Below are 72089 nucleotides of genomic sequence, written 5' to 3'. Positions count from 1 at the left end.
TATGCGAGTGGTCGACTATTTTGCATGAGAACGGCTCCAATTCCGACTCCAGATGCGTCGGCCTCAATGATGAAGGGTCTATTGAAATCTGGTAGCGCAAGCACCAGCGTCGTTGTCATGGCTGCTTTAAGTTTGTCGAAGGCAGTAGAGGCTTTGTCCAACCATTGGAAAGCATCTTTTTTCAGTAAAGAAGTGAGTGGTGCACTGATCTTCCCATAGTCCTTAACAAATTTTCGGGAGTAGCCCGTTAGTCCAAGGAACCCCCGCAGTAATTTCACGTTTGTAGGTTTCGGCCAGCCTTGCATTGCCTCAATTTTTGTTGGGTCTACCGCCACTCCTTCTTCTGATATTATATGCCCAAGGTACTCTACTGTTTGCTAGAGAAAGCTGCACTTTGGTTGCTTAACAAAAAGAGTATTCTCCCGAAGGATCGTCAAAACAATCCGTAAATGCTGAAAGTGAGTCTCAAGAGAAGGGCTGTAAACGAGAATATCATCGAAAAATACCAGCACAAATTTACGAAGAAAGCTCCGAAATATATCATTCATGAGACTTTGAAAGGTTGAAGGAGCATTAGTGAGTCCAAAAGGCATTACCAAGAATTCATAATGGCCATCATGTGTGCGAAATGCAGTTTTTGGAATGTCATCATTACATACCCGAATTTGGTGGTAACCGGATCGGAGGTCCAACTTCGTGAAGACTCGAGCTCCTTTCAATTCATCAAGAAGTTCATCCACCACTGGTATTGGGTATTTGTCCTTGACGGTGATGCCATTTAAAGCTCGGTAGTCGATGCACATCCGCCAAGTTCCGTCCTTCTTGCGTACAAGTAGCACCGGTGAGGAATAGGGGCTGCAACTTGGTCGAATCACCCCTGTTTCAAGCATCTCCTTTACGATCTTTTCAATTTCATCTTTTTGGAGGTGAGGATATCGGTATGGTCGAGTGTTCGCTGGTGGCTTGCCCGAAAGGATTGGAATTCGATGGTCATGTTGCCGAGAAGGAGGAAGACCGCGCGGTTCAGCAAATATGTCGGCAAATTCAGTAAGCAATTGGGCAAGATTTTGATCTTCAAATTCTATTTTCTTCCCCTCTGGTTTCTGCTGAAGGTGCATCAAAAAGGCACCATTTACCTTGTGTAAAACTTTCTCCATTCGTTGGGTCGAAACAGTGGTAACGTTGCTTCCGCGCTTCCCGCGTAGGATAATCTGTTGGCCCTTACAGTAGAATTTCATAATTAATTTAGAAAAGTTCCAAGAGACATCACCTAGTGTAGTCAGCCATTCTATACCAAGCACTGCCTCATAGTCATCGATTGGTAGGTGGAAGAAATCGGTGATAATTTCTTGGTCTTGCAGTAATAGTTTCACCTGCGGGCATCTTTGGTCGCACTTTAGGATTCTACCGTTGGCAACCTTTACATCGAACTTGCTGCAACCTTCAATATGCAGTGCCATCCGAGCAGCAACCTTACTATTCAAGAAGTTATTAGTGCTACCCGTATCGATGAGAACAGTGATCGGCTGTTGTTTGAGAAGGCCTCCAACTTTCATCGTTTGCGGATTTGAATAGCCGGCTAGTGCGTGTACCGTAATGTCGGTCGGCTGTGGCTCTTCTTCCATATCTTCTTCTTCATGTTCAAGGCTCTCTTCTAGATGTTCAATGACCTCTTCTTCTACTGGTTCAATCATAAGAAGTCTACCTTTTTTACAGCGATGCTCGCGGCTCCACGGCTCGTCGCAATGCCAACATAACCCCTTCGCAGATCGCTCCCGAAGTTCTTCTCTTGTTAACCTTTTTGGTGCAGGGACTCGGTTGATAGTAGGGGGGGTTGAGGGCTTTAGTATTGTAGGTCGTGGAGTGATCCTTGTCCTCCGGGCTTCATGGTTCAATCGCTCCTCTTGAAGTCGTGCGAAAGAGATGGCTGCCATAAGCGTGTATGGTTGTCGCGACTTAACTTCTCCCCGGATCTCCGGCTTTAAGCCCTCAATAAAAGTCCCCAATAACTGTTTTTCAGACCAATCACGAGTTTGATTAGATAACCTTTCAAACCTGGTTTGGTACTCCTGAATGGTGGAGGTTTGTCGGATCTTTGCTAGTTGTCCGTCAATGTTCTCGTAATAAGTTGGTCCGAAGCGGATCAGTAGTCCTTCTTTGAATTGTCACCATGAAAGGGCTCCATAAGTGTGTTCAAACCAGTCAAACCATTGTATGGCATCCCCTTCAAGATGTATAGCTGCAATTTCCACCATGGATGCATCCGCAGTTTTATGGTACCGAAAATATCGCTCAGCGCGCGAGATCCAACCAATTGGGTCTCCTTCTTCCCATCTAGGGAAGTCCACTCTCATGCGCGAATAGTTGGGGTCGGTCATAGAGCCTCCCCTCTCTTGGAAGTTATCTCTTTGGGCATGATGTGATTGGTTAGAGCTCTCTCCTTGATGTGATTTCTTCAGGCTTGGTGGTCGGCCCAAACTGAATTCGGTAAAGAGAGTCCGAATCTTATCCTCCATTCGTGCTTCAAAGGCTTCAAATTTAGCATTGATTGCCTCCTCAGATGCCATAGTATATGACTCCAAATCTGTGATGTTAAGATCTCTCTTTTGTTGACGAGTTAAAGGCATGTATAGGTTTGATAGAAATCAGTGAAAGTTTGCTGCAGAATTGTGTTGTCTTGTAATTGCAGAATTATCGTCGAAGAAACAGCGGTTTCTCGACGAAATCTCCACAAAAAATTTGAGAGATTTGAGGAGAGAGTTGACAGCAATATCTCAGTTTATATGATAGCAAGGATGTCCATCAAGAAAATTTTGACAGTAACAGCAAGAAAATTGGTGTAAGTTGCGATAGTAGAATTCTCGTCGAAAAATTTCAGCAACTTACGATGAAAATTTGCAGCAATATAGGAACGAAATTTTTTTTTTTTTTTGGATTTTCGGATAGGGATAAATAAATTGCAGCAGCAGTAAGGTAGGAAACCAGAACCTGTTGCAATTCACGGGGAGATCAAAGGTTGATCTGCGGTGGTGGAGATGATGGTGGAATTCGGCGACGATCTTTTAAGCAATTGTGGAAATTGCTTTGGATGGTTGTGGAGGGTTGATGGATGGCTGTGGAAGGGCAGCGAGACGCCAAGAACGCTGCTCTGATACCAGGTGTTAGAACCCTTGCAGATTCTAAACTTGGGGTTGATCTCTTTAGAGGATCGGCCTCCTTGGAACTCTATAGGGGTTCCTCCCTCCAAGTGCTGCTCAAAGGCTGCAGAAAAGTTTTATCTATTGCTTAAGAAAAGAGAAGGAATACATGGCTATTTATAGGGCTTCTAAACCCTAACTCCTAATAGGACTCCTACTTAAGACTCTTACTTCTAACCAACTCCTAATATGACTCATACTCAAGACTCCTATTCCCTTACAACTCCTAATTCTTCTCTAAGAAAAAACCTCCTAACAGAATATCCCTTTCAATTAGGACTCTCCTAGTTAGAGTCCTAATAGTGTGTCCCTCTCAATTAGGACTCTCCTAGCTAGAGTCCTAACAGAATGTCTCTCTCAATTAGGACTCTCCTAGCTAGAGTCCTAACATAGACATTGACGAAAGTGGAGAAAGCTTTGATCAAAAAGCTTATAGGGGTATGATAGGTAGTTTACTATACCTCACCGTAACTAGACCGGACATCATGTTTAGTGTAGGACTTTGTGCTAGGTTTCAATCTAATCCTAAGATATCTCATCTTAAAGTAGTTAAAAGAATTCTTAGATATCTTAAAGGAACCACTAATCTAGGATTATGGTATCCAAAATCTAAGAACTTTGAACTAATTACTTATGCTGATGCGGATTTTGCTAGATGTTGAATAGATAGAAAAAGTACATCCGGAACATGTCAATTCTTAGGTCATGCACTTGTCTCTTGGTCTTCTAAGAAGCAAAACTCGATTGCATTATCTACAACCTAAGTCGAATACATAGCTGTGAATGCATATTGTGCACAAGTTGTATGAATGAAAAATACATTAGAAGAATATAAGATTCACCTTAAGAACATTCTCATAAAATGTGATAACACAAGTGCAATATATTTAACGAAAAATCATATTCAACACTCTAGAACTAAACATATTGACATTAGGCATCACTTTATACGAGATCATATTAATAATTATGATGTAATTCTAGAGTTTATTGATATGAAACATCCAACATCTTTACAAAACCTTTAAGTGAAGAACAATTTGATTTTATTAGAAGGGAGTTAGGAATGTTAAGTTGTCCAAATGCATGAATTTGATATATATCTTTTCCGGACTTTCTCGATTCTTTAAAGCTTTTATGAAATTATTTCATAAATAAGGCTTTCATGAAATCTGAAATATAAATATACTAAGTATCAAATTTATTTCATAAAAAACTTAATGATGTTTGATACATAGAATTCATTGACAAATGCATCTCTCACGAATTTTACTCTTATAAATTTTTAATGAGAAATGGATTTGATGTGATGCTTCTCTCATTATAAAGTTTTCATAAATTTCTCTTTCATGTGATACTCCTCTCTCATGAATTCTTCCTTATTCTTCTCATGAAAGATGAATTTTATGAATTCCAATGGATATCTTGATCCTTCAAAGATGAATTTTCGTGTGTGATGATTACTTGCAAGAACGGTGATTTGATTTCACATGATATTTTGATTCAAATCATTTCACAAATTTGGTTCTCAATGGATTCCCTCCTTACCTTCCTTCCTCTTCTTTATGCAAAGTTTTTTATGACAAAGGGGGAGATGTTGATGGAATCTATCTGTTTAATGTTGATAACTTTTGATATTGAGAACTTTTGAATGTTACCATACAATGATGTAATATCGATTGGATAAATTAGTGTGAAACTTGCATAAATTTTTACCACACTTGCATTGTTGAATTGTTCTCCTTTTTGTTGATGACAAAGGGGGAGAAATAATACCAAAATATGGTAAAATTGATGACAAAATTGGCATTGTAAATGTATGCAATGTATCCTATCATAAATACTTATATGTATGCTTGAAATAAGATTGGTATCGTCAAATACAAATGCTTGAAACATATCAAAATGTGACATGATTACTTACAAAAGATTGGTATCGTCAAATACAAATACTTGAAACATATCGAAATGTGGCATGATTACTTACAAATGATTGGTATCGTCAAATATAAATATCAAATGTTTGCTTAAAACATATCGAAATGTGGCATGATTACTAACAAATGTTTTGATTCCTAGTTTCATACTTGATTTTGTATCATAATGATAAATGTCTATCATTATGATTACCATGCCTTATTTCGTATTGGAATCATGCCTCAATTTGATGAATCGTCATATTTTTTAAAACTTGAATCTTGAAAATTTATATTTGAAATTTCTATCACATGAAAAAATGATGATTATTTATCATCTTTCCATTTTGGACTTACAAATGAATGTCATACCTCTTGACATCATTTTTATTGATACATATGTGGCATCATATTTTGAGATTGGTAAATCATGATAAGAATCATGATATGCAAGTTGATAAGTTTAAATGAACTAAACTTATCGGTTTAATGCTTGAATTCAAAAGTCTTAAATTCAAGAATAACTTTTCTGACATATAGATAGGAGGAGTTAAGGTTAATTCCATCATCAATTGATTATCATCATCAAAAAGGGGGAGATTGTTGAATCTCGAATTTTGATGATGAAATCAATTATAAATTGTTTGATCTAATCTATATGTTGAGAAAAGTGTGCAGGATTAACTTTGATAGCAGTAAGACATAAAACAGGTGTTATGCTAGAGTCAAGATCGAGATCTCATTGGGAGTTCAAGAGTTCGTCGGAAATCCGGATGCTCGTCGGAAGTTCTGTAGGAACCAACCAAGAAGTCTAGGACCTTGCCAAAGAAGCTCGTCGGAACTTGCTAATAAGATCATCGTAAAGTCCAGGAGCTTGCTGGGAGTCCATCGGAACATTGTTAGGAGTTCGTCGGAAGTTCGCCGAAAGATCGTCGGAAGCTCGCTAGAAGAGCAATTGATGTACCGAAACAAGAGTGCTTTAATTATGTTTTAGTTATTGTAGTTAAATCAAAAATTGAGTTAGGATTGGGAGGTAATCCCACTAACTTAGTTAGGGGCCAATTGAGCCATTAACAGGGCTGAATTGGGCCAGATTGAACAGCCCATTCAGCACCTAAAATCATGGCCGACGGAGGCACCACCTGGGAGACCCAGTCTCCCAGGTGGTCTAGGCGGTGGTACCACCCAGACTAGGTGATAGTACCATTGGCAGTTAATGTTATTAGTGGTACCGCCCTTGTCAGGCAGTTACCGCCCAGTGTCAGATTGTAGGCGGTAGTACCGCCCAGTAATGGCGGTGGTACCACCAGTACCCCAAAATCTGGGGATGTGATACTTTTTAGTTCTAATTTTGAAGTCATTGGAGTCTATAAATATCTCACCCTTTTCTACATGAATGGGTACGAAAGTATTGGCATAATCTTGAGTCTTTGAAGTGTTAAAGTATTATAAAAGTGCTAGAGTCTTCCTCCTCCCTTTATAAGTGTTGAGATCATTCAAGAGAGGTGTGAGACTTGTAAGGGTTATCTCCTAAACCCGTGAAAAGGATAAAGCACTGTAAATAGATAGTTAGTCTTCTTCTATTGAAGGAAGATCATTAGTGGATGCCGGTGACCTCGACGGAAGAGGAATCAGAAGTGGATGTAGGTCACAATGACCATACCACTCTAAATTCTGGTTTGCTTTTCAATTTGTGTAATTTACATTACTATAAACTTCCTTAACCTTCTCTTTGCACTTTTACGAAAACTTTCAAGTTCTATTTCTTTTCAAAACTTACTGATTTACTTATTAATTATTTTTATACATGTTGCAAGTTAAACATCTTTTCGATATAGGGTTGATTATACAAGATTTTTTTGAATCAACGTAATTTTACGAAAGCACTAATTCACCCCCTCCCCCCCCCCCCCCCCCCCCTCTCTTAGTTCTGAAACGGTCCTAATAAAATGTTTCATCCGAAGATAATATCGCAGATCCACGAATAAAGTTGTTATCTCAAATTGTCTTTGAGCATCACCGGGTTCTGATGGGGATCAGACACATAAGTGATTAGTTTAGGTCAAGTGGGAGATTGCTAGTCATAGGTGTCCTACAAGCCAATCACGTGAGTGATGGCACGTGTGACATGATACGCATTCTTTTTGCTTATTATATTATTTGATATTTTATTACTTTATATTGCTTGTTGGATATATATTGTGATGTCCTTAGATCTATACAATGAGAATCAGATCATGATGAGATCATGATAATGAGATCAATTCACCTTTAAACACAGACCATAAATAATCTCGATCATAGGTTACTCAAGAGAGACATCGAGATAACCGTGTCAGGACCGAATCGGCACTAAAAGGGGGGGGGGGGGGTGAATTAGTGCTTTCGATAAAAACATCGATTTGAAGATTTTCGTTTGATAAAGGCCGTATCGGAAAGATGTTTAACTTGAAAAAGTTCGTAAGAGTACAAGCAAAAGTAATAGATAGTTAAATAAGAAAGCAATGAAGGTAAACACTAAGAGAAAAAGGCACATCGGATTTATAGTGGTTCGGTCTTCGTGACATATGCCCACTACCGATTCCTCCTCCGTAGAGGCCATTGGATTCTATATTGATCTTCTTTCATTGAGCAAAGATCAACTACCCTCTTACAACCATTTTCTTTTTTTTTAGGTTTAGGAGATAACCTTTACAAGCCACTCACCCCTCTCTTAAACAAAAATCAAAACTTAGAACTAGAGGGGAATTCTCAAGGAATTACAGTAGAGTTTTCACACTATTTTTGTTCAAGTTCTTGTGTTAACCGAGTAGGGATGAGTGGAGTATTTAAAGATCCTAAATGGATTCAAATTTAGAGCCAAAATAGTCTCATCCTAGGTTTTCAGGGTACTGACGACACCACCATTAGTACTGGGAGGTACGACCACTTGTAGACTGACATTGGGTAGTACCATCACTCAGTCTGATAGTACCACCGCTTGACACTAGGATATTGGGCTCTTGGAGACTAAGCCTCTAGTAGTTCCACCGCCTGACCCAACTTTTGGGTCGCTGAATGGGCCTCCCAATGGGCCCAAATCAGCCCTAGATTAGGCTCAATGGCCCCCTAATAGAGTTAGCCTAATTACATTCAAAACCAACTCAATTACAACCTAGACTACTTCAATCAAGACATAATTAATTACAAGCATGAATCACATGTTATCTGATATGTCATTGGTTCATCTGATCCTTCATCCGACCCTTCGGTGCTTCATCTGACATTTCGACGCATCATCCTCTCCTTCAGCATATTGTCCAATCAGCATATTAACCTTTGCAACATCCAATCTCCTTAGCATAATTTTCGATCCTTTTGACCCGATGGCCGAACTTATGGCACGAAGCCTTCTGCCGACACGTTGACCAATCCTCCAGCCCGACGTTCAATTTTCTGATATGTTTCATTCCTGCCCAACCTCTAATTCTACTACGTTAATCGATTCATCTTTCCCTGATTGATGCTAGTTCTACATTACTCATATGCATATTGGATTATAATTTTATCACTTGGTTTCATCATCAAAATTCGAGATTCATCAATCTCCCCCTTTTTTATGATGACAACCAATTGATGATGAAATTTATCTAAATTACCCTTATCAATATGTCATATTGACAGAACCTTTGAATTCATGAGTATCATGAGTGTTTCATCATTGCATGCATTATAAATATTAAAAGAACTAATTGATCACATTATTGCATGCATAATAAAATCATGCATAATAATTTTAAAATATAAAATTTTATTATACAATGCATGATCATCATCATAACTAGTCCTCCTTTGTCATCAACAAAAAAGAGAAAAGTACAATTAGTAATATTTTGAAACATGCAAGCTAACAATTTTTGCTAGTCTTGAGATATGCAAGCTAACAAATTCTTTCTTCTCTTTTAAAAAGTACAAGCTAGTAAGTTTTACCTTTCTTTGTAAGCTAGTAATTTTATCTTTCTTGAAATGTGCAAGTTTAGTAATTTTTGCTATTCTTTATAAATGCAAGCTAACAAATACTTTCTTCTCTTTTTAGAAGTGCAAGCTAGCAAGTTTTTCCTTTCTTTGCAAGCTAGCAATTTTGCCTTTCTTGAGATATGTAAGTTTAACAATTTTTTGCTTCCTCTTAAAATGTGAAAGCTAGCAATTGTGTTTTTCTTTGTAATGCGCAAGCTAGCAAAAGTTTCTCCTCCGTTATCATTATCAAAAAGAAGGGAAGAATATAATAATATAAAATCTTTTTTTTTTACATCAATGATTCAATCAGATAAATCATAAATACAAAGCAATTGTATTTAATAAAATTCTAGTCATAAACATTAAGAAGTCTAGTGATATATCATGATTTATCTCTTCTTTAGCAAATACTAAGAAGAACCGTAGGAGAACAATTAATGAAAAATCTTGATTCATATAAAATTTCAAGTTATAATTCCAAAAAATCAAAAGAAACATAGTAGAAATTGATTCATGCATAGGAATTCTAAAGTCATAAAGATCATGATTCATAAAAATAAATCTCAATTCATAAATATCAAGGTAATAATTTGTTTGCATAAGTCTCTTCTTTAGTAAATGGAAAAAAGAAATCATCAAAGATAGAAAAGATATTGATTCTCATAAAAGATACCATAAGTAAAGAAATCAAAAGAAAGTTCATGATTCGGTTAGAAAAATCTCATTCAAATTCAATTTGTCAACTCCAAACTCATTATCAAAATCACTTTTCTTACATTCGAAAAATTCATTGAAAAAAATGTACGTTGATTCCTATGAGATTAAATATAGCTAAAATTGTTTAGATTCAATTTGTGTGATTGATTTTATACTAGTATGCCCTAGTCTTCCATACAACTGCATTGCATTATCATTTAAAACTAAAAAAAAATACAAAAATCATCAAGATCAATAGATTATTTTTTGTGTAACCACAAACCATCTTTAATCAAAAGATTTATTATAACAAAAATAATCAAGTTTCAATCATGATCTTTTCTTTATTATTGTTTGTTGCAGTAATATATTTTTCTTTTTTAAGTGATTCTAACTCTTCATACTTAGTGCAAGGAGTTAACAAACAATTATCATGCTCAATTTTTTTTTTTTTTCAAACCCCACTAGAAAGAGAAGCATAATTCTTTTTTTTATTTTATATTTCTTACTAATTTAAAAATAACTCATGAAATGTATCAAGTAATTTTATTGTTAAGTAAAGGGGTTTTGGTTGAGTTACTTACCTCGTTGTTGAAAGCCATCAAAGTGTAGTTCGCCATCTTGTCTTTGCTGGTTTGTTCCTTGTCTTTAGATGTACTTGTTTTGTCCCATGTCATCTTGAGTGCTTTCTTCTTCTTTGACAGTTTATTCGACGATTCATAGCAAGTTCTTGTGTCATTTTTAAGTTCATTTTTTGAATTAGTTTTTTTTATGTACTTTTTTAGATTTTTTTGTCATAAATTCTATGTCATCATCACTTGAGCTTTCGTTTGAGTGGTCTTATTTTATTCATAGTGTCAAATCCTTCCTGTTCTTTGGAAGGTTGTTCTCATGTTCATCATATGCAATACATGTCATTTCATAGGTCGTTAAAGACCCGATGAGTTCTTCCATTTGAAAATTGTTCAAGTCCTTTGTCCCTTGTATTGCCGTCACTTTCAGATCTCAACTTTTTGGAAAGGATCTTAGTATTTTGTTAATAAGTTCAAAATTAGAAAAACTTTACCAAGTGCTTTCAAACAATTGACGATATCCGTAAAACAGATGTACATGTCTTCAATTGTTTCGTTTGGTTCCATTCGAAACAATTCAAAACTATGCATCAAAAGATTAATTTTTGATTCTTTTAACTCTAGTTGTACCTTTATGTGTAATTTGAATAGTGTGCCAAATGTCATGTGCGGTTTCATAAGTCGAAATACGATTAAACTCATTTTTATCCAAAGCACAAAACAAAGCATTCATAGTTTTTACATTTAATGAAAATATTTTTTTTAAAAATTATTTTATTTATTCATCAGTTTATAGGGTAGTTGAAAACCATATTCGATAATATTCCATAAATCAAAGTTCAAAGAAAGAAAGAAAACTCTCATTCATATTTCATTCATATTTTCCAATACATATAGTCCGTCTCATTAAGCATAGGAGGATGAATGATAGAGTAACCCTCTTGAAAGCCAAAAAAAACTATCTCTCTTGGGTGTTAAACAAAATAGAGAGAAACTTGGCTCTGATACCAATTGTTAAGACCGAATCGACACTAAGAGGTGGGGAGGGGGTGAATTAGTACTTTCGATAAAAATATTGGTTTGAAGATTTTCGTTCGATAAAGACCGTGGCGGAAAGATGTTTAACTTGAAAACGTTTGTAAGAGTGCAAGCAAAAGTAATAGATAGTTAAATAAGAAAGCAATGAAGGTAAATACTAAGAGAAATGGGCACACCGGATTTATAGTGGTTCAATTTTCGTGACCTACATCCACTCCCGATTCCTCCTCCATCGAGGCCACCGGCTTCCACTATCGATCGTCTTTCAACGGGCAAAGATAAATTACTCTCTTATAACCCTTTTCTCCTTTTTACAGGTTTAGGAGATAATCTTTACAAGCCACTCATCCCTCTCTTATCCTAAAACCAAAACTCAGAACTAGAGGGGAATTCTCAAGGAATTACAATAGAGTTTTCACACTATTTTGTTCAAGTTCTTATATTAACCGAGTAGGGATGAGTGGGGTATATATATGCGCCAAATGGATTCAAATTTGGAGCCAAACGGTCTCATCCCGGGTTTCTAAGGTATTGGTAGTACCACCACCTGACACAAGGAGATTGGGCTCTTGGAGATTGAGCCTCTAGCAGTTCCACCGCCTAGTTTGGTAATGTCACCGCGTGACCCAACTTTTGTGTCACTGAATTGGCCTCCCAATGGGTCCAAATCAGCCCCAGATCAATCCCAATAGGCCCCTAATTGAGTTGGCCTAATTACCTTCAAAACCAACTCAATTATAACCTAGACTACTTTAATCAAGACAATTAATTACAAACATGAATTATATATTGTCTAGCATGTCATTGGTTCATCTAGTACTTCATCTGACCCTTCGGCACTTCATCCAATCTTTTGGCACATCATCCTCTCCTTCGGCATATTGTCTAATCGGCATATTAACCTCTGCAACATCCAATCTCCTTGGTGTAATTTTTTATCCTTTTGGCCTGATGCTCAAACTCATGGCACGAAGCCTTTTGCCGACACATCAACCAGTCCTCTAGTTCGACGTTTAATCTTCTGACATGTTCCATTCTTGCCCAACCTCTAATTCCACTACTTTAATCGATTTATCTTTCGCTGATTGAAGCTAGTCTTACGTCACTCAAATGCATACTAGATCATAACTCTATCAAGTGATTTTGTCATCAAAATTCGAGATTTTACAATCTCCCTCTTTTTGATGATGACAACTAATTGATGATGGAGTTTGATTAAACTCCCCCTATCAATATGTCATATTGATATAACCTTTGAATTCATGAGTATCATGAGTGTTTCATCATGCATGCATCATGAATATTAAAAGAACCAATTGATCACATTATTACATGTATCATAAAATCATATATAATAATTTCAAAATATAAAATTTCAAAAAGGAGAAAAGTGCAACTAGCAATATTTTGAAACATGCAAGCTAGTAACAATTTTGAGTTGTGCAAGTTAACAATTTTTGCTATTCTTGAGGTATGCAAGCTAGCAAATTCTTTCTTTTCTTTTGAGAAGTGCAAGCTAGCAAGTTTGGTCTTTCTTTGCAAGCTAGTAATTTTGTCTTTCTTGATATGTGCAAGTTTAGCAATTTTTTCTATTCTTGATATGTGCCAGCTAGCAAATTCTTTCTTCTCTTTTGAGAAGTGCAAGCTAGTAAGTTTTTCCTTTCTTTGCAAGCTAGCAATTTTGCCTTTCTTGAAATGTGCAAGTTTAGCAATTTTTGCTTCTTCTTGAAGTGTGCAAGTTAGTAATTCTTTCTCATTGAAATGTGTAAGCTAGCAATTTTGTTTTTCTTTGCGATGCGCAAGGAAATCTTTTTTTTACAATAGCTTACGATGTGCAAGTTAGCAATTCTTTTTTTTTACTTTCTTCTCTTTTGTCATTGTCAAAAAGAAGGGAAGAACACAATAGTACAAAATCTTTTTTTTTTAATCAATGATTCAATCATACAAATCATAAATACAAGGCAATTGTATTTAATAAAATTGAAGTCATAAACATCAAGAAGTCTAGTGATATATCATGGTATATCTCTTCTTTAGCAAATACCAAAAAGAATCGTAGGAGAACAATTAAAAATAAATCTTGATTTATATAAAATTTTAAGTTATAATTCCAAAAAATCAAAAGAAACATAGGAGAACTTAATTCATGCACAAGAAATCTCGAGTCATCAAGATTATAATTCATAAAAAATAAATCTCAATTCATAAATATCAAGGTCATAGTTTGTTTGCATAAGTCTCTTCTTTAGTAAATGATAAGAAGAAACCATCAAAGATAGAAAAGATTTTAATTCTCATAAAAGATACCTTAAGTAAAGAAATCAAAAGAAAGTTCATGATTCGGTTGAAAAAATCTCATTCAAATTCAATTTGTCAACTTCAAACTCATCATCAAAATCACTTTTCTTACATTTAGAAAATTCATTGAAAACAATATACATTGATTCCTATGATATTAAAAATAGCTAAAATTCTTTAGTTTCAATTTGTGTGATTGATTTTATACTAGCATGCCCTAGTCTTCCATACAATAGCATTGCATCATCGTTTAAAACTAAAAAGCAATATGAAAATCATCAAGATCAATAGATTATTGTTTGTGTAACCATAAACCGTCTTCAATCAAAAGATTTATTATAACAAAAATCAAGTTTCAATCATGATCTTTCCTTTATTATTGTTTATTATAGTAATATATTTTTTTTCTTTAAGTGAATTTAACTCTTCATACTTAGTGCAAGGAGTTAACATTCAATTGTTATGGTCAATTTTTTAATTTTTTAAAATCACTAGAAAGATAAGCATAATCATCTTTTTTTTTGTATTTTATATTTCTTACTAATTTAAAAACAACTCATGAAATGCATCAAGTAATTTCATAGTAAAGTAAAAGGGTTTCGGTTGAGTCACTTACCTCGTTGTCGAAAGTCATCAAAGCGTAGTTCGCCACCTTGTCTTTGCTGGTTTGCTCCTTGTCTTCGGATGTACTCGTTTCATCCCATATCGCCTTGAGTGCTTTCTTTTTCTTTAACAGCTTCTTTGACGATTCATAGCAAGTTCTTGTGCCATTTTAAGTTCATTTTTAAAATTAGTCTTTTTCATGATTTTTTTTTTTTAATTATCAAAAGTTTTATGTCATCATCACTTGAGCTTTCATTCGAGTTGTCTTCTTTTGTTCTTAGTGTCAAATCCTTCTTGTTCTTTGGAAGGTTGTTCTCATATTCATCATGTGTAATATATGTCATTTCATAGGTCATTAAAGACTTAATGAGTTCTTCCACTAGAAAATTGTTCAAGTCCTTTATCTCTTGTATTGCCACCACTTTCGAATCTCAACTTTTTGGAAGGGATCATAGTATTTTATTAATAATTTTAAAATTATAAAAAATTTTACCAAATGCTTTCAAACCATTGATGACATCCGTAAAACAAGTGTATATGTCTATAATAGTTTCTCTTAGTTCCATTCGAAACAATTCAAAACTATGCATCAAAAGATTAATTTTTTATTCTTTAACTCTACATGTGCCTTTATGTGTAATTTTAAGAGTGTACCAAATGTCATATGTAGTTTCACAAGTCGAAATACAATTAAACTCATTTTTATCCAAAGTACAAAACCAAGCATTTATAACTTTTGCATTTGACAAAAATTATTTTTTTCAAAATCATTCCATTCATTTATAGGTTTAGAGGGTTGTTGAAAATCATATTTGACAATATTCCACAAATCAACATTCAAATAAAGCAAGAAACTCTCATTCGTGTTTTCCAATATGTGTAGTCCGTCCCATTGAACATAGGAGGACGAATAAAAGAGTAACCCTCTTAAAAGTCGACAAAAGCCATCTCTCTTGGGTGTTAAACCAAATAGAGAGAAACTTGGCTCTGATACTAATTGTTATAACAGAATTGACACTAAGACGGGGGGTGAATTAATGCTTTCAATAAAAACGTCGGTTTGAATATTTTCGTTCGATAAAGCCTGTATTGGAAAGATGTTTAACTTGAAAACATTTGTAAGAGTACAAGTAAAAGCAGTAGATAATTAAATAAGAAAGCAATGAAGGTAAAACTCCAAGAGAAAAGGGCACACCGGATTTATAGTAGTTCAATCGTCGTGAGATACGTCCACTCACGATTCCTCCTCCATCGAGGCCACCGGCTTTCACTATCGATCTTCTTTCAACGGACAAAGATTAACTACCCGCTTACAACCCTTTTCTCATTTTCACAAGTTCAGGAGATAACCTTTATAAGCCACTCACTCCTCTCTTAAACTAAAACCAAAACTTAGAGCTAAAGGGGAATTCTCAAGGAATGACTATAGAGTTTTCACACTAATTTTGTTCAAGTTCTTGTGTTAACCGAGTAGGGATGAGTGGGGTATTTATAGGCCCCAAATGGATTCAAATTTAGAGCCAAAATAGTCTCATCCTGGGTTTTCAGGGTACTAGCGGTACCATCGCCAGTACTAGGCAATACCACCGCCTGCAGACTGATATTAGGTGGTACCACTGCCTAGTCTAGCGGTACCACCACCTGATATTGGGAGATTGGGCTCTTGGAGACTAAGCCTCTAGCGGTTCCACCGTCTAGTCTGGCGGTGCCACTGCTTGACCCAACTTTTGGGTCACTAAATGAGCATCCTAATGGGCCCAAGTCAGCCCTATATCAGGCCCAACGGGCCCCTAATTAAGTTGGACTAATTACATTCAAAACCTACTCGATTATAACCTAGAATACTTCAATCAAAACATAATTGATTACAAGCATGAATCACATGTCCGGCATATCATTGGTTTATCCAACACTTCATCCAACCCTTCAGCGCATCGTCCTCTCCTTCGGTGTATTGCTCAATCGACATGTTGACCTTTGCAACATCTGATCTCCTTGGCGTAATTTTTTATCCTTCTGGCCCGATGCCCGAACTCATGGAACGAAGCCTTCTGCTGACACGTCGACTAGTCCTCTAGCCCGACGTCCAATCTTCTGACATGTTCCATTCCGGCCCAACCTCTGATTCCACTGCTTTAATCGATTTGTCTTTTTTTTTATTAAAACTAGTCCTACATCGCTCAAACGCACATTAGATCATAACTTTATCTATTGGTTTCATCATCAAAATCTAAGATTCAACCAACCGGACAAACTGGTGTACTATATACTCGTCCATATAATGGAGGTGATTGATCTCATAACTGCTCGTATGGGGACACTAGGGATACAATGCAGGTGCTTATTGGTGAATGAGTTCACTGATTAATTCACTTATGGAATGCTGGATAGTTGATGATACCTCATTATTAGATAACGATTCCGTCATCCCAATGGTGTATTTGGTCCTTAGACTTGGGACACCAAGGATATCATATATGAGTACTCCACTCTTTGATATCAGACTTATAGGTTTGGAAGTTCCAGATCTAGTACAGTTGGTTATTGGGAGTGGCAGTTTAACTTATGAGGGTTATTAAGTGTCGATAGAGGATCATTCATTCTTGAAATCATGAGAGGAATATATCATGTGTTCTTGATCAAACAAATCCCTGACCAAGGTCATTTGGATTGAGAAAGAAATAGTTCTCCAGGAGAATCCGATTAGAGCGAGACTTGAGTAGAAATCATATGGACCTCACAGCACCATGCCCGGTATATGGTCTTTAAGATATTAGATAGATGAGGGATTATAGATATATGGTAATTGAGGACAGACAGGTTCAATGGATTGGATTCTCCTATATCGTCTAGGAACTACAACGTAGTGGCCTAGTACGTTTGTAGTTGATGAGTCGAGTGAATTATTATGGGAATAATAATTCATTGAGCCAGAATGAGTTCTAATAGGTATGACTCATGGCCAACTCGATATTGGGCCTAGAGGGTCACACATATATGATAAGTGTTGTGACAAGTAGAGGTTCATATATTAGATATCCATTAGAGCTCCCATCTTATTGGATATCTAATAAGCCCTTGAATTATTGGATCTTATCGATGAGAAAGGAAGGAGACTAAACAAGAACAAGAGGGATCCATCGAAAAAGACCTTTCCCTTTATTCGGAAGAAAAGGAGGATCCGGACAAAATAGATGAAACGAAAGAGATTCGATAAGAGCTAATGAGAGATTATTAGATAGAGACCCTCTAATCTAAAAGGCTTGGATAGTTGGATGGAGATCTAGAACCCAATAGGGTAGGATTCATTAGGGTTAAGTTGACAATGGGCCTTTATAAATAGGAGGGAACCAAAGAGCCACAGGCTAGGCCTTCTTGGCTGCCACCTCCTAATCTCCTCTCCCATTCTCCTCCTTAGCCAACAGGGGCATATGGAGATTTGGGCAACGATTCGAGGAGTGTCTTCACAGCCCCTACCGTATGGATCACTACTAGAGAGGAGGATAGTTGATCTTCTTCATCCTTTCCCACAAATATATAGGATTTCAAGAATATATGATCTCCCTAGATAACAAACTATCTCACACGTGGTTTTTAGTTTCACGAGTATTTGTGCACAAATCTTCGTACAATGATGAACACCTTTTGAGAAATCTGAAATTTTTGTTTTCTATTCTTCCACTATGCATGTGATGTCGCCCTAGATTTTCCTATAATATTGATGTCCCTCTTGATTAATCTATACCATGATTCTTTAGGGTCTGTATTTAAAGGCGAATCGATCTCATTTTTGTGATCTCCTCATGATATGATTCTTATTGCACAAATTCATAGACATCACAATATATATATGCAATAAGAAATATAAAGTGAGAAAATACCATAATAATAATAAGCAAAATGAATGTGTGTCATGTCACATGTGTCATTGCTGATTGGCTTATAGGACACCTATGACTAGCATGAGCAACCTATCCCTCGTTGCATACTCATTCTTTGCCAAGCGCCTTACTTGTCTTGAACACAATCAAGTTTGATTCTTAATATCGAGTCATAGCTTAAACTCAGTCATCCAAATCTTTATGTGCTACGAGTTCTTCATAGCTCGCTTGTCCTCATGGTGTCTCTCATGTGAAGGGTTGGTCATTCCTCTAAATATCAATTTCATATGCCCGCTTTTTTTAGCAACTCCTTTTCTTATATTTATACGCCCATTTCCCTCAACATAGCTCCGCTAGGCCCCCCATGCTTGTATTCCGAGTATTTTTAAATATATTTATCTCGCTCAGATACCATCTATCATAAACTTAGCTAGTTTTGCCTAAGTTATGCGGTACCCTTGTATCTTCGTCCACAAAAGGTCAACCTCCTCGAAACCTCTTATGGTCTCTTAAGGACTTACAAAAGATAAAACAAGTTAAAGGAAGCGTTTAACTCGAGATCCCATAAGTAGTAATTTCAGCAAACATTTGATAAGCGATGTAAATTATAAACAAAGATTTCATTGGCTTTAAACGGTCATGCGACAAAGGATCAAAGGTGGTTTGTTACAGCCAAAAGTCTCAATAAGTGCTCACGTGACACTACGATGGAATAAGATAACGAATCAACTCTTGACACTACCCCAAAGGCCCATCCAACCATGTGCCACCCATGAAGCTCTTGGGTGTTATGCAACTAACCACTGCACCACTTTGCGGAGCTAGAAAACCCCCAAAATACTTGCTTGAATAGTTTGTTTCTATGTAGTTTTGCTTCTGCGCGATAACTGTACACAACCTACATTTACAAAGCTAAAATATTTACAAAAGCCAACCAAAATGAGGTTATCAAGCTTACAAACCCTCTACATGTTGTGCAAAACATGAACAAAATTGAAAGACAACCTATTCACGTATTTCTCCGTGACACCTTAATAAAAATTAAATATAAGAGAATCATCTCGTAAAAGCCAATTACCATGTACTTTTTTCAATAATTACCTTTTTTTTTAAAGATTACATACATTCATTTATTTACATATTTATTAAAGTAAAAAAATATACTTTTATTTTTTAATAAATATTAAAAAAATAAAAAAGATTAATTTATTACAAAAAATATATGTAATATTTTTGAAATATAATTTTATCAAATAACACTTACATTGACGTATATTTAAAATATAATTTTTATTTATTATTTATCAAAATCTCAAGACATCCTATAATTACATATTCACTTAAATCTTTTTCTTCAAATACATATTAAAAATATAGACACATTTTAATATGTACATATTAAAAATTTTATCAAATATTTTTCTTCAAATACATATAAAAAATATAAATACAAACTCTCAAGACAGCCTCACCGTAGTAATTAAAATTATTTCTTTAGAACCAATTCGATCATATACGTGGAGAGTCAGGGAACGAGTATAACCTTCAACATTTTCTCTATTATATTTTGATAAGAAAATTAATTGTGTTTTTGTTGCATGTACGAGATTCTACTAGCTAAATAACCATGAAATGTTTTATCGGAAGACCATGCAGTTTGTAGGACAAGAGAATGTCAAGGAAGAAACCATTCATTTTTCAAATATCCTAGCAATCGAGAAATATTGAGCAGAAGTTGGATTTAGCAGCAGAAAAGCCACGTGCTTGACAATAAATTCAGATTTGGATCGCCAATAATAGGAGTTTGGAGTCTGAAATTTTATGCATAACATTGAATTGCAAGAAAACAATTCTTGGAAGAACTATGGAGATCTATAGAACAAATTAAAAAGTCAAGAGGAAGGCGAAAATAAATTAGATGGATTTTAACAAGGAATCAAAGAACACAGACTGGCACAAAAGACTAAGCAATGTACTACTGCTAGGGTTTCAAATAATTTTCTTCAGACAAACACACCAGAGCCAGATGGAAATGGATTGACAGAGCAAGACAAAAGGAAATGCTTGAAAAAGAAAAAATTCCTTAGAAGGATAACAAGTTTTCTTGCTCAGAGTTACGGAAGTTGCAGCATTGATGAAGTTGTTAAAAGAACAAAAAGAAGAGCCTCACCATTTTAGCACAAGCCAAATACATAGGTAATTCATGTGGAAGTACATGCGAGAACAGCATCAATGGACATAAATTTGATTGCTTTAGGCATCCATAATTACAGCATGTGTTTGGTGCCCCTTCTAAGTTTCTTGCTCGCTCCGCCACAACTCTGCTCCATCAAGATAAAATGTATATGCAAGCCCAAAACAAGTATCAACAGGCGAAAAGAAAGAATATATATATCAATGTTAATAAATTGAAGACCATATATCTACTTAATGGCACAGTTCTGATACAAGTTAATGATAACAAACCGGGAAACAATGCACAGGACAAGAACTTGTCCACAAGCCAATAGACCACAAGTTAGTTTTTCAGGTCTGTAGAAAAACTTCGTGAAGAGGGGAGATTTACACCTCTGACTTCATCACACGTAAATGATTTCCAAGAAAATGAACTTTTATTTCAAATTTCTTTTAAGGTCCAAGTGTATGTAGATCAAATTTCTTAGTGCAAAACTGGAACAATGAAAAAGAAGACAAATTAACTGAACTCCAGAATTTTCATAGAGAACCCCAGGACTACTGAACATGTAAAGCTACCCATAACTATTCTACCACGACTCATCAAACATCGACTGCTTGCCCACAATAGTTCATATCCGTTGCAACCTTGGATCACAAGCTTGTATGTAAATATTCCCTAACCAAAATTTATCCTGAAACATCACAATAGACAAAAAAAACCTATAACCAATTAAAACTCAAACAATGTGATAAAAGAAACACAAGTTGGTATTCCAGATATAATAAAGGAAAACGTTGCTTCCTTAAATACTAGAAAGCCCAAGGACCCATAATTTCACATAAAAGAAATTTCCATATCTTGTTAAATTGCTTAAAATTTTTGAACATTTTTTGTGTGGTATTATCACCTTCATCACCAATGACAGGTATATGTCAGGTAAGATGCATTACGCTCTTTCTTGTGCTGTATTGACTGATGACTCCCATGAACTGCTATTAGATGCTCCGTTTCAAGTTGTTTTGTAGATATCTAGTTGCAGAATAAATAAATATGCAAATAAGATATTTTCATTGCTGGAACACATCAGTGAATAGGATGATGTAATTTAAATTTTAGATTGGGAGATTTTATAGATGAAGTGTTTGAGAATGAAAATAGTCCAGGATGGACATCTTTTCCGGAAGATGCTACTTAGACACTTGTTGGAAAAATCTTCTTATGTCATCTCATGAAATTAAAACAAGTTTTAAAGTTCCAAGGGTTAAAATTACTCAAAATTACAAATGCTAATGACAAGCTTGCAACAGAGTCATAAGATATAACTCTCTTTCATTCTGTTTTCTTACAACAGTTTTTCTTAGTCATTCAAGTATGAGAATTCCACATGCAATGTTTTTATCTTCGTACTGAACTGAACAACTGAAGACATGTCACATCTACTCTGCAAGTTTATTATGTGCAACAATGTTAGCATTGTTGCAAGCAAAGATATAAGTTCTACATTGTAGAAGTTTAGAATATTTATCTTGGTTGAATAGGAATCCCACTTTGAGTAAAACAGAATCAGTTAAAGCATTGAATATAGCACAAGTAAACAGTGGTTGCTTCCACCATATAAATGTAAAGTTAGAGAACTATTTTTTGTTTCAAAAAGATGGATAGTCAAAAAGCTTATGAATTAACCAAATACTGGATGAATTTTGAATAGAAATGTTTTCTTCTGAGGTAATTACTTCATGCAACCTCACTGGTTGTTGGTGAGATTTAAAGTTTCTGTATCATATTCCCAACAGGTACTTCCTTATTTATATTGCTTTTGTCATTATTAGAAGCTTTCAACTTATTCTGCATTGATGTTTAAAAAAGAACAGGTACTTTCTATGTTTAATTTGAAATTCATTAGTATTTGGAGTTGGTTATATCGAGCTTTTCCTGCCATTGACCTCCTTATATGGCACCATCCTAAGTCAAACTAAGATCCATCAAAACCTATTGTTTCCTAATTGACTTACTATATATCTCCTATGGACATGCTTACGCCACAAATATTTTTACCTTATTGTAATCTCAGCAAGAACTAGTCCTAATTATTCACATATGTATTTATATCATATTCTATCATTTCTAGTATTCCTGCTCCACATCCACCTCAGTATCCCCATCCACCAAATATAAATAAACACCTTTACCTCAATAATAATCTAACATGTCCATTAGTAACTATCATAATTTGTATCCAACCCATGTATGTACATAATTTACAAGTAACAAAAGTCAAAACATGTGGCACATTCCATAAATAGAAAAGCATCCATCTTAATTACCATCTCTTTGTTGATACACAAATATCTTTATCAATTGATCATGAATGTTAATTCATTGAAGTTCTGGTCAACTTTTAAGACTAAAAGGAGACTAGTCAATCAACTAATATCTGCCAAATATAAGATTTGTAGGTGAGTGTCTATCTTTTGCAATGAAAACTGTAGTTTGAAAGTTTTAACGACAAAAGCAAAAGTTTGGCACTTTGAATGATGATTTATAAAAAGAAGTGACATTAGTTGACACTTAAGATAGAAGCAGTGATTTAATGTAAAATTGTAAGGCCAAGACAACAATGCAGCAAACCTGGATGACATCCTATTGTCGGCAGTCAACAAGTACATACACCGGTTTTCCATTTAGCCAGCAACCACCCTAAAAGTAAAAAAGTCAATAAAACTATCCAAACACATAATAAGAAACTAGAACAATTCTTAAAATGATTTCCTCCAGTATAAGTACTATGAAGAGGCAATGCCTCATTTGATTTATAAAAAAAAAGAGTGGGAATGTTTGAAGCGGATAAACGAACCAACATTCTCCAGCAGGCAGTGTTCATTGCCTAATCTCCCCTGACTAAGATGATTCAATGTTAGAAGCACAATGCCAAAGGTTATGGAACCATATGAGAAGATCGCTGAACTTTATAGCAGAACGTGCCAATTCTCCTTGTTTTAGAAATTTGTCGAAGTCTTGAAAATTAATAGAAGGTTCTCCATGTTTGCATGCATTAATCTGGAACCAGTCGAGTAAATCTTTACCAATCGATCTGTTAATTTGAACCAACTTTAACTGGTTAATGCCTAGTGGAGGTTTGGAAGCAAAACTATGTTAAAATCATCCATGAAATCTACTCAATCTGTTTCTGCTTCATAGCAACCGATATGATCAGAATGGCATGGATGATGGAAAAAAAAAAAACTGCACAAAATTTTCCTAGGAGTTCAAAAGTTCCAAACATTGTGCAGTATCTTTTCCTGCTATCTCTTAAGGGAATCTAATCTTCGCCACCTCTTTAATTCTGTTGTTCAAAATTTCATTAGAAGAAATGATCTTAAAAAATTCTACTTTTCCTCTAGAAACATAGAATAAACTGTCACAGAAAGCAAGCAATTTCTGCGACTACTCATCAATCAATTGTCATGGCAATCAAAGGACCATTTCCATTCCTCCACTAGCTGGTGTACTTACCTTCCTAATGTTCTTAATTTTGGTCATGTAAGGATGTAACTAACCAAATTAGTTGTCCTATGTGGCACGGTTAATACTTCAAAAATCATCTAGGCTAGCTCGTGAGTGGCAAGAAGTCAGAAAGTTGATCAGGGTTAGTTATATAAATGGTTGATCAGGTGGCATGGATTTAGCATTAGACTATAACAGAGATGTGGACCCGCTCGTGAGTGGCAAGAAGTCAGAAAGTTGACCAGGGCTAGTTATATAAACGGTTGATCAGGTGGCATGGATTTAGCATTAGACTATAACAGAGATGTGGACCCACTCGTGAGTGGCAAGAAGTCAGAAAGTTGACCAGGGTTAGTTATATAAACGGTTGATCAGGTGGCATGGATTTATCATTAGACTATAAACAGAGATGTGGACCAAAGGCAAGTATTCAATCCAACTATGATAGGTACCAGAGCATATAGCTTCATATTGGTAGCTCACTAGTGGAAAGAAGGCAACAAGTTGGTCAGGGTTAGTTATATAAACTGTTGATCGGGTGGCATGGATTTACTATTAGACTATAAATAGGGATGTGGGCTTAAGGCAAGTCTATAAATACTAATTGGACTGAATCAGTGATACCAAGGATAAGTACCCAAACATACTGATCGATATTGATCATACTGATACATACTGATCAATATTGATCATTCCAACCAAGGATAAGTGCCCAAACATATAGGTTACACAGGTATTTAGTTTTATTTTTCAATGATACCAAGCAATACAGTCAGTATACTACCCAGGATATTGGATTGTGATTCAAATCCTTCATCTAAGTTATTGTCTAAATAGATAACTTATATTGCATGGATGCGGATCATATTCTTATTAGTGTCAGTTATAATTTGAGTTTTTATATTATTCTTTTATCTACTATAGTATAAGTTCCCATCATGGATATGCGAGAAATATGGATGTAACGTGCTTAAGCAGTCAGCACTTTCAAGTGCTCAGTGAGGTGCTTTAATGTCTCATTCCATCTCAAACCATGCATGACAACACACTTTAAACTGTCAATTATATAAAGTCAAAATCAATTTATATTTTAGAAGGCTTTAAATAAAAACTATCAAGTCAAGAATGAATAAAATCAAAGATGAAGTAACAATAAAGTCATTTGGAGAGTACCTTAAATTTAGGTAAACCAATCAGACATGCACATTCAACCACATCAGCTCCAACACGCTCTGACAGTACAAATTGTTACAAGCAAATGGAATTAGTATATACCGGTAAGTAGTGTAAAGAAAGACAATGACAGCAACATTTATAAAAATAAAACAATAAAACTAAGAAAAGTTCCAAAAGAAAAGAACCCTTTGGAGCCAACATCCAACATCTACAATAACATTTTTTATTTTATAAAAACAATGAAAGCCTTTTTCCTTTACATTAATAATTAACTCCATCAGCTTCTTTTCCTAGCGGTCCTGTGAACCTAAATTTGCCACTAGCAAGCAACTTCATGGCATCCACAACTCTGACAGGAGTGTCAAACTCATCACAACCAACCAAAAAGCAATCATTTAAAGAACAAACTGATGGAGAACGATCCAGCTTTACAAAGGATTTCAGAAAAGTTTGTTCTAAACAAAGAAATCAATAAAAAGTCATCAATTAATTAGCCTAAAAATTCTAAGAGTTGTGTTGAAAACTAAAAAAAAAATCTTTTGATCTTTCTAGGGACTCCTTTTATATTAAGTGCACTCATTTATTATTTAGGTATCCTATAAGCCACATTTTGGATTTCTAAAAAGCATACTAATTCCCTAGGAGATTAATCTTGGGAATCATTGTCTTCATTAATTGTACCAAGGCTCCTAAACCCCTAGGAATAGTGGAGCTGGTCAATAGATTAAGCAATTTTCAGATTTGAATGAAAAGAATTGTATCTTCTCTAGTCTCTTACTCTCCTCTCTTATCTCACACTTCTCTTTCTTTCTCTTTCCCTCTCTTTCTCTCTACTTCCCTACTCTGTTCTACATTAGTTTGGTATCATAGCACATCAAGAAACTTGCCCTGTACCCCATTGGGGTCCAACCAGCAACAAAAGCTTCGATCAATACTCAAGGATCCTTGCACCTCCAACATCAACCCCCTTACGTGTTGAGTTAGACTTTGGGGAGATTATCCCTACGGAATTGGTGGACCACGTAGCTCTTAATACCGAGTAAATTTTTGAATACTTTACTAATACTTTTTGTCAAAAGAAAAATTGTATATTTCATTAGATCATGATTTTTATTGTTTCTCCCATCGTTTTCTCCTTGTTTTTTTTTTATTTATCACCATATCTCTCCTCTTTAGCTACAACTGCAATACCACTAAAATTTGAATACTTGAAAATTGTCCCAAAAATAAAAAATAAAAAACAAAACAAAAAGTAAAAAAAAAGTAAGCCATTTGAAACATTACATTTCTACCTTGTGCATTGTGCATTGCAACAATTAACAACCTCATTACCAAAGGGTAATTTGTCGATAGTATTAGAATCATGACTCGGCGAGGTGAAAACCAAATCAGTTCTGATGAATCCCCAAACCAACAGAGTGAGGTAGACACCCTTAGGACCAAGCTAGCAAATCAAAACACAATGTTGAACCAGTTATGTAACCAAATGACCTAAGTCCTAAGAGCTCTCTAACATCGTGAAAAATGACCCATAAATGAGGTTGATGAGTCGATTAGGCAACATGTCTATTCTCCACAATCCATAGCTTCAATAAATCCTAGGTCCACCTATAGGGCACCTGTTGACAATCATGCACCAACAATTATTGATGACCAAGCCTTTGACCTTACCAAAGAATTCCTAGAACCTACTAGAAATTCGCAAACTCGAGTAATGGGTGAACGAGTTCAATTTGCTAACAATTTGGGGGGAATGGCTAAAAGAGTCAAAGTGGATGTGCTAGATTTTGATGGTAGGTTTGACCCAAATATGTTTGTTGACTGGTTCGATAGCACAAAAGACTACTTTGAGTGGTATGGAATGATTGATATTGAACATGTACAATTTGCAAAATTGAAACTATTAGGGTTACGCTAGGAAATTAGCAACATGTCCAACGTAGTCTCGAACACCGTCGAGAGACTTCCATCACTTAATGGAAAGTCATGACTCATGAAACAAAAACTTCAGAAAAAATATTCACCAACCTAATTTCAAAGCCAATGGTTGAACAATTGTTAAACCTTAAACGGTTGAATTCTAGTGTGGTAGAGTATTTGGCCCAATTTAAGTACCTTTTACCTAAGTGTGAAATAGAAGAGGACCAAATCATCACTGTTCGAAGATTTGTTAATGGGTTGAGGTTTGACATCCAATGGGAAGTCTCCCTTAGTTTCTCCAACACTAAGAAAAAAGCTTCCCGACGAACCATTGATATTAAGAAGAATATCAAACTTTATCCAATTTGTCGAGTATCTTCTTAGTCTCTTGACAATAAACTTTTACTCAATCTACCCCAAGTAGTGACTCTATCAAGTCAAAAATTCTCACTATTAGCAACAATCATGGCCCAACTATGAATCATCCAACTATTGGTTCTCAAACTAGTTCATCTTCAATCTAGTATCATTATTACCATAATAGAGGTCACATTGTCTCTCGTTATCCTCAATGTACCCTTACCTTAAAACAAGAACTAGAGAATCAAATCGAGAAAGTAAACCAAGTAGTTGAACCCGAAGACTAATCAACTAACAAAAATGAACTAAAAATTAAAGATGCCTATTATAATGTTGTCCGTACTATTCTCTCTACTACTAGTGATTCCAATGAATGGAAGAGGACAAGTATCTTTCATACTTTTATCGAAAGCAGGGAAAGAACTTACAAATTAGTTATTGATGGGAATAGCACTATGAATGTAGTCTCAAAATCTGCTATCAAAAGACTAAACCTTAAAGTAGTCATATCCGACCTCATTCAAAGTAGACTGGGTTGACAAAATCACTCTACCTATGATAGAGAGACGTCTAGTACCAATCAAAATGGGCAATTACCAAGATGAGTCCTGTTGTTATGTCATACCAATGGACGTTGCCTATATTCTTTTTGGTTGACCTTGGTTGTATGACCTTAATGTTACTAATCATGAAAGAGAAAACACTTGTCTTTTCATACAAAGGCAAAAATATCATCCTGCGATTCGCAAAACCGACAAAAAAGGATAAATCAGGAACTCCCAAGTCTCCTTCATAAGGCCCAACTACCGAGAGACTTCACTTACTGGATCCTAAATCTTTTATAATTAAGCATTGTTCTAGCACTCAAAACAAAGTTATTGATTCCCTTAGTAGAATTTCTCCAATCCTATCTACCATGAGTGTTAAGGTTATAGGATTTGAGTAATTAAAAGAAGAGTATACCCAGAGTCCAAACTTTAGTCACATATATTGAAAAGTCCAAGATGAAAACCGTCATGAACATACAGACTTCATTCTTTGAGATGATTACCTTTTTTAATCTACTAGATTATGTGTTCCCAGATCCTCCCTTCGAGACTTCCTTGTTTAGGAAATGCATGTGGGTGGATTAGCAGGTCACCTAAGCTGAAACAAAACTATTGCATTAGTCAAGGATGGATTTTATTGGCCTTCCTTAAAGCAAGGCGTTGCTCAAGCGAGAAGTGATTAAATTACATGACTTGTCCTTAACCATGGTGTCCGATAGAGATTTGAAATTTGTTAGCTACTTTTAAAAACCTTTATGGAAACTATTTAGCACAACATTGAAGTTCTCTTTAGCCTTTCACCTTCAAACTAATGGTCAAACTGAGGTTGTTAACCATTCCTCGGGAAATCTTCTTAGATGTTTAGTTGAGGAAAAACCCAGAAAATAATACTTAACCCAGAAAATAAGTCCTCGCACTACCATTGACCTTGCACCCCTTCCACATGACTATCATGCCTCAGAACCAACCCACTCCTTCGCTCAACATATTGATGATTGGTATGTTGAGATTCGACATAAAATTATCCAAAGTAATGAAAGTTACAAACTTAATGTAATTGCATATCGTAGAAGTCAAGAGTTTCAAATTGGTGATTATATCTTGGTTTGCGTTCGCCCTCATTTAATAAGTTGCATGCTCGATCCATTGGTCATTTCCCCATTATCGAAAAATTCTATATCATGTTACTTTTCAATATGAAGAATTGAACTCTATATCATGGTACTTTTGAGCCTCCTCTGTCTACCGATGTTCTTGTAAGTGACAATCCTCTCAAAGCATCGATTCTCCCACAACACAAGGATGACATCGAGGCAATTCTTGATGACTGCCTTATTACATCTGCTACTAGCATTACTCAACACTTTCTTGTCAAGTGGTATGATCGTCCATCTTCTGATGTCACTTGGATTACTTTGGATAAACTTTGTGACTTTACACCAAACTTATTGGACCAGTACCTTGCAAATCACTCTTCGAGGTCAAGTTCTTTTTTATCGAGGGAGAATGATGGAGAACCATCTAGCTTTACAAAGGATTTCAGAAAAGTTTATTCTAGGCAAAGAAATCACTAAAAAGTCATCAATTAGTTGGCTTAGAGATTCTAACAATTATGTTGAAAATTTAAGAAAAAATGTCTTTTGATCTTTCTAGAGACTCCTTTTGTATCAAGTGCACTCATTTACTATTTAGATATCCTATAAGTCATAGTTTGGATTTCTAAAAAGCATACTAATTTCCTAAGAGATTACTCTTAGGAATCATTGTCTTTATTAATTGTACCAAAGCTCCTAAACTCCTATGAATAGTGGAGCTTGTCAATAAATCAAGAAATTTTCAGATTTGAATGAAAAAAATTGCATCTTCCCTAGTCTCTTACTCCCTCCTCCCTTATCTCACATTTCTCTTTCTTTCCCTTCCCCTCACTTTCTCTCTACTTCCCTATTTTATTCTGCTAGTCATTAGTGCCCTGTAAGCCAATCACGTGAGTAATGACACGTGTGATATTATACGCACTCATTTTGCTTATTATTTATTTGACATTTTATCACTTTATCTTGCATGATTGCATATATTGTGATGTTCATTGATCTGTGCAATGGAAATCAGATCGTAATGAGATCACAATAATGAGACCAATGAGTCTTTAAACACAGACTCTAAATAATTACGGTCATAGGTTACTCGAGAGGGATATCGAGATAACCGAATAGACTTGTGTGTTGTATACCCGTTTATGTGATGGAGGCGGCTGGTCTCACAATTGCTCGTGTGGAAACACTAGGGATACAGTGCAGGTGCTTATTGGAGAATGAGTTCACTGATTGATTCACTCAGTACATGTTGGATTGTTGATGATATCTCATTGTCAGACAGTGATTCCATCATCCCAATGATGTATATGATCCTTAGACTTAAGACACCAAGGATGTCATGTATGAGTACTTCACTCTTTGATACTGGACTTATAGGCCTAGAAGTTCTAGATCTAACACAACTGATCATCAGGAGTGACAGCCAACCTTACGAGGGCTATTGATAGTCGATAGAGGATCATCCTCTCTCGGTGTCAAGAGAGAAACATCTCATGTGTTCTTGTTCAAACAAATCCCTTGCCAGAGTCATTCGGATTTAGAGAAAAAAAATTCTCCGGGAGAATACGATTAGAGCGAGACTCGAGTAAAAACCGTACGGGCCTGACAGCATCATGCCCGATATACGATCTATGAGTTATTAGATGGATGAGGGACTATGGATACACGGTAACTAAGAACGAACATGTCCAATGGATTGGATTCCCCTGTATTATCATAGGACTATGGCATAGCAGCCTAGTACATCACCAGTCGATGAGTCGAGTGAATTATTATGAAAATAATAATTTACTGAGTCAAAAGGAGTTCTAACAGGTATGACTCACGGCCAGCTCGATATTTGGTCCTAAAGGGTCACACACATATGGTAAGTGTTGCGACGAGTAAAGATTCGGATATGAGATATCCGTTGAAACCCTTATCTTATTGGATATCCAATAAGCCCCTGAATTATTGGATCCTATAGATGAGATCCAACAATAGCCAATGAGAGATTATTGGATAAAGATCCACTAATCTAAGAAGTTTGGATAGTTGGATGGAGATCCAGTACCCAATAGGGCAGGATCTATTATGGTTAAGTTGACAAGGGGCCTCTATAAATAAGAGGGAATTAAAGGACCATAGGCCAAACCCCTTTTGGCTGCCACCTCCTATTATCCTCTCCCCCTCTCCTCCTAAGACAACAGCCCCTATTTGGGACGTGTGGACAACAAGAGTCGGCCCTTTCTTGATTGCGTGGTGTATGCAGCGAGAAGATTTATGCAGTGATTTAAGGAGAGTCTTTGTAGCCCCTACCATGTTGATCACCGCTAGAGAGAAGGATAGATGACCTCCTTGATCCTCTGATACGGATCTGTGGGTTTTCAGGGATATATGATCTCCTTAGGTAATACATATCCCTTCACGCGTGTGGTTTTTTGGTTTTGCGGGTTTTTGCGCACTAATCTTCGCACGATGACAAGAGACTATTTTTTTTATAGAAATCTAGGATTTTTGTTTCTGTTCTTCTGCTTCGCATGTGATGTTGCCCCAGATTTCCCTATAGTGGTATTAGAGCCAGGTTGTTCATACGATAGATTGACTTTTAAACTGCGTATGTTGTGTTCAATGGCATAGAATTATTTTTACGCGATTGCTGTAATTTTTGTCGTAGTTTTAAGATCTGGACTACATATCTGCTCCCTGCTAAAAGGTGCTTTAGATCAATATTTTGTCACCAAAATTACTGTCGCAAAACAGAGGAAAAGGGGCAGCAACTATTGTTGCCCTGCAATTTGGCCGAAGGCTACTTGTAGCCTTGGCCGTGAGCACAGCTTGCTCCTCTCGGCCTGGCCAAAAGCAGCAAGGTTAAGAGCAGCAAGGGTGCTCTCGACCTGCAGTTTGGCAGCCCCTGCAGCCAAGTTTCCTGGCTGCAAGGGGCATCCCTGGCGGTAAGCGTTTCCTGGTCGCAGGGGTTACCTTGGTGGCCAGGACTCCTGGCCGCCCAAGGCTGCCCTACAGCAAGGGTTTCCTGGCTATAGAGGACTCATTGGTGGCTAGGGTTTCCTAGCTACACAAGGCAGCCCTGTGGCCTAGGATTCTTGGCCACAAGGTAGTCCCTAGTGGCTAAGATTTCCTAACCACATAAGGGACTACCTGCCATATGGGGGCACCCTATGGTAAGGTTCCCAAAATACTGCAAAATAATTAATTAATAGTTTAATTAATTTTTATTTTTTAGTATTCTTACGTAGTGATGTGTACATGTGATGTGTGATATGGACGAATAATCATGGACCGTGTGATGTGATTATTATTATTTTTAGGGCCTACGAGCCTTCATTTTTTTCTCGTTTATTGTCAGGCCTGCGTGTTTATAATTATGTTGTAATTACACGAGGAGGCGCGACGGGAGCATGGAGGCAAGGTTCGCCGTACCGTACCGTACCGGCGTTTTGACCCGGGCTCGGTATCGGTACGGTACGGTATACCGCTCGGTACACCCAGGTGTACCGAGCGGTACACCCAGGTGTACCGAGCACTGTAGCAGTGCTACAGTGCTACAGTGCACTGCTACAGTGCTCGGTACAGGGCGGTCCGCGTACCGCTAGCCTGTCGGACCGGTACGTACCGCCCGTACCGGGCGGTACAGTCCGGTACGGCAAACCTTGCATGGAGGTAACAACAGGACTCACGAGGCCGATACGAATGATCGCAACGCATGGAGATGCACCGAGATGCCGACGGAACCGATGAAGACGAGATGGACGATCACAGGGTATGGAGATGCACTGTTGCACACATTGATCGTGATGTGAGTGATTGGGCCCATTGGCTCAGGCTTGATCACATTGCTGTAGTCCATGATCATCTGGTGTGATTGCTCATGTGATGTGTGATTGCTTATACACCTACTAGATATGTATATATATTTACATACAATATAGATATATATTAAATATGTATATGTGTGACACGTAATAGGAGACCGAATCAAATCTCCTCTCTCGAGAATATTAAGTCGGTAAACGTAAGGAAATTAGATTGACTCACGTGGTCTTCCATCGTTACAGGGAGAAATCGATTCCGGACGATGGTTGAGTTGATCGAGTCCCTCGAGGCACACCTATATTATGATTTGATATCTTGCCTACAACATAGAAATGTCACCGGTGACTTGAGGATAAGGTATGCTTGGTCGAGTCCCTCGATGGTATATTATCGAATCAGACTCTTCTTATAACGATGGTGATGACTTAACCGAACATCAAGATTGGTCAAGTCTCTTGAGGCCATAGTGGTTCGGAGGCCGACAAGGATGAGAATCATAAAGAGTTGTGATCGACAAGAGTTGCATACCTTTTCTTGCTTAGTGTGATTGGTCTAGTCCCTTGAGATTACGTTAAAACGCCGATTGAATCCTGATCCCCACTAAAGATCTGTCGAGGGTCTTTGATTCACATACCGAAGGGAGTTGTGTGTTTCGCGAGAAAATAATGGGAGTAAATTAAGATAGAAGTCCTTATCTTGATTGTTTACGTTTTGTAAAATTTACATGTTATTTATTTCTGCTACATATATATTTTCACAAAGAACAAAGGTCAGTGCTTCCACTGCGATAAAGACGGGCATTGGAAGAGGAACTGCACAGAGTACCTTACAGAGAAGGCGAAACAGAATCTTGGAGAAGTTTCAAGTACATTCATGATCAGTCTTCATTTGTTAGAATCTTATGATAACACATGAATATTGGATATTAGCAGTGCTTATCACATTTGCAATTCGTTGCAGGTTTTGACAAGACCTAAGAAATTGGCAAGAGGTGAGATGGACCTCAAGATGGGCAATGGAGCAAAAGTTGCTATAGTGACTATTGATAAGGTCACCCTGTATCTGCTTGGTGGAGCTATTATTGCATTGGATGCATATTATTTTGTTCATTCTATTATCAAAAACATTACTTTCATTTCATGTTTGACAATTAATGGAAATAAATTAGTTTTTTAGAATAATGGTTGTTCAATATTATTAGATGATAGACACTGCTCTACATATCATGAATGTAAGTATGTCAAAGAAGAAATAAGAAGAAATAAACAATGAATTCATGTGGCATTGTTGGTTAAGTCATATCCATAAGGGAAGGATTTAAAAGTTGATGAATGATGGATACTTAAATCCATTCGACTATGAGTCATATGCAACTTGTGAACCTTGACTTTGTGAAAAACTGACCAACTCTTCATTTAGTAAAATTGGAGAGAGAGTTACTAAGTTACTGAAACTTATACATAACGATGTATATAGTCATATGTCAACCCAAGTTATAGGTGGTTACTCTTACTTCCTTGCTTTCTCTAGGTATAGACATATATATTTGATGAAATACAAGTCCGAGGCATTCGAGAAATTCAGGGAATATAAGAATGAGGTAGAGAACTAGACTGGAAAGAGTATCAAGACTCTTCAATCAGATCGAGGATGTGAGTACTTGAGTACAGAGTTCACTCAGTTCCTCAAGGACCATGAGATTCTATCCCAATTGAGACCTCCTTATACACCTCAGCTCAATGGTGTATCCGAAAAGAGAAATCGCATACTGTTAGACATTACGCGGTCCATAATGAATTTCGCCAACCTATCCGTCTCATTCTGGGGATACGCCCTAGAGTCTGTAGCTTACCTTCTAAATAGAGTTCTAACTAAGTCGGTAGTGTCTACACTATATAAGATATGGAAAGGGAAGAAGTCTGATCTTAATGTTGTTAAGATTTGGGGCTACCCTGCCCACGTTAAAAGACACAACCCCGATAAGTTGGAATCCAGGACGAAACGATGCAAGTTCGTGTGATACTCTAAGAGATATGTGGGATATGTCAGATAACAGAATATTGAGGATGAGATCTAGCAGCACACTATGATTATGAGATCTGATAGATGGATGTAAAAAACTGCATTCCTTAACGGCAACTTCGAGAAGGTATATATAATACAGCCTAAGAGATTCGAGCTATTTGGGGCATGTGGATAGCAAGCAGCCCCTATTTGGGGTGTGTTGTCACGGACAAAATTGTAAACGGGGTGTTCGATGTAATGTTTATGTATGTCCATGTCTTTCGGTTTTGTTTATACTTTGCACAGCGTATAAAGGGCTGGTAGTAGGCTTAGCAACCCTATTTTCTTTCGTTTTGGTGGTCATCCTAGGCTTTCAAACAAAGGTTATGACATGTGGGCACTTGTGGGGATTTCGATCTATAATGGATCATTTTGGACCTTTTGTTGTGCGACCGTTCAGAGTTTGTAAAGTCTGTTTGTAATTTGCATTGGCTATGAAGTGTTTACTGAAATGATTGCTTATGGATCCCGAGTGAGACGCTTTCTCTAACCTGTTTTCTCTTTTGTACGTCCTAACAGACCATAGAAGGTTTTGGGTAGGTTGACCTTTGCGAACAGACACGCAAAGGTATCGCACGACTTAGGCAAAACCAGCTAAGTCTATGGCAGTGTGGACAGCAAGAAGGGCCAGCCTCTTCTTAATTGTGTGGTGCATACAGCAAGGAGATTTGTATAACAGTTGACCTCCTTCATCCTCTCCCATAAATATACAGGTTTTCAAGGATATACAATCTCCTTATGTAACACACATCCCTTAACACGCGTGGTTTTTTAATTTCGCGGGTTTTTGTGCTCCAATCTTCGCACGATAACAAGAGACTATTTTTTCTATAAAAATCTGGATTTTTTGTTTACGTTCTTCAACTGTGCATGTGACGCCACCCTAGATTTCTCTATATGTTCTACATCACAAATGACCTTCGTGAATTAAACAATAAAGTTTTCAACAACCAAACACATAAATTTTGAAGTTATCATTGTAAAGAAGCAACAAAAATTAAATAAAACCAGGATTTTAATTTCATACGGTATCGCCCAATACATGCGGTACGTACCGATCCGCCAGCAAACCGACACGCGAATTGCCTGCTACCAGGCGGTATCAGGTTTTTGGCCTCATATCAGGCGACACGGGGTTGTACTGGCAGTAGCAGTAGAAATTTTAATCGTTACCGACCTGTACCAGGCAGTACCGATCGATTTTGACCGTTACCAATTGATAACGATTTTTCAAACGGGTAATTTGATCGTTGGAGGCATCCTAAAGGGTTTTTAAACCCTTTCCTCCCTCATTTTTCAATCTATTTCACTCTCACTCTCACTCTCTTAAACTCTTTCAAACTCATTTTTAGTCACAATCTCTCTCTTATTCTCATATTTTTACTCTCCTAAACTCAACAAAACAATAATTTGTAGATTGAATCAAATTTAATAGGCTAATCTGAGAGGATTAAGTGGAAGAACTTTTTAATCAAGAGGTATATATTCTCTTTCTAGATTTTTATTTATTTATATGTTGAATCTCGTATTTTGATGATGAAACTACTTGATATATGTTTATGATTTAATCTGTGTTTTGAGTGACGCAGGATGCTTCGATCAGGATGAGACAATTAAAACAGGAAAAATCATGTTGTGCCGGAGGAACATGTCAGAAGATTGGACGTCGGGCCGGTGGATCGGTCGACGTATCGACAGAAGGCTTCGGGTCATAGACTCGGGCATCGGGCCAAGAAGAGCGGGTATTGCGCCAAGGATATCGAAGTTGCGGAGTCAACTAGCCGATTGGGCAATAGGCTGTAGGAGAGGATGATGCGCCGAAGAATAGGACGAAGCGTCGAGGGACCAATAACATGCCGGACAACTTGGTTAATTGCTTATGATTAATTGTCTCGATCGAAGTTTTGTTTTACATGTGTAGGATTAACTACGATGGAAGTAAGACATGCAGTAGGAGTTGCACCAGAGTCAAGACTATGATCACGTTGGGAGTTCGAGAGTTCGACGAAAGTCCGGACGGTCGTCGAAGGTTATGCGGGAACAAATCGGAGAAGTCCAGGAGCTTGCCAAAAGAAGCTCATCGGAACTCGCCAAGTGGATCGTCGCAAGTCCAGGAGTTTGCCGAAAGTTCGTAGGAGCATCACCGAGGGTTCATCGGATGATCGACGGAAGTTCACCGGAAGCTCGCCGGAAGAAGCGATTAACGCACCAGAGCAAGTTGTAGTAAATGTCTTAAGAAATATCGTAGTTAGCATATAGATTAAAGTTAGGAATGGGAGGTGATCCCATTAACTTAATCTGGGGGCAATTGGGCCCTTGATAGACCCAAATTAGGCCGAATGGATCAAGCCATTCGGACCAGAATTCCTGCCAAGCGGTGGCACCGCCCAGGAGATGGTCTCCCAGGAAAGCTGGGCGGTGCAACCGCCCCAGTCAGGCGGTGGCACCGCCTGGGCTTAATCTCCGAGCGAGACTAGGCGATACAACCGCCCCTGACAAGCGATGGAATCGCCTAAGCTCTCTGCCAAGCGATGCAACCGCCCCAGTCAAGCAGTGGCACCGCCTGGGCTCAGTCTCCGAGCGAGACTGGGCGGTGCAACCGCCCCTGACAAGCGGTGGAACCGCCTGAGCTCGGTCTCCGAACTCTGCCAAGCGGTGCAATCGCCCCGGTCAGGCGGTGGCACCGCTTGGGCTCAGTCTCCGAGAGAGACTGAGCGGTGCAACCGCCCCTGTCAAGCGGTGGCACCGCCTAGAGGCTCAGTCTCCAAGCTCTGCTAGGCGGTGCAACCGCCAGACCCCGGAATTCCGGGAGATTACAGTTTTGAGCTCCAAATTCAAACTGGTTTGGGGCCTATAAATACCCCTCTCATCCCTGGTTAATTCACACAAGCACAGAGAGATTAAAAGAGAGAAAACATTGCTGTAATCTCTAGAATTTTCCTCCTCTAAATTCTAAGTGTTAGAATTTTGTTTAGAGAGGAGAGTGAGTGCTTGTAAGGGTTGTCTCCTAAACCTGGTAAAAGGAGAAGAGGGGTGTAAGAAGGAGGTTAATCTTCGCCTAGTAAAGGAAGATCGTTAGTGGATGCCGGTGGCCTCGACGGAAGAGGAATCGGAGGAGTAGATGTAGGTCACGATTGACCGAACCACTATAAACCCCCGTCTTCTCTGGTTTGCATTTTGTTTCCTGCTATTACCTTACTGCAAACCCCTTCAATAGCTTACTGCCTTAAATACATTTACGTATGCTTTCAAGCTAAGTTTCCGAAATCGGTTTTACGTCAGAAATGATTTTTATCGTACGAGAGATTTGACAAAGTTGACGTTTTTATCCGCTGCACTAATTCACCCCCCCTCCCCGCCCTCTTAGTGCTCTTGATCCTAACATTATAAGATGATTAAGTCTATTCTATGTGGTGTATGACTTAATGTCTAATATGTTGTTTGATATGCTTTCGATGGTAGAATAGTATTAATTAGGAAGTAATTAAGGTCTTTAATGTTGTGACTAGTATGTTTAATATTAACTTATTCGAAATTAGACACTATTCTTCATAGCCTGAAAAAGATATACGATATTATTCTTACCTAATTTACACTAGTTTTGTTAAAATTATATTAAATATATATGTATTTCTAACTTTAAAACGCTATCCTAATTTTTTTCTATTTTTTAGTTTTTTTGGAGGGTTTTATGCCTATTTTAGGTGTATCGCTCGATATGCCCTGACATACCGTTCAATAGTCGGTATTGTACAAGATTAAAAACCTTGGATAAAACTATATTAACATATTACCTGTGTCATATGCGACTGTTGCTAAAATTGTAAATATCTAATAATAAAATATGGCATTGAATGTCCTTTTATAGAGGCAAAAAAACACATCTCAATTTAGTGAGTACTAAAACTTACCCAATAGTCTTATAAAAAATGGTTCAAATACAATAAATATTCCTATTTGGCATGTTTTTCTTCCTTGGAAGCTCTAATATTCTTTTAACGACTATTAAAATTGCCTTTAACATTAAACCAAAGTCTATCACATTTATACAAAAAGAATACTACAGTTTTAAGTACTATATTATGTTGAAAACAAACAAAGAATTTAAATTTTGTAGGTCATTCTTTTCACACTATGGTTTTTGCCACAAGTTTGGTAGTTATGGTTTCACTTGTTAAATAAGCTAATTTACCAACATAATAAATAGAATTTACGAAGATTTCCACTATTAGAAGCTAACTTATGTTGTTTAAAATAAAATATCAAACATAAAGATATAACCGATGAGGGCATCTCAAACTTACAAAGAAGAAATGAAGAGCTTCCTCATAACTATAAATAAAGATTATTAGCTTAACCAAACATATGACTCCTTACATATCTTAATGGTGGCAAAAGATCCATCTAATATGTCAAGACTTTACAGCTTTGTTGTTATTATTATTACTAGTGCATAATTGTTTACAATTAATTTCTTCTGAATATCCAAAATTACATGTAAAAAGTCTAGCCATGTGGGGTGGTCTACTACAAATCAAGTTTTTGAGTATTGGTTTGGCAACCGAATCTAAGTCCACTGACTAGAAAATAGAGATAACAAAATGTTTCTTATTTTGAATGATATTAACATACTTCAATATAAAATATGATTGAAAAACATACAAATGGATGTTCAACCAAGACATACAAATGGACGTTAAAATTTCATGTTAGAAAGGGGATCATCATGACAATGTTCAACCAAGAAAAGTTTGTAGCAATCACAATGCTAAACAACTATATAAGAACTGATATATAAATCACCTAAGTAACCCACATTGAAGTTAATACCTAAGGAATATCACTAGAAAAAATGGCCGTATATTGACTATTATATGATTATGTGGTTACACGAAGGAAATCATCATTCAAAAAATTAATCTATAAAATATAAAATATGTTATTGCAAATTTTACCAGTGATAAACAACAAATATTTAGCACATACAAGGTTCCAATGAACAATACCTAGAAGGTTTATTGCAGCACATAGTGTCCCACCAGTAGCAACCAAATCATCAATGATAATTACACGCTCCCCTGGCTGAACAGCTCCAACATGCATTTCCAAGGAGTCAGTGCCATACTCCAGAACGTAAGATTCTGAAATAACCTCACCTGCCCAGTCTCAAGAAAAATAAATTAGAGATGGTCTGTGATTTGTGGCAGTAAACAAGCACATGATACGCATATAGGCAAATAAACAACAAGAAATCTTTTAATGCCTAGCTCTTTAATATAAGAAGGTCTTGCTACTTTTATAGATTACAGATAAGATAATAATCTACAAAGAGTATATAAAAATGAATATGATACAATAGTTAAGAAATTATCAAAACAATATCATTAATCTCAAAGGAATAATGAAGCAGCTATTTACTATGAAAACAATTATAATTGCGTAGAGGCTCCCTGACGACCTGAGGTTTCTAAGACTAAAAATATTATATATATATATATATATATATATATATATATATATATACATATATATATATATATACATATATATATATATATATACATATATATATATATATACATATATATATATATATACATATATATATATATATACATACATATATATATATATATACATATGTATATGTATATATGTATATGTATATGTATATTTATATGTATATGTATATATATATATATGTATATATATATATATGTATATATATATGTATATATGTATGTATATATGTACATAATGTACATATATACATATATATATACATATATACATATATATATACATATATACATATATATATACATATATACATATATATATATATATATATATATATAGGGATTCAATTTATTAATTTAATAATCCTAGACTACACTTGTGTTACATTTGCATTAAATGCTTGATATGATCTCTCAAATCTTTAACAGATGTTCATGCTATTCAAAGTTTCAAACTATCACAAATTTCTTTCATAATACTTTATAAGTTGGTAAAATGTAAATTTATCTGCACCCATGTCAACATTACAACTTTGAGGTAAAATATATGTCAAAGCAATATTCAAGCAAGCACGAAGTTAATAAAATGCATACTGTTGTGCAGGTTCTGAACTTATGAATTAATGGCTGATACCATACATGTACCGTGAGTGAAATTTTTTCCTACTCCAACTTTCTTTTGCAATGAATCAAATATGCAGGATTACACTTATTAATAATGTGTATCTAAAACCATCATCACTAGTAGGTACATTTTTCATTCTTTTTCCTTACCATTTCTTGTTTTCTAGGTGCCATGCAGAATTATATCTAATTTTGATAGTTGCTCTGGAAAGCACATCTCTTTAGGATTATGTAATTTTATGATTGAATGGCAGTTTAGCAATATGTCCAAAAATCTTCTTATATATTTCTTTTTGGTATTTATGATATGTGAGAATGAACACATAGAAAATTGTTGAAATGTCAAAAAAGGATTGGGAATTCCTATTATCATATGTATACACTATGGAGGTAGTGTAAGAGACCATTTTGTCTGAATTATTTTCTTAAACCTTTGATAGACACTTTGATGTTGTTAAAGACTCACTTGAGGACTATATATAGGTACATGTGAAACATCTACTTCTGAAAGCAGTCTAGCAAATAACCACTTGTACCAGTTTGATTTTCTAACTGGTGATCCACAGTTATTAGCATACTTGACAAGTTAAACTGTTCTGATTACAGAGTTATACTAAAGACTCATTGATTTTCATGTCTGATCAAAACTGTGATATGATGTTGTCTTGTCAATCAAAAGAGTTCAAATGTAACAACATTCCATCAGTTCAATTGCCATGCCAAACCACAATGTTCTATTTAACTCAAAATTTCAAGTCGTAAGGGGTGTTGTTTATCTACCAGTTTAATACCTGTTTGGACAACTTGTCAAATTAAGATATGGTACCATTCTGCTGAGTGATATACCAACTTGTACTGCTCAATATTACCAAAAAATAAAAAAAGAACAAACCAACTAACACATAACTATATGATCTGGTACATGTCCTTTATTGGAATGCATCAGCGCATATGAGTCAATCAATGCTTGAAACCAATTTACAAGCATAAAATGTGTTCTTACTCGCAAAAACATTAAAGAACTCAAATGATATGATCATCCATATTATTAATTATGAGAATTTGGTACATCTGAGATACTTCATCTGCATGTGACCATTTTTTGCAAGATCAGGCAATTCTGATGTTGATACACTCTTTGATTACGAATTATCCAAGGATGATCCAATTTTGGCTGATTTCTAAGCCTTCTAGGTAGAAAGTAGTTGAAATCGGTTAGAATCAGGCAAACTAAATAGAAGTTGGTCAATTTAGCCAATTTTATAGCATCAAAAGAAGAAAATATAAGTGACAATAAGAGGAGTGAGAGATGTTAAAGAAAAGAGAAAAATCAAGATGGACAGAAGGCAATAAAGAGAGTTGCAACTAAAAATATGAACAAAAAAAAAAAAGGGAGACATCACTATTACTGTGTTTGCCCCCACCTACTAAAGAAAGAAATGTAAAGTGGAAGAGACAAGGGCAGGATTGAGAGCACTCCTTAACCATTTAAGGAAATAGAGATGTCATCATAGAGAACAAAATTCTGAGTTTGGGGTTCATCCTCAACTCCTTAGGCACTTTATTCAAATACACTTTGTATAAATATTTCTGCTGAAAGCAGTTAAGTAGAGATAGCTAAGTCAGATCATGGAGGGAACAAGAGAAGAAAGAAACAAAAGTATTTGGGAAAGAAAGTAAAGAGAAACGAAACTTACCTGGCAACTTCTTAGGCTTACGCAATGGTATGAACTTTGCACCAAGTGCTAAAGCAATTGGCGGGCCAAATATGAATCCTCTAGCTTCAACTCCTATTAAAAACATTTACCTTATTAAATTTGTTCAAAACAATTATTATGCATTATGCAACAAAGGAATATTTTTGAGACTCCCAAATCTCAGTCAGATGCACATGAATGTAACATTCAGCTTAAAAAATCAAAAAAGAATGTACTGAATTACCATTTAACAATTATATCTTGGATTAGGAATATTATCTGAAATCCCATAACCTAGTAGTCATCCATTACATTTGCTAGAAATCATTTTATAAAAAAATTATAGTTTTATTTTAAATTTTAAGTTAAATTACACATAGTTCCAACTTACCCACCTATGGTTTAAAAGGTCTGACAGAACAACCTATTCTTTACCACATAGATCTTGTAGTTCCCTACCTCAATGTGATGACATGGCATTTACATGTTGCAAAAGTGGCATAAAAATGGGGCACATTGGAGACTGAGGAAAGCAATTGCAGCACATTAACAGTACCAAGTGGTAGATATCAATCAACTATTAGCAAGCACCAGACAGCCCAGTCCTAGGTGATACTTTGTTGTGACATATTTACTGCTTTGCTTATGTTCATTTTTTATCAAAACAATTCAAAACATTCCACTTCAACCAGATATCTCCAGATCAATTTTCGCATTTATGGGGACCAAAACCCTAAAGCTGTGACTCTTTGAGCTATCACAGTGAAGCAGTGAACCCAAGTTGCATGCAAGGAAATGCAGAAAAAGAATATATCCATTCCTTTTCCTTTTTACCATTTCTCATTCTTTTTGTTTCTTTCTCCACAGAGGTACCAACTGAGACCTGTCTTATACCCTGGTTATGTCGGTTCCAAGAATGCAATCCTTGCAGTGGATTCCAATATCATTGTGCTAACAGCACACTAGCGTGGTGCATGTGGCATCCATGTTGGACACATCGGACCCTTACATCTATTATATTGACATGGCACCACACATAGAACATGTGGGTCATCAAATGAGCACATGTTGTAATAATGGCATCAATAATGCATATTGTGACACCTATTTGAACAATGTGGGACCCCTATGCATCACATTTCAAACATTCCAAATACAATGTCAGCAGCATATCTGTGTCATATAGCACTGTGGCATCAAGTAAATTTGGTTCATTTATTTGTGTGGTTATTATTAGTGATACCAACAGCACAACATAACGCTGCAACAATTTGTGGTTGCAAAGCCAGTATTTGTAATATTATAATGAAAAACCTAAGATATCTCTCTTCTAATATAACCACAAACTTAAACACTGAGGGCATTTCTATCACAAATTTGTTTCTCAATGCAAGATGGACAGAAGGGTTAAATAGCAAATATAGATAGTTAAGCCATAAAGTCCCCTTGCTTCGTAACTTATTATGATACAATGGACAAAGAATAAATACATCAAGCATTTACAATAACGCTTGCCATACTTATTGCCTCATAGGCAATTAGATAACTGGCAACAGATCTCAGAGTAATTCCTTACGATCCAGTTAATCTGATTATTTATATTAGTGTTAAGAAATTGCATAAGTTGCTCTTACATTCATGAAAGTCATGATTTGATGACATTAACTGGAATCATTAAGAATAAAATATAGTAACCTAGCTTCACAACTGTTGGGGATCATATCCCCCTACATGAAATTCATGATTTATATTGGTGTTAAGAAATCCATTTACTCTCATTATTTATATCAGTGTTAAGCAATTATATAAGTTGCTCTTACATTCATGAAAGTCATGTTTGATGACATTAACTGGAATCATAAGAATAAAATATAGTAACCTAGCTTCACAACTGTTGGGAATCAATATCCCCTCGCATGCACGGATTATAATTTCTGCACGTTAAATCCCGTTTGACATGGACCTATTCCAAATGTAATAAAAAGATATGCTCATTTGGTACCTTCATCCAGACGTTCGTCCCAATTGGTAATCAAGCTCTGTCTCTCTCAAGACCTTAAAGCTTAATGAATCTAAAAAGAAGTCAATCCAAGCACTGGACAGAGTGCATGGATCGACTTCAGTCTGCAAATATGCACAGCAAACTAGGCTTTACTACTAACCCAGGAATGCAGAACACGACCTCCATTAATTTATCCGTAAATGAAGCAAGAATTTTAAAGCACACACAAAACGCATGTATTTGGAAGGTCATCATTTTGTCAACTGTCTATCCAGTCCCAAGCCCAGAAAGCAGAACTTAAGCAGAACGATCTACGAAAGCAAACAGAGCACACGACTATATATACCAGCAACTGCGGAGATGCTCAGGTCCCTGTAGCGATCGACGAAGATCTCCACGGCATCCTTGAACACCTTGGGCCGCAGCAGCATGGTCGTAATATCATTGAACATGATCCCTGCTTCGATCGACCAAGATCAACACACCAGGATGGGAGAAAAAAAAAAAGGCAAACGACACCGTGAAAAATAAAGAAGAAGGAGAACCTGGCTTGGGGAAGTGGGGAACCACACGGATGGCAGCCTTGATGGCCTGCAGCCGAGGGTCTACCACTCCTCCGTTCTCCTCCTCCAACTTGACGACCTCCTTCATCGCCTCCTCTGTGTATTCCGCGCACCCTCCGAGTGAAGCTGTTGGGGTTGTTGGGGAAGGAGGTTGTCTTCTGGGAGGGGTGACGGAATAAATAGGAACGGAGGGCGTGGAGGTGTTACTGCTGTCGTCGTCACAGCTTCGAGGTTGTTTTCGGTAATAATGAAGAGTGGGGGAGGGGAGTTACTACGGTCCACTGACCGCTGTCGCACCTAACTTTTTCGTCGCGCTCGTTATCTTGCTTTACCTTTGTGCAGTTCCCAACCCCTCTCTCTCTCTCTCTCTCTCTCTCTCTCTCTCCTTCTTTCGTCTTCGGGACTTGGGAGCGGTCGCAGAGGAAAGGATAAAAAAGAGGAGGGGGCGACGAGATGCGAATCGGCTTTTGGGGATTCAGAGGATTTGGCCCAACGCGGCCTGAGAGGGAGAAAGGGGGATACGGGATGCGGGATTTTGGGGCGGGGCCCGCTGTAATTTTCGTGCTGCTCTCCGGGGTGGCTGCAGTGGATACCAGAGCGGGAATGCCGCAGCACATGGTAATGGCGAGAACCCACCACCCGTTACCCGGTCCACATCACGAAGGACGTGGCATGCAGATTGGTTCAATAGATTTCTGGTGCTAATTCCTCGACAAGGATGGTTCGGATGTTCTAATTAGCATCAGATCATCACAATAGATTTCTGGTGCTAATTCCTCTACAAGGATGGTTCGGATGTTCTAATTAGCATCAGATCATCACTTGTTTTAAGGAGCGATCCTATACTATGTTTTTTTCTTATTTATTCTCGCTTCGAGCGGATTCCTACAAAATCCCTTCTTCTTCTTCTTCTTCTTCTTCTTCTTTTAATTATCCTCAACCACTTTTTTTTTTTTTTACTTTTTTTCTCTCATTTAGAACCCATTCAATTGAGTCGATGCATCCTAATGAAATGATTTAACCGATCCAAAACTCATACCGGTCCAAAATAAATAATAACTAAAAAAATCAGATATATTGTGAGGTTTAAAAATAAATAATAGCTAAAATATATTGAATTTGTGAACATACCTATTTTAAAGGCTTGAAAATTTGAACAGTAGTCATTTAGGCTTTCTTAAATTATTTCCAAGTTTTTTTTTTTAAATAATTTTAACAACTTCTAGAAAAAGTGCAACCTAAATCATACTGTTTTTAAACTAGTAAAATTATTTTGGAATAGGACTGAAAAATAAAAATATAACTCACATCTCTAAAAATTTTGTATTCTCAAAACTTCAGAAACCTTCTTATAAATTCATCTTAAATTGATCCAAATAAGATAAATGACACAAATTCAACCTTTTAAAATTGAAACAAGTGGAAATACCAATTTTGAAGGGTTAAAAATAGAAAAACTTGACAATTAGTCTTCATAAATCATTTCCAAGATTTTTATAAAAATTTGGTGACTTTTGAAAAAAAGTAAGACCCGATTTGTTCTATTTTTATATGGAGTTACATTATTTTTTAATAAAAATAGTGCAGCTTTGTTTAAAAATAATGTAACTCGGCTCCTCAAAAAAAAAATTTAGAAGATTTTCTCTAATAATATTCAATTTTTTTTGCCCAAATTAGTTTTAAAATCACCTTTAATTTGACAAAATTAAAAAAATTACATAATTCCAACCTTCTAAAAATCTAAAATAGTAAAATTATCCATTTCAAAGGGTTAAAATAGAAAAAATAGTAATTTAAACTTTTATAAGTGATTTCTAATGTTCCTTAAAATTTTAATTTTTTTTTATAAAAAGTGGAACCAAAGCTAATACATTGTTTTTTAATAGTTTAATCTTGTTCGAAAAAGTGTAGCTCTAGTATAAAAAAAATCAAATTTCAAAATTCTTTCTCGGATAATATTTAAATATTTTCCACCCAAAGTGGTTGTAAATTCATTTTAAAATTTTCAAAATAAAAAAAATCACAATTTAGTCTTTAAGTGTTGAAACCTTGTCTGAAAATATTCAATTGACTTTTGGCCCAAAGTGGTTATAAATACACCTCAAATTGATCAAAATTTAAAAAGTGACATAAATTGAGTCTCTTAATGGCTAAAATCAATGGAAATATATATTACAAAGGCTTAAAATATAAAAATGATTGTTTATATATTTGTAAATTATTTTTAAGATATATAAAAAATTAATGACTTTTGAAATTAGTGAGATCTGAATTAGATCAATTTTTTTTTTTAATAGAGTTACATTAACTGACCCAAAAAATAATATCATCGTGTTCAAAAACATTGTAACTTGGTTTTTTTTTTTTTTTTTTTTGCCAAAACTTCACAAAACCTTCTATGATTTTTTGGCCCAAGTTGGTTGCAAATTCACCTTTATTTTATTAAATAAAAAATATAAATTCAACCTTTTAAGTGTTGACTTAGTGAAAATGACTATTTTAAAGGCTTAAAAATATAAAAAATGATTATTATGCCTTCAAAAATTAATTCAAAGATTTTGAATCTTAAATTTTGATGATAAATTAATTGATGAAATTATGATCTAATATGTGTTTGAGTGATGTAGGACTGACCTCGATCAAGAAAAAATAATTTAATTAAGGCATGAAGAATCAAACATTGGGTCAGAGTAGAACATATCAGAAGATTAGATATCGAGCCGAAGGAATGGTTGACGTACCGGAAGGACTTTGTACCATGAGTTTGGGCATCGGGCCGAAGGATCGAACATTGCACCAAGGAGATCGGAAGTTACGAGATGTCAACATGTCAATTGGGCAATACGCTGAAGGATCGGACGAAGCGTCGGATGAACCAATCACATACTGAAAAATATATGATTCATGCTTATAATCGATTATGTATAGATCGAGTTAGTTTAGGTCTAATTGAGTTAGTTTTGGGTGTAACCAAGATAACTCACTCAATTAGGAGCTACTTGGGCCTAAATTGAGACTGATTTATACGATGATAGTCAAATAGAATTTTTTTTTCTGATATGATGATCAAGTAGTTTTTAGTCCAAAGTTATTGTAAATTCACCTAAAATTGTTCAAAATTTAAAAATAACATAAATTCAATCTTTTAAGGACTAAAATTAACATAAAATATCTAAATTAAAGAATTAAAAATAAAAAAATGATCATTTAGGTCTTTGTATGTTATTTGTAATATATGTAGAAAACTTGATGATTTAAAAAAAATGAGAATTGAGTTACACTTTATTCATGTTAAATCTCGGATTTTGATGATGAAATCAATTGGTAAATTATTTGATGAAATCTATATGTCGAGAAAAGTGTATAGGATTAACTATGATAGCGATCAAGGCATAAAGTAAAACAAAGTGTCGGAGTCAAGATCGAGATTTCGTTGGGAGTTTGAGAGTTCGTCGGAAGTCCGGAGGTTCATTGGAAATGCTGTCGAAATTGACCGAGAAGAAGCTCATCGGAACTTGCCAAAAAGATCATCGTGAAATCCAGGAGCTTGCCGAAAGTCTGCTAGAAGATTGCCAAGAGATCATTGGAAGATCGTTAGAAGCTCGCCGGAAGAAACCTAGACTTACCGAGTTTGTTTTGTTTAGTGTATGCCTTAAAAATCATAGTTAGCACATAATTAGGGTTAGGTTTAGGAGGTAATCTCATTAACCCTATTAAGGGCCAATTGGGCCTGTAATTGAACTGGTTTGGACCAAATTCAGGGCCCAACCAGGTTGTTAGACCCTGTCTGGAGGTGGAACCGCCTAGGGAGCGATCTCCCAAGTGGTCTGGATGGTGATACCGCCTAGTACTAGCGGTGGTAACGCCTAGTATTGGCAGTGGTACCGTTAGTACCCCGAAAACTCGGGATGAGACACTTTTTTGCTCTAATTTTGAAGCTATTGGGGCCTATAAATACCCCACCCTTTTCTGCATGAAAGGATAACAAAGTGCAATCATAGTGTGAAAAAATCTTTAAGTATTGGGGTGTAAAAGTATTATAAAAATACAAAGAGTTCTCCTCCTCCTCCCTCTCTTTAGCTTTGTAATCATCCAAGAAGAGGTGTGAGGCTTATAAGGGTTATCTCCTAAACCCGTGAAAAGGGGAAAGCGTTGTAAAGAGGTGGTTGGTCTTCGCCTATTGAATGAATACCATTAGTGTATGTTGGTGACCTTGACGGAGGAGAAATCGGAAGTGGATTTAGGTCGGATGATCGAACCACTATAAAATTAGCGTGCTCTTGGTGTCTACTTTACTTTTGTTGCATTACTTCATTGCAAACTGTCCAATCCCCTCTTCTCTACTTACATGTTTATTCAAGTTAAATATATTCTCAATACAGTTTTTCATAGAACTAATAGTTTCATCGTATGAAGTTTTTCGAAATCGTTTAAATTGATCATTTTTATCCACTGCACTAATTCACACCCCCCCCCCCTCTTAGTATCATTCTTGATCTTAACATTTGCTAACAACCAAGAGGGTCACTCAATCACACGTCCACCCATGTTCAATGGGACGGATTACACCTATTGGAAAACTAGAATAAGGATTTTTCTAATTTCTATGGATTTTGAGTTATGGAATATTATGGAAAATAGCTTTCAAAAGTCTTCTTTTCCGATGAATGATTGGAATGAGTTGGAGAAGTAGACTTCCGCTTTAAATGCCAAGGCTATGAATGTCTTATTTTACGCTTTAGATAAAAATGAGTTTAATCAAGTATCTATTTGTGAAACGGCTTTCGATATTTGGCATACACTCGAAATCACTCACGAGGGCACTAGTAGAGTAAAGGAGTTCAAAATTAATTTTTTGGTCCAGACTTATGAATTGTTTCAGATGAAACCAAACGAGACCATTGGAGATATGTACACCCGGTTTACGGATGTCATCAATGGTCTAAAAGGACTTGGTAAAAGTTTTTCTAATTTTGAACTTGTTAACAAAATATTAAAATCCATCCCAAAGAGTTGGGATCCTAAAGTAATGACAATTCAAGAAGCCAAGGACTTGAACAACTTTCCGCTCGAAGAACTTATTGGGTCTTTGATGACCTACGAGATTACTTTCAATACTCATGAAGAGCTTGAGAATAACTTTCCAATGAACAGGAAGGATATGACACTAAGAACTCATGAAAACCACTTGAAAGAAAATTCAAGTGATGACCACTATGATGATGACTTGACATTCTTGACAAGAAAGTTTAAAAATTTTATAAAAATAAATAAATCAAAAAATGATACTAAAAATAAAATTGAACCCAAGAAAGAATAAGTTATATGCTACGAATACAAAAAGCAGGGACATTTAAAAAGCAAATGTCCCCAAATGAAGAAGAAACAACTAAAGAAGAAGAAGCGCATAAAGCTATATGGGATGACTCGAGCGATTTCAAAGATGAAGAACAAAGCAACAAGGAAATTGTCAACTACGCACTAATGACTATCGAAGATGAGGTAAGTGGTTCATTAGATGCAAATTTATCTTTCAATGAGCTTTTAAGTGCTTTTCATGATTTGTTCGATGAATGTAGAATAATGAGCAAAAAGTTTAATTGTTTGAAAAAGGAGCATGCTCTTTTAAATAATAAATTTGAAAAACTTATGCATGATAATCTTTTATTACCTCCATGCACTATGTGTGAATACTTAGAGGCACTTGAGAAGGAAAACTTACTGCTCAAAGAAACTCTAGAAAAGTTTAAGGTTGTAGCAAGTTCTTGAACATGATCATTGCCAATAAGGGTCACATTCATAAAAGAGGCGGAATCGGATTTATGAGTAGCTCTCACCAAAATCTAACCATCTTTGTTAAAGGCCCTACTTTTCATGTATCACCCCCCACCAAATGTAACTTTTATTGCAAACTCGGACATGTTGGTTATAAATGTCAATTTAAGAGATATAGTCCACATAAATTGATTTGGATTCCTAAAGGAACCATAAAGAACTTCATACAAAATGATAACTTGTGTAGATCAATTTTTGAGGCACCCAAGGTAAAATGAGTACCTAAAAGAAAACCTCCTTTCTTATAGATGTGTCTACAATCACAAGCTAGGAGCAAGAATGATACCTTGATAATGAATGCTCAAGGCATATGACCAGATATCCAAAATACCTCATAAAGCTCTCTAGCCAAAACAATAAAAGAAATATCATTAGAATTAGAACTATCGGTTATAAAGTGATTTTGATTGAAAATGCTTTATGTTTAATGAAATCAATTTTGATGATTTAATGATGCATAATGATGTAATGATGTAATGAAAATGTTAAAAGTCTTGGTACCATGATGATTTTATACTATGCATGAGATTTTGAAGTTACACATGATGATTTTTGTGATTTATGATTTATTATTCTTGATAATTTTTGTGATAAATCTTATTTTTTGAGTTTAAATGATGATGCATATTTTGATTTGGCATAAAAAGATAAAGGCATGCTTGCAAATCAATCACAAAATTTGAAACTAAAAGAACATGAGTTATTTTTAATCTTATAGGAATCTATCTATGTTACTTTCATTGAATTTTCCGAAAAGTGATTTTGATGATGATTTTGGATTTCTTTTATATGATTTATTTTAATAATGATATGATATATCCAATCGAATCATTTATCTACGTTTGCGACTTGAGATGTATTTTATATGAAATATTTTTCTTGATTCTCGTATGATTCACTCTCTTAAGAAAACATTCATTATTACAACTTGAAAGTTTTATTATGAATCAAGATTTTTCACAAATTATCTTTTTATGATTCTATTCGTTATTTAGGAGATTTGTCAAGATGAATCATTCACGAATTGATCTTTCATGTCATGATTTTTATATGACTCATTTGTAATTATGATTTGTATATCTCATGATATAATTGAATCATTGATAAAAAAATAAAGGGAGAGATTAATGAATCTATCTTTTTTTTTTTTGAATCTCTTGAAAATGATTTTGATGATTTGACAATTTTAATTTGGATGAGTTTTATGTAATCATATTTTTATCTTAATTTCTTTATATTTATAATTTGAGATATATTCTATATAAATCAAGATCTTTTATCACCTATGTTTCTCTTTGCTATTCACTAAGGGGGAGATTTTTTTTATCCAAATTAAGATCTTGATTTTTTTATAATTATAACTTAAAATTCCTATGAATCAAAGATTATTTAATATGTTTCTTCTTTTCGCTATTTGATTTATCCAAAAGAATAATAATTTGTCTCTTGATATTCACAACTTAAAATTTGTTTTAATGAATTGTATATCTCATTACCAAGTTGATTTTTCCTGATATATTTCATGTGATAATTTGAAAAATGATGTAATGAGAAAAGTTTTACACTATTGTAACCATCAATTCTTTTTGACACTGACAAAGGGGGAGCAAAACTTGCTAGGTTATTCATCTCAAAAGAGAAACAAGAAGTGCTATCCGGCAAATCTCAATATAAGCAAAGTTTGCTAACTTACACATTTCAAGAAGATGCAAAAACATGCTATCTTGTACATCTCAAAAAATTAAAAATATTTTTGCTAATTTTTATATCTCTAAAACTTGCTAAGTTTGCATGTTCTATAGTGAAGTAGAAATTGCATGTTTCAAAAATATACTAGTTGCACTTTTCTCCTTTTTTTTTTTTATGACAAAGGGGGAGAAAGGCATGTTGATGATTTAAATCATGCATGATATGATGCACTTTGATTATGTATGCAATACTCATGATAATGATGCACCTTTCAATGTTATGCGCTTTTCAATGATGCACTTCTTGATGATGATATAATGCATGCAACACTCTAAGAATTAGATATGATAAATATTTTGAATGCATAAATTCCTTGATATATTTTTTGAACTTTTCGTAACTTGAGTTTTCTTTTTAAATCGAGATCACTTTTTCTTTCTAGTAATATTTACAAAAGAGAAGATTCAACTCATGGACTTTTGGTATTTACAACTTGATGTCTCATTCCTTCTATTTACAAGAAAAAGATTTGATTTATGAAGTTTTATTCGTGGATTTTTTGATCATTCATATGATGCTCCTTTCCCATCAATTCTTCCTTACTCTTCTCATGAAAGAAGAATTTTTATGGACTTTTAGTATGTGATGATCACTTGCAAGAATGGGGATTTGATTTAGTATGGATATCTTGATCCTTTTCATGAATCCTTTCTCTTTGTTAAAATAGAAGCTTGATTTGATGAAACTCATTTATTGTTTTAGATTTGACTTGGTTCAAATTCTTTCATGAATTTGGTTCTTGATGAATTCCTCCCTTACTCTTCTTCCTCTTCTTCTTATTTTTTATGATAAAGAAAAAAAAAACTTGCATATCTCAAGAAGAACCAAAAAGCTTTTGCACATCTAAAGTAAAAATGTTAGCTTATGCATTTTAAAAACCAAAAGTAGTTATCATGCCAAGTTTTTACTTACCTTCCTTTTTGGCTTAGATAAATTGGTGTGAACTTGATTGAATTTTTTTTAACATACTTGGTTTTCTTTTTTGTTGATGACAAAGGGGGAGAAATGTGGTAAATTGATGATAAATTGGCATTATGAATGTTTGAAATAATGTGTCAAATGTATCTTATTGTAAATGCTTGAATGCTTTGCGATTGCTTGAAATATGATTGGAATCGTCAAATACATTACAAATACTTGAAAAATATTAAAATATATTGCATATGCATCATATGTATCGTAAATACTTGAAATGTATCATGAATGCTTCAAACGTATCGTAATGTGGCATGAATACTTGAAAATGTTTCATTCTTAAAATCATGTTTGATTTCGTATCAAAATGATAAATGTCTATCATTGTGATTATCATACTTAATTTTCAACTTATAATTGATATCATGCCTCGGATTGATGAATTGTCATCTTTGAAATTTGAATCTTGCTAAATTTTATATTTAAAATTCGTATCATACATGAAAATGATGATTGTCTATCATTATTCTATATTTGACTTAAAAATTGATATCATGTCTTGGCATCATTTGTATTATGATAAATACTTGGTATCATATTTTGAGATGGTAAATCATGATTGGTATCATGATATGCATGTCGATAAGTTTAAATGCATATAACTTATCGGTTTGATGCTTGAATTCAAAGGCCTTGAATTCAAGAGTGTCTTTTCTCAAATATGACATATAGATAGGGGGAGTTAAGGTTAATTCCATCATCAATTGATTGTCATCATCAAAAAGGGAGAGATTGTTGAATCTCATATTTTGATGATGAAATCAATTGGTAAATTATTTAATCAAATCTATATGTTGAGAAAAGTGTACAAGATTAACTACGATAGCGATCAAGAGATAAACCAAAACGAAGTGTCGGAGTCAAGATCGAGATTTCGTTAGAGTTCGAGAGTTCGTCGAAAGTCCAGAGGTTTGTCAGAAATGCTGCCGGAATTGACCAAGAAGAAGCTTGTTGGAACTTGCCAAGAAGATTGTCATGAAGTCCAAGAGCTTGCCGGAAGTCCACTAGAAGATTGTCGAGAGATCGTCAAAAGATCGTCGGAAGCTTGCCGGAAGAAACCTAGACTTACCGGGCTTGTTTTGTTTAATGTATGTCTTAAAAATCATAGTTAGCACATTATTAGGATTAGGTTTGGGAGGTAATCCCATTAACCCTATTAGGGGCCAACTGGGCCCGTAATTGGACTGGTTTGGGCCAGATTCAAGGCCCAACCAAGTTGGTAGACCTTGTCTGGTAGTGGCACCACCAGACTGGGGCAGTGGAACCACCCATGGAGCGATCTCCTAGGTTGTCTGGGTGGTGGTACCGCCTAGACTGAGCGGTGGTACTATTGGCAGTTATTACTGCCAAGCGGTGGTGCCGCCAAAGCCTAGTCTCCGAGGCTATGTCAGACGGTGGTACTGCTAGACTAGGCGGTGGTACCACCAGACTAGGTTGTGGTTGTTGAATCTTGGATTTTGATGATGAAACCAATTGATAGTGTTTATGATTTAATGTGCATTTGAGTGACGCAGGAAACTTCGATCAAGGAGAGATAATTAAAGCAGGAAGAATCATGTTGGTTCGGAGTAGAACATATCAGAAGACTGGACATCGAGCCGGAGGATCGGTCGACGTATCGACAGAAGGCTTTAGGCCATGAGTTCAGGCATTGGGTCAAGAAGAGCGAAAATTGTGCCAAGGATATTGGAGTTATGGAGGTCAACTAGCCGATTGGGTAATAGGCCGCAAGAGAGGATAATGCGCCGAAGAATCGGACGAAGCATCGATGAACCGATGACATTCCGGATAACATGATTCAAGTTTTGTAATAATTGTTTAGATCGAAGTAGGTTTTAAATGTGCATGATTAACTACGATAGCAAGACATAAAGCAAAATGAAGTTCCGAAGTCAAGAACGAGACTTCGTTGGGAGTTTGAGAGTTCATTGAAAGTTCGGATATTCGTCGGAAGTTTTGTCAGAATTGACCAAGAAGTCCAAGAGCTTTCTAGAGAAGCTCGTTGGAACTCACCAAGAAGATTGTCATGAAGTCTAGGAGCTTACCGATACTTCGCTGGAACATTGCTGAGAGATCATCGGAAGTTCGTCGTAAGATCGCCGGAAGCTCACCAGAAGAAACATAGACTTACAGACTTATTTAGCTTAGTAAATATTTTAAAAATTGTAGTTAGCATATAATTAGGTTAGAATTGGGCCAACTCAATTAGGGGCCAATTGGGCCAACTCAATTAGGGGCCAATTGGGCCACGTTTGGGATGTGTTGGGCCAAGTGAAAAGGCCTAAACAATGACCCAACAAGTGGAACCAACGTGACACAGTCTCTGAGACTATGTCTGAGTGGTGGTACCACCAGTTTGGGTGGTGGTACCACCTAGACTCAGTCTTTGAGATTGTTAGGTGGTGGTATCGCTATTCTGGGCGGTGGTACCGCCCAGTGTCAAGCTGCAGGCAATGGCATCGCCCGTACCCTGAAATTTTGGGAATTTGAATTTTGGCTCCATATTTTGAAGCCATTTGGGGTCTATAAATACCCCAACTATTCCTGCATGGAGTAGCAAGAAAAGTGAACAAAAATTCTATGTTTCTAGAGTTCAAAACTTTTGTAAAGTATAAGAGTCCCTCCTAAAGGGGTTGTAAAGGTTCTCTCCTGAACCTATCAAAAGGAGAATTGAGTTATAAGGGTAGTTGATCTTCGCTCATTGAAGGAAGATCGTTAGTGGATATCGGTAGCCTTGACGGAAGAGGAATCAGCAGAGTGAATATAGGTCACGACGATCGAACAACTATAAAATTCGGTTTACATTTTCATTCTTGCAATTTATCTTTACTGTAAACTGCCTTACATCCTTATTGCTTTCACTATACTTTTATACTCTTTCAAGTTAATATCTTTATGAAATGGTTTTCGTCAAAATCGATTTTTATCATATGAAGATTTTTCGAACATGTGATTTTATCCACTGCACTAATTCCCCCCTCCCTCCCTCTTAGTGTCGACTCATTCCTAACAGTTGGTATTAGAGCTACGTTATTTCTCATTTCATTTAACACCTAAGAGAAATGACTCTTTTCGGATTTCAAGAGGGTTTTTCAATTGTTCATCCTCCTATGTGTTGAATCTCGAATTTTGATGATGAAGTCAATTGTCATTTGTTGTCTAATCTATGTGTTGAGATAAGTGTGCAGGATTAACTACGATGAAAGATAGACAAGCAGCAGGAGTTGCGCCGGAGTCAAGTTCATGATCACGTTGGGAGTTCGAGAGTTCGACGGAAGTTCGGACGGTCGTCGGAGGTTCTGCGAGAACAAATCCGAGAAGTCCAGAAGCTTGCCAAGCGAAGCTCGTCGGAACTTGCCAAGTGGATCGTCGCAAAGTCCAGGAGTTTGCCGGAAGTCCACAGGAGCATCACCGAGGGTTCATCGGATGATCGACGGAAGTTCGCCGGAAACTCGCCGGAAGGAGCGATTGACGCACCGAAGCAAAGCTGCAGAAATTATCTTAGATTTAATCGTAGTTAGCACGTTGATTAAGTTGGAAAATGGGAGGTGATCCCATTGGCTTAATCTTGGGGCAATTGGGCCCCTGAAAGACTGAAATTGGGCCGAATGGAATGAACCATTCGGACCCTGATTGCACCAAGAGGTGCAACCGCCCAGGCCAGGAGGTGGCACCGCCTGGGCTAGGCCTTCCAGCGAGACTGGGCGGTGCAACCTCCCCAGCCGGGAGGTGGCACCGCCTGAGCTCAGTCTTCGAGCTAGACTGGGTGGTGCAACCTCCCTAACAGAGAGGTGGCACCGCCTGAGCTCAGTCTTCGAGCAAGACTGGGCGGTGCAACCTCCCTGGCAGAGAGGTGGCACCGCCTGAGCTCGGTCTTCGAGCTCTGCCAGGCGGTGCAACCTCTCCAGTCAAGAGGTGCAACCGCCTGATCCCAGAATTCCGGGATTTGATTGTTTTGAGCTCCAAATTTGAATTGGGTTGGGGCCTATAAATTCCCCACCCATTCAGCACTGAAAAGATACAGACCTACACCGAAATCTTGATCTTTTCTGTGATTCTAAGAGCTCAAAAGTGTTGTAAAGCCTTTAAGTCTCCTCCTTCTGTTCTTCAAGTTTTCAGTTGTAAAGTGAGGAGAGAAAGGTCTGTAAAGGTTGTCTCCTGAGCCTGTCAAAAGGAGAGAAACTGTAAAAGGGCAGTTTGGCCTTCGCCTATTGAAGGAAGGCCCCTAGTTGACGTCGGTGACCTCGTCGGTGGAGGAAGCCAAAAGTGGAGTAGGTCAAGACTGACTGAACCACTCTAAATCTCTGGTTTGCGTTTACTTTTGAGCACTTTATCCTTACTGCAAACCTCCTTCATTACTACTGCTCTCTGCGCTTTTACGAACAAGTTCTAAGTGCTATTCTTTCCGAATCTGCATTCATACGTAAATCGGTGTTTTCGTACATTACAGTTTACGCTTACGTTTTAATTCTGCAAAACTGTCTTCTACGCCTTCACGAACAAGTCTTTAAGTGCTGATCTGTCCGAATCTATTTTCAGACATAAACCAGTGTTTTCGTACGATATTTACATTGCAGTTTACGTTTACGCCTTGATTCTGCAAAACTGTCTTCTGCGCTCTTACGAACCAGTTTCTAAAGTTCAGCTCCCTTTGAAACTGCATCTAGACGTAAAATTGCATTTAGACATAAAACTGCTCAAACTGTGTTTAGACGTTTTAGACGTAAACTGAGTTTGGACGTAAATCTACGTTTAGACGTAAAACTGCGTTTAGACGTAAATCTGCGTTTAGACGTAAAATTACGTTTAGACGTAAAACTGTCCAAATTGTGTTTAGACGTTTTAGACGTAAACTGAGTTTAGACGTAAAACTGCGTTTAGACGTAAAACTGCGTTTAGACGTAAATCTGTGTTTAGACGTAAAACTGCGTTTAGACGTCAATCTGCGTTTAGACGCAAACTGCGCTTAGACGCAAACTGCGCTTAGACGCAAACTGTGTTTAGACGCAAACTGCGCTTAGACGCAATCTGCGCTTAGACGCAAACTGCACTTAGATACAAACTGAGAATTAGTTTTTACATCATAATAGTTTTTATTGAACGAACGCAGCTTTTGGTTTTAAATCGCTGTAAGATTTCCGCTGCACTAATTCACCCCCCCCCCCTCTTAGTGCTCTCGATCCTAACAATTGGTATCAGAGCCCGGTTAACTCTCAAAAGGATTAAAACCCAAGAGAGATGGCTTACGCCGGAAACCAAGAGGGCCATTCCATTACACGTCCACCCATGTTTAATGGGACGGACTACACCTATTGGAAGACCCGAATGAGAATCTTTCTTATTTCTATGGACATTGATCTTTGGAATCTTGTCGAGAATGGTTTTTCAAAGTCTTCTCTTCCAATGATCGATTGGAATGATTTGGAGAAGAAGGCTTTCGCTCTTAATGCAAAGGCTATGAATGCCTTATTTTGTGCACTTGATAAAAACGAGTTTAACCGTGTTTCAACTTGTGAAACTGCGTTTGATATTTGGCACACGCTCGAAGTGACCCATGAGGGCACAAGTAGAGTAAAAGAGTCAAAAATCAATTTGCTGTTACATTCTTTCGAACTTTTTCGGATGAAACCGAGTGAAACCATTGGCGACATGTTTACCCGTTTCACGGATGTCGTCAACGGTCTAAAAGGACTCGGAAAGAGCTTTTCGGATTTTGAGCTTGTTAATAAGATACTAAGATCCCTTCCTAAGAGTTGGGATCCTAAAGTCACCGCTATTCAAGAGGCAAAAGATCTGCGAAATTTCCCTCTTGAAGAACTAATCGGGTCATTAATGACCTACGAAATGACTTGTAAAGCTCATGAAGAGCAAGAAGACATCCTTCCAAAGAACAGGAAGGATATGGCACTCAAAACTTCAGAATGCCACTTGAGAGAAAACTCAAGTGATGAGGACTGTGATGATGACTTGGCACTTCTAACAAGAAAGTTTAAAAAGTTCTTTAAAAGAAACAAGTTTAAGAATGATGCAAAAAATAAACTTGAACCCAAAAAGGACCAAGTAATCTGCTATGAATGCAAAAAGCCGGGACACTACAAGAGTGATTGTCCCCAAGTCAAGAAAAGAACAACAAAGAAGAAGGCGCTCGAAGCAACATGGGATGATTCGAGCGCATCTGAGGAAGAGGAGTCCAACACCGAGCAAGTTGCTCATTACGCCTTAATGGCCATCGAAGATGAGGTAACAAATTCAATAGATGCAGATTTATCCTTCGATGAATTATTAAATGCTTTCCATGAACTGTTTGATGAGTGTAAGACTATTAGTAGTAAATACAAATTGCTAAAAAAGGAGCATGATAGTCTTATTTGTAATTTCGATAAGTTAAATGCTGAACATCATGATAAGTTAAGCCCATGCATAAAATGCCATGATCTAGAAACTCTCCAAAAAGAAAACTTGCTACTTAAGGACACCTTGAAGAAATTCGAGGTTGGTAGCAAGTCATTGAACATGATCCTTACAAACAAGGGTCACGTTCCAAAAAGGAGTGGAATTGGATTTGTGAGAAGTCCTCACCAAAATCCAACCACCTTCATAAAAGGCCCCATCTTGCATGTTCAACACCAAACCAAGTGCAACTTTTGTTGCAAATCTGGACACAAGACACATTGTTGTCCATTCAAGAAAATAAATCCAAACAAATTGATTTGGGTTCCTAAAGGAACCATGACAAACTCTATGCAACATGATAGAAAATATAGATATATTTGTGAGGCACCCAAAAGCAAATGGGTTCCTAAAAATCATCCCTTCCTATAAAAACATTAAAATCTTAGGCTGGAGCAAGAAATAATGTTCTGCTCCTTGACTCTCGATAGTCATAAACCAAGAGTCAAAAAGGAACTCGCAACGCTTAAGTAACAAGTGGAAGTTATGAAATCACAAATACGATTTGGATACAACTTTATTAGAAGCATATGATATCCAAATTCACATATCCCTTTGATCTTCGAACCCGTCAACACTATCATCTACGAATTAATTCTTGTATCATGAAGAAACTAAATATGTCATGATCTTGAAAAGGGATACCAAACAAACTATCAACATACGTATGACATATGCACGTTAAAAGATCTATCTTGATCATACAAGAGCTTCTTCCTTAAATAAAAACTCATACGAAATCACGTAAGAAACAAACTCTCCTCAAGGCAAAGGCTCCCTGATCAAAACACATTAGGTGTTCACTGGCTGCAGGCGGTGGCACCTCTCCAGCTGGCGGTGGCACCTCCGGTTGCCACGAGTTGCCAGAGGTTGCACCACTCCAGCCAGAGGTGCAACCACCCGCAACTCTGCCTTTTTAAACCCACACTAGGGCCGGCTATGGAACCGACCCCAACTCACTCCCATTTCCTCCTCTACTCTTCCAAGTCTCCTCCATTCCCATTTCACTCCTCTAAGCCTTCCAAATACCTCCCATTTCGGAGCAAAACATCAAGAATCCTTCCTTCTCTTGAAGATTTCACAAAGGTACTCTCTAAGAAGCTCTTAAATTCTGTTTTGTTCTTCATTTACTCTAGCTCATCATCATCCCTCTAAACAGCAGTAGTTATGGGATCTAGAAGATCCTCAAGGGACAAGGGAAAGAGGAGATTAGTAGAAGAGTTTGATTTCACTCTTTTCGATTCGAAATACCATGCTGAAAATTTTCCCTCTTTCGAACTTAGATGTATCAGTAAGGGAAAATACATAGATCTAAATGAACTAAGAGACTTAGAGACTATCCAATGGTTTGCAAACCTAGGTCTACTTCCAATCTTGCATATTAACGAACCCATCTATCCTAGGCTTGTTAGATTATTTTACAATAACATACAAATAGATTATGAAGGAAGGATGTCCACCTATCTTTTGGGACAACACATCTCAATCACTGATAGGTTCATTTGTGATATGATAGGCATTCCCATAAAAAGCATAGGACTCTACTTTAGAGGATCATGGGATGATGAAAGTATTGGAACATCCTATGTTGAAGCCTTAGGAACAATCTTTGCCAATCCTAACATAGCATTAGTTCCTAAAAGTTGTGAACATCTATTACCCTTGAACACTAAGATACTTCATCATATCATGACTAGTATAATTCTTCCTAAACAATACCATCATGATGAAATAAGTCAATTAGAATTAGGAACCATGTCCTCAATCATGAAGGGACATGACATCTGTCTTGGTTATCTTATTCAACAAAACATGTTAGAATTATCTAAGAAAGATATGATGCTCCCATATGGTGGTATAATCACTAGAATAATAAAAGCTTACGACATTCTAATATCACCAGAAGAAGAAGTAATGAAAGTAGATCGATTTAGCATAATAAACAAAAATCTACTTCACCGACTAAGATGTTACTATAGAAACGGTAACTGGGTTAGAATCCCTAGAAGGACTGATCACCCTCAACCTAAACCAGAACCGGAAACACCAGTATTTAGGGGTACTCAATCTCCTCCGACCCTTCCCTTTGAGGAAACACATCCAGTTGAGCAAACTCATACATCCATCGAAGAAATTGGGATTCGTATGGATCGATTCGAACAGAGACAAGAACGGATTGAACAAAGACAAGATCAAATCCTATCTGAGCTGCAGCAAATTCATAGTCAATTTGACTCCTTGTTTAGGCACTTTAATTTTCCACCTCATCAATGAACTTGTTGAACACCTGTTGTTGTTGTAAACCTCTTATGTTACTCACTTCTGATGTACTGGCTGTAAACATCTATCGTGGTAAACATATATCTTGCGCCTTGTGGTAAAAGTTATCTCAGATTTTTATGGTATCATTATTGTTTGGTATGTGATGTGTCCAAATTAAGAATGTTGTGCTTTGAAACTAAAAGTTTTGAAAACCTTGTGCTTTGATTTCATTCGAAGAATGATGATGTGTCCGAACAGATAAATTTGTTAAAATCATTTTTTTTCCGGACTATATTGTATGATCAAATCACTTGATTTCCATGATTATATGTGAAAATCTGCAACAAAATCTTGTCCGAATGCATCTTATTTATGAAACAGATCTTCTCGTACACTTTCATAAAAAATGAGTTTCTGAAATAGATTTGATGAAGTGATTCATGTGTATGTATTCCATCCTGCAAAATCTTTACATAGACAATGGATTATAACACAAAGGGGAAGAAGTATTTAAAGCAATCTATGTAAAATTCCTCTATAAGCTTGCTATTATTATTTTCTGGTATCATGATTACTATGCTTTTTGTTGATGACAAAGGGGGAGATATATATGAATTGATAAACACTGCCATGATTAGAAATACTATGAATGATGCTATAAACACTGCTATGATTATGCCATCCTTGCATCACCAAGAGATATATGAACATGTGCTAAAGTTTGCATTATGCCCTGAGTTGATATCTTATCATGTGAAGAAAATGTAAAACTTGCTAGAATATTTCAAATGTGTGCATCATGTAATAGTGTTTCACAGCTTTATATGATAATGTTCAAACTACATGATGAATAGTTACAAACACAATCATACAAACTTGATGATGTATGTCAAGCCCTGACATCATCTTTGAAGAGATATATCATGATAAGTATCATGATGGGAGTATTGATAAGTTTAACTGATCTAACTTATCAATACGTCACTTGAATTCATAAGTCTTGAATTCAAGGTTGACTTATCTCAACGATGGCATATAGACAGGGGGAGTTAAGGATAACTCCATTATCAATTGATTGTCATCATCAAAAAGGGGGAGATTGTTGAATCTCGGATTTTGATGATGAAGTCAATTGTCATTTGTTGTCTAATCTATGTGTTGAGATAAGTGTGCAAGATTAACTACGATGAAAGATAGACAAGCAGCAGGAGTTGCGCCGGAGTCAAGTTCATGATCACGTTGGGAGTTCGAGAGTTCGACGGAAGTTCGGACGGTCGTCGGAGGTTCTGCGAGAACAGATCCGAGAAGTCCAGAAGCTTGCCAAGTGAAGCTCGTCGGAACTTGCCAAGTGGATCGTCGCAAAGTCCAGGAGTTTGCCGGAAGTCCGCAGGAGCATCACCGAGGGTTCATCGGATGATCGACGGAAGTTCGCCGGAAACTCGCCGGAAGGAGCGATTGACGCACCGAAGCAAAGCTGCAGAAATTGTCTTAGATTTAATCGTAGTTAGCACGTTGATTAAGTTGGAAAATGGGAGGTGATCCCATTGGCTTAATCTTGGGGCAATTGGGCCCCTGAAAGACTGAAATTGGGCCGAATGGAATGAACCATTCGGACCCTGATTGCACCAGGAGGTGCAACCGCCCAGGCCAGGAGGTGGCACCGCCTGGGCTAGGCCTTCCAGCGAGACTGGGCGGTGCAACCTCCCCAGCCGGGAGGTGGCACCGCCTGAGCTCAGTCTTCGAGCTAGACTGGGCGGTGCAACCTCCCTGACAGAGAGGTGGCACCGCCTGAGCTCAGTCTTCGAGCAAGACTGAGCGGTGCAACCTCCCTGGCAGAGAGGTGGCACCGCTTGAGCTCGGTCTTCGAGCTCTGCCAGGCGGTGCAACCTCTCCAGTCAAGAGGTGCAACCGCCTGATCCCAGAATTCCGGGATTTGATTGTTTTGAGCTCCAAATTTGAATTGGGTTGGGGCCTATAAATTCCCCACCCATTCAGCACTGAAAAGATACAGACCTACACCGAAATCTTGATCTTTTCTGTGATTCTAAGAGCTCAAAAGTGTTGTAAAGCCTTTAAGTCTCCTCCTTCTGTTCTTCAAGTTTTCAGTTGTAAAGTGAGGAGAGAAAGGTCTGTAAAGGTTGTCTCCTGAGCCTGTCAAAAGGAGAGAAACTGTAAAAGGGCAGTTTGGCCTTCGCCTATTGAAGGAAGGCCCCTAGTTGACGTCGGTGACCTCGTCGGTGGAGGAAGCCAAAAGTGGAGTAGGTCAAGACTGACCGAACCACTCTAAATCTCTGGTTTGCGTTTACTTTTGAGCACTTTATCCTTACTGCAAACCTCCTTCATTACTACTGCTCTCTGCGCTTTTACGAACAAGTTCTAAGTGCTGTTCTTTCCGAATCTGCATTCAGATGTAAATCGGTGTTTTCGTACATTACAGTTTACGCTTACGTTTTAATTCTGCAAAACTGTCTTCTACGCCTTCACGAACAAGTCTTTAAGTGCTGATCTGTCCGAATCTATTTTCAGACGTAAACCAGTGTTTTCGTACGATATTTACATTGCAGTTTACGTTTACGCCTTGATTCTGCAAAAGTGTCTTCTGCGCTCTTACGAACCAGTTTCTAAAGTTCAGCTCCCTTTGAAACTGCACCTAGATGTAAAATTGCATTTAGACATAAAACTGCTCAAACTGTGTTTAGACGTTTTAGACGTAAACTGAGTTTGGACGTAAATCTGCGTTTAGACGTAAAACTGCGTTTAGACGTAAATCTGCGTTTAGACGTAAAATTACGTTTAGACGTAAAACTGTCCAAACTGTGTTTAGACGTTTTAGACGTAAACTGAGTTTAGACGTAAAACTGCGTTTAGACGTAAAACTGCGTTTAGACGTAAATCTGCGTTTAGACGTAAAACTGCGTTTAGACGCAAACTGCGCTTAGACGCAAACTGTGTTTAGACGCAAACTGCGCTTAGACGCAATCTGCGCTTAAACGCAAACTGCACTTAGATACAAACTGAGAATTAGTTTTTGCATCATAATAGTTTTTATTGAACGAACGCAGCTTTTGGTTTTAAATCGCTGTAAGATTTCCGCTGCACTAATTCACCCCCCCCCCTCTTAGTGCTCTCGATCCTAACACTATGTTCAATGGAACAGACTACACTTATTGGAAAACTTGGATGAGAGTTTTCTTGCTTTCAATGTATTTGAATTTATGGAATATTGTCAAAAACAGTTTTAAAAAGTCTTCTACTCGAATGAAAAATGGAATGATTTGGAGAAGTAAACTTTTTCTTTAAATGCTAGAGCTATGAATGCTCTATTTTGTGCTTTAGACAAAAATGACTTTAATCATATTTCTATGTGCAAAACGGCTTTCGATATTTGGCAATCTCGAAATCACACACGAAGGCACTAGTAGAGTAAAAGATTCTAAGATAAATCTTTTAATACATGATTTTGAACTTTTTTTAATAAAACCAAGTAAGACTATTGGAGACATGTACACCCATTTTACGGATGTTGTCAATAGTCTAAAAGCTCTTGGTAAAAGTTTTTCAAACTTTAAACTTATGAACAAAATTTTACGATCTCTTTCTAAAACTTAGGATCCTAAAGTAACAACAATTCAAGAGGCCAAAGATTTGAATACTTTTTTTATCGAAGAACTTATCGGGTCTTTAATGACATATGAAATGACCAATATGGCACATGATGAACTTGAGAATAACCTTCTAAAGAATAGGAAGGATTTTGTACTTCGAACAAAAGAAGACCACTCAAGCAAAAGCTCAAGTGATGGTGAACTTGAAATTCTCACAATAAAGATTAAAAATTTTTTAAAACAAGAATAAAAAATTAAAAGTAAACTTAAAAAGAATGCAACTACTTGTAATGAATGCAAGAAGACGAAAATACTTTGGGACGAAACGAGTACCTCCGAAGAAGAGGAGCAAACCAATGAAGATGAAACGACAAACTTCATTTTGGTGACTCTCGACAATGAGGTAAAATACTCAAATGAAACCCCCTTAGTTTATTTTGAAATTACTTGAAGTATTTCATATGTTATTTTTAAATTAGTATATAAAATATAAAATATAAATAAATAAATAAATAAAATGGGATCATGCTTTTCTTTTTTTAGCTAATTTTGAAAATGATAATGACAATTGCATGTTTTATGAAAATATAATAAAATATTAATCTAATGCTTGTAGACCTAGTTAGATTTATCTTATGTACGTGTTTAAGAATCGTGAATGTGTATCATAATGATTTTATTGATCTTGATGATTTCTATGATTTTTCTTGCTCTTTTGATTTTAAACTATGATGTTTGATTTTTATACGAAAAACTTTAGCATCCTAATATGAAATCAATCACACAAAATGAAACACATAAAAAAGAAAATTGTATTATCATTGGAATCAAAATGATAAACCAAATCATTTGTTTAAAGAAGCCTTATGTTTAATGTGTTATATTTTTTGTCATGATAAGGAAATTTATGCTTTGATTTGGCATTTAAATCATTTGGTTTAAATGATGATATATGCTTTGATTTGGCATAAATGAAAAATGCATGCTTCTATGAAATAAATCACATGAATTAAAACAACTAAAAAGAAGAAATCATTTTTCTTAAAAATTTCTTTTTCTCTATCTTATCGATTTTTTTTACTAAGAGATTGATAAAATTACTTATGCCATTTTGAATCTCTTGAAAATGATTTTAAGTTGATGATTTGAATTTGAATGAGCTTTTATCTTGATTTTTCAAGAATTATAACTTGGGATTTCTTATGCATGAATCAAGATATTATATTATTTGATCTCTTATGTCTCTTTTTGCCATTTACTAAAGAGAATATCTTTTTCAAAATTCATGACTTAAAATTTCTTTTGAACATCTTTTACTATTTGATCTCTTATGATTCTACTTGCTATATATTAAAAGGAAGTATTATTGAAATTATGATCTTGAATTCTCGGAATCAAAATTTGATATTTTCCTTATGCGAATCAAGATCATTCACTTTTTATTCTCGAATGATTTCTTATATTTTATTAAATAGAATATTTGTCCAAATGAATCATAATATTTCTTTGATTATTTTTTTCTCACAACTTGAGATGATGTGCTTTGATGTTTGGAACATTGTATACATAAATTGATTTTTCTTCCAAGTTTCGATACTCCCTTGTTTTCATGAAGTAACTCATCACCAAATTAATTTTTCTTGTTATTCTTTATACGATGATTTGAAAATTGATAGAATGGGAGAGAAAATAAGTGATAAATGCTTAAAAATTTTAATATCTTAGTATCATGTATGATATGCCCATAATGATGATTGATTTATTTGGTATCATGCATAAGGATGAAATGTAAGGTTTTAAAATTATGCATGTTTTAATTTGAAATTATAATAATGCACAAACATATTGAAAAGGAATTGATACTTTAACTTTGTCATGATTTAAAAATTGATGTAAAGAAAAAAAGAATTATAAATTGTATTCTTTCTTCTTTTTGACAATAACAAAGGGGGAGATAAAATCTGCTAGCTTGCATGATGATATATGGAAGAAGAAACTAAAACTTGATAGCTTGCACATCACAAAGAACTTGCTAGCTTGCTCATCTCAAATGAGAAGCAAAAATGCAAACATGCAAAATTTGTAATCTTGGACATCTTTAAAGTTAATGATGATTTGGTGATTATACATGTTATAAAGTGATATAAAATCTACTAGCTTGCATATTTTAATATGATGTAATACTTGCTAAATTTGCTAGCTTACAAACTGCAATAATGATAAAACTTGAGATTATGTTTATTATGCAATGTTGTAAAGCTTATATCTCAAACACTTAAAGTTGTACTTCTCCTTTTTGTTGATGACAAAGGGGAAGAAGTATGATGTTATGCATAATTTTATGATAATATGTTACTTAGATTTTTGAATCCAAGAGTTCTATCAAGGCATATTAATAGGGGGAGTTAAGGTTAACTCCGTCATCAATTGGTTGTCATCGTCAAAAAGTGAGAGATTGTTAAATCTTGGATTTTAATAATGAAACCAATTGATAGTGTTTATGATTTAATGTGTGTTTGAGTGACGTAGGAAACTCTGATCAAGGAGAGACAATTAAAGCAGAAAGAATCATGTTGGGCTAGAGTAAAATATGTTAGAAGATTGGACGTCGAGCCGGAGGATCGGTCGGACGTATCGGTAGAAGGCTTCGGGCCATGAGTTTAGGCATCAGGCCAAGAAGAGCAAAAATTACACCAAGGATATTGGAGTTGTGGAGGTCAACTGGCCAATTGGGCAATAGGCCGCAAGAGAGGACGATGTGCCGAAGAATCGGACAAAGCATCGATAAACCGATGACATGCCGGACAACATGATTCAAGCTTTGTAATAATTGTCTAGATCGAAGTAGGTTTTAAGTGTGCATGATTGTTAGGACTCTAGCTAGGAGAGTCCTAATTGAGAGGGACATTCATGTAAAACTGTTAGAACTTTAGCTAGGAGAGTCCTAATTGAGAGGGACATTCTGTTAGGACTCTAGCTAGGAGAGTCCTAATTAAGAGGGACATTCATGTAGGAGGTTTTTTCTTAGAGAAGAATTAGGAGTTGTAAGGGAATAGGAGTCTTGAGTAGGAGTCCTATTAGGAGTCTTGAGTAGGAGTCTTAATTGAGTAGGACTCTTGAGTAGGAGTCCTATTAGGAGTCTTGAGTAGGACTCTTGAGTAGGAGTCCTATTAGGAGTTAGGGTTTAGAAACCCTATAAATAGCTATGTATTCATCCTCTTTTGATAAGCAATAGATGAATCTTTTCTGCAGCCTTTGAGCAGCAACTTGGAGGGAGGAACCCCTATAGAGTTCCAAGGAGGCCGATCCCCTAAAGAGATCAACCCCAAGTTTAGAATCTACAAGGGTTCTAACACCTGGTATCAGAGCAGCGTTCTTGGCGTCTCGCTGCCCTTCCATAGCCATCCATCAGCCCTCCACAGCCGCCCAAAGCAATTCCCACAATTGCTTAAAAGATCGTCACCAAATTCCATCGTCATCTCCACCACCGCAGATCATCCTTTGATCTCCCCGTGAATTGCAACAGGTTCTGGTTTCTTACCTTACTGCTGCTGCAATTTAGTTATCTTATTCGAAAATCCAAAAAAAAAAAAATTGTTCCAAAATTGCTGCATAAACTTTTCGTCGCAAAGTTTTCATCTCTACGACGAAAGATACATTGCAAAATTCCAATCGCATAGCATAGATTGTTTTATCTTGCTACTATAATTTTTCTATCCAAATCTCTATGAAATTTTTATGACAGCTTTGACACTTCCTAATAGCAGATTTTCCTTTGGTTTTGTCAAAAAATTCTCAATATAAACCGTTGATCTTTTACGTCTAATCTGCTATACTTGAAAATCTGCACCGTAAAATTTCAGCCGCATAGCACTATTTGTTTGATCTTGATACTATGTTTTTTCTGTCCAAATCTCTACGAAATTTTTATGATTGCTTTGAAACTTCCTAACAGTGGATTTCCATTTGGTTTCGTCGAAAAATTCTCAATATAAACCACTGATCTTTTACGTCCAATCTGCTACACTTGAAAATCTATGCTGCAGAAAATTTCAGCCGCATATTGTTGCCTTAACCCATCTATTTGCAATCTTTTTTGAATGAAATTTCTTATACACTTCATAGATCATCTTGGCTTCCATCTAAGATTGATCTACTAAAGAATTCATCTCTAAAAACGATTTTGGGTTGCTGCAAATTTTCGTCGTAGACCGCTGAAATTTTTCGACGAGATTTCTGCTATCGCAACTTGCATCAATTTTCTTGCTGTTCCTGCCGAAATTTTCTTGATCAAATTGGACATCCTTGCTATCATATAAACTGTGATTTTTCTATCAATTCCCTCCTCAAATCTCTCAAGTTTTTGGTGGAAATTTCGTCGAGAAACCGCTGTTTCTTCGACGACAATTCTGCTCTTACAAGACAATACAATTCTGTAGCAAACTTCCACTGATTTCTATCAAACCTTTGCTACCATCTACCACAGATCCAAACCTTTCATCCATAGCCCTAAAACTCTACCAAACCACACCCTCAAACTGCACCCAAAACAGCAACAAAACAAGCCTAAACCGCAGCCTACATCCACCAATCCACCAACCCTTTCGACCATCACTTCTCTCAACCTATACATGCCTTTAACCCAACAACAAAAGAGAGATCTTAACATCACAGATTTGAAGATATATACTATGGTATCTAAGGAGGCAATCAATGCTAAATTCGAAGCCTTGGAGGCACGAATGGAGGATAAGATTCGGATGCTCTTTACCGAACTCAGATTGGGCCGACCACTAAGCCCGAAGAAATCACATCAAGGAGAGAGCTTTGCCCAATCACACCAAGCCCAAATATATGACTTCCAAGAGAGGGGAAGCTCTATGACCAACCCCAACTATTCATGCATGAGAGTGGAATTCCCTAGATGGGAAGAAGGAGACCCAATTGGTTGGATCTCGCGCGCGGAGCGATATTTTCGGTACCATAAAACTACGGATGCATCTATGGTGAAAATTGCAGCTATACATCTTGAAGGGGATGCTATACAGTGGTTTGACTGGTTTGAACATACTTATGGAGTCTTTTCATGGCAACAATTCAAAGAAGGACTGCTGATCCGCTTCAGACCAACCGATTACAAGAATATTGACGGACAACTAGCAAAGATCCGACAAACCTCCACCATTCAGGAGTACCAAACCAGGTTTGAAAGGTTATCTAATCAAACTCTTGATTGGTCTCAAAAACAGCTATTGAGGACCTTCATTGAGGGCTTGAAGCCGGAGATCCGAGGAGAAGTTAAAGCGCGACAACCGTACACGCTTATGGCAGCCATCTCTTTCGCACGACATCAAGAGGAGCAATTGAACCATGAAGCTCGGAGGACTAGGGTTGCTCCTCAACCAGTAATATTGAAGTCCTTAGCCCCCCCTACTGTCGACCGAGTCCCTACACCAAAGAGGCTAACAAGAGAAGAGCTTCGGGAGCGATATGCGAAGGGGTTATGTTGGCATTGTGACGAGCCGTGGAGCCATGAGCATCGCTGTAGTAAAGGGGGACTTCTTATGATTGAACCGATAGAAGAAGAGGTTATTAAACATCCAAAAGAGAGCCTTGAATATGAAGAAGAAGATGCAGAAGAAGAGCCACAACCGACCGAAGTTACAGTACATACACTAGCTGGCTACTCAAACCCGCAAACGATGAAAGTTGGAGGCCTTCTCAAACAACAATCGATCACTGTTCTCATCGACACGGGCAGCACTAATAACTTCCTAAACAGTAAGGTTGCCGTCCATATGAACTTACCTATTGAGAATTGCAGCAGGTTTGATGTTAAGGTCACCGACAGACGGATTTTGAAGTGTGATCGTAGGCGCCCGCAGGAGAAACTATTGCTGCAGGACCAAGAGATAATTGCAGAATTCTTCCTTCTCCCTCTTGATGATCATAA

The 72089-nt window shown here is 36.4% G+C and overlaps 1 protein-coding gene across 3 annotated transcripts; it reads right to left on the bottom strand.

Annotated features, from left to right (window-relative positions):
* Positions 1-20319: 20319 nt before the first annotated feature.
* On the bottom strand, positions 20320-45693 carry LOC135584226 (adenine phosphoribosyltransferase 4-like). 3 transcript variants are annotated; one of them, XR_010498587.1, is made up of 8 exons: positions 45243-45673; positions 45044-45154; positions 42696-42788; positions 39862-40011; positions 25054-25112; positions 23005-23073; positions 21284-21405; positions 20788-21067 (listed from the first exon to the last, which is right to left on the bottom strand). XR_010498587.1 is itself a non-coding variant. In XM_065162662.1 (7 exons), the coding sequence occupies exons 1-6, from the start codon at positions 45346-45348 to the stop codon at positions 23017-23019; spliced, it is 576 nt and encodes a 191-aa protein (XP_065018734.1). In that variant the 5' UTR covers positions 45349-45673; the 3' UTR covers positions 20320-20518; positions 23005-23016. The 3 variants fall into 3 exon arrangements, 2 of the variants coding, with proteins under 2 accessions (XP_065018734.1, XP_065018733.1); XM_065162662.1 differs by lacking the exons at positions 20788-21067; positions 21284-21405 and adding an exon at positions 20320-20518; XM_065162661.1 differs by lacking the exon at positions 21284-21405 and having other exon boundaries at positions 45243-45693.
* Between the last annotated feature and the right edge of the window lie 26396 nt (positions 45694-72089).

Source organism: Musa acuminata, chromosome BXJ3-8, assembly GCF_036884655.1.
Source record: "Musa acuminata AAA Group cultivar baxijiao chromosome BXJ3-8, Cavendish_Baxijiao_AAA, whole genome shotgun sequence".
In the NCBI taxonomy this organism is placed as follows: domain Eukaryota; kingdom Viridiplantae; phylum Streptophyta; class Magnoliopsida; order Zingiberales; family Musaceae; genus Musa; species Musa acuminata.
Note: the sequence above shows the minus strand (reverse complement) of the source record. Positions and strands in the feature narration are given on the sequence as shown.

Coding starts and splice junctions, on each gene's coding strand:
- LOC135584226 (XM_065162661.1), bottom strand. CDS start 45,348: ATGAAGGAGGTCGTCAAGTTGGAGGAGGAGAACGGAGGAGTGGTAGAC. Junction 45,155..45,242: donor TCCCCACTTCCCCAAGCCAG/GTTCTCCTTCTT, acceptor CGATCGAAGCAG/GGATCATGTTCAATGATATT. Junction 42,789..45,043: donor GAGCATCTCCGCAGTTGCTG/GTATATATAGTC, acceptor TGTTTTTAATAG/GAGTTGAAGCTAGAGGATTC.